General features: G+C 39.9%; 1 long non-coding RNA gene and 1 pseudogene across 1 annotated transcript; both read left to right on the plus strand.

The window, feature by feature from the left end:
• Nucleotides 1–30,234: 30,234 nt before the first annotated feature.
• On the plus strand, nucleotides 30,235–44,140 carry LOC138835378 (uncharacterized). Its single transcript, XR_011374572.1, has 3 exons — nucleotides 30,235–30,298; nucleotides 43,929–43,965; nucleotides 44,066–44,140. It is a non-coding gene; the product is annotated as an uncharacterized lncRNA (long non-coding RNA).
• LOC138835386 (U6 spliceosomal RNA) lies at nucleotides 43,148–43,245 on the plus strand (annotated as a pseudogene).
• Nucleotides 44,141–72,089: the final 27,949 nt, after the last annotated feature.

Genomic DNA, 72,089 nt, shown 5'->3' on the forward strand with positions numbered 1-72,089 from the left:
TAGTCTATGAAGAGATAAAAGGGGAAATGTGGTTCTTTGATCAGCTTCTCAGGAAGTGCTGAGACTCATGTCAGGCAAAGTGACATTTTTTTCTATTGCTGGACTTTTCTGAATTGTTAATATGCCACCATGCCTGGTACATCTCCAAGTGTACATCTATAGGGAAGAGCATCATTTTCTGTTTTATTTGCCTTACAACTCTTCCTCTTGCGATCTTAAATAGCATCTTTTTGTACAAATCATCCATGAAAACTCTACTTTGGGACTTAGCTATATAATGATATGTCTTTTTTTATTGTAAAGATACTATACAGAGAGTTACAGTTACATGAGTGAGGTATTGAGTACACTTCCTCTTGAACATTGTTACCCCCTCCATTGTTTTCCCCCTATCATGCCCCCTCCCTCCCATCCCCAAGGTCCTTTTTTTTTTAATTGTGATTAACTGATTACATAATTTCCGGAATTTCACAGTATTGTGGAATAATGATGTTCATTTGAAATTACAAGTTTATTCTAACTTTCCTGGAGCAAATTGTCTATCATAGTCTGTAACATATAACGGTGTTCACATGTTATATACCATATATGTGATCAGCAGCATGGGGATATTTAGTAGTGGTTCAACCAGAAGAGTGGGAGTTCTTTGTTTCTTAAGCCCTGTTAGTTTTGTCATATCGCCTAACATTTTGGATTTAGCATCCGCTTATCAGGGAGACCATGTACCGTTTGTCTTCTTTCTTGGCTTACCTTGCTCAACATGATTCCTTCTAGCTCCATCCATTTCCCTGCAAATGCCATTATTTTGTCATTTCTAATGGCTGCATAATATTCCATTGTGTATAAATACCACAATTTTTGTATTCATTCATCTGTGGTGGGGCATCGAGGTTGTTTCCATATCCTAGCTATTGCAAACAGTGCTGCAATAAACATGGAGGTGCACGTGTCCTTGTATATTGGTTCCTGTTGTTCAGGGTAAATGCCTAGAAGTGGTATGACTGGGTCATAAGGGAAGTCAATCTTTAGCTTTCTAAGGACCCTCCAGACTGCTTTCCGAAGTGGTTGTATAAGTGTACATTCCCTCCAGCAGTGTAATAGGGTTTCTCTTTCTCCACATCCCCTCCAGCATTTGTCGTTGGCTGATTTGTGGATGTGGGACCTTCTGACTGGGGTAAGGTGGTATCTCAGGATTGTCTTTATTTGCATTTCCTTCACCACCAGGGATGATGAACATTTCCTCATGTGTTTCTTTGCCATTTTTATTTCTTCATTTGAGAAGTCCCTCTTTAGTTCCCTTGCCCATTTAGTAATTGGTTTGTTAGGTTTGGGAGGGATTAGTTTCTTGAGCTCCCTGTATATACAGGATGTTAACCCCTTGTCTGATATATTGCTGGTAAATATTTTTTCCCAATTAGTTGGTTTTCTTTCTAGCTTAGTTGCGATAGATTTAGCTGTGCAGAAGCTTTTTATTTTAAGGTAGTCCCATTTGTCAAATCTCTCTCCAACTTGTTGTGACCCTGGGACTTTGTTCTGGAAGTAAATTCCTGTGCCTATTAGTTCAAGTGTCTCTCCTACTCTGTCCTGCAGTAGTTTCACAGATTCAGATTTAATGTTAAAGTCTTTAATCCATTTTGAGTTGATGTTGGTGCATGGTGATAGGCTGAGGTCCACTTTTAGTTTTCTGCATGTGGCTGTCCAGTTTTCCCAGCACCAGCGGTTGAAGAGGCTGTGTTTCTTCCATTGTATGTCTTTGGCTCCTTTATCGAATATCAGCTGGCTGTAGGCTTGTGGATTTATTTCTGGGTCTTCTATTCTGTTCCATTGGTCTTCGGGTCTGTTTTTGTGCCAGTACCATGCTGTCTTTGTTATTATAGCTCTGTAATAGAGTTTGAAGTTCGGCATGGATAGCCCTCCCATATTGTCTTTATCCCCTAGAATTGTTTTGGCTATTCTAGTTCTTTTGTTGTTCCATATGAATTTTTGGACTGTTTTCTGTATTTCAGTGATGTACGTCATTGGGATTTTAATAGGAATTGCATTGAATTTGTATATTAGTTTTGGAAGTATTACCATCTTTACTATATTGTCGGCCTATCCAGGAGCATGGGAGGTCTTTCCATTTCCTAGTGTCTTCTGCAATTTCTTTCTTTAACTTTTTAAAGTTCTCATTAAATAGTTCTTTTACATCTTTGGTTAGGTTAATTCCTAAATATTTTATTTTTGGGGAGGTTATTGTGAATGGGGTTGCTCCCTTTATTTCCCTCTCTTCTAGAACATTGTCAGTGTACAGGAAGGCAACTGATTTTTGTGGGTTTATTTTGTATCCTGCTATTTTGCTGAAGTGATTTATGATTTCTAAGAGTTTGGGGATGGAGTTTTGGTATCGTGAAGTTATAGTATCATGTCATCTGCAAAAAGGGATAGTTTAACTTCTTCTTTCCCTATGCGGATTCCTTTAATGTCTTTTTCTTGCCTTATTGCCCTGGCTAAGGGTTCCAGGACTATATTGAAGAGGAGTGGAGACAGTGGGCATCCTTGCCTTGTTCCTGATTTTAGGAGAATTGGTTGTAGCTTTTTCCCATTAAGTATAATATTGGCTATTGGTCTGTCATAAATGGCTTTTATTGTTTTGATAAATGTTCCTTCTATTCCTATTTTCTCCAGAGCTTTTAGCATGAATGAATGTTGAATTTTATCAAAGGCCTTTTCTGCATCTGTGGCGATAATCATGTGTTTATTGACCTTGGCTCTGTTGATATGTTGGATTACATTTATTGACTTAAGTATGTTAAACCATCCCTGTGTCTCTGGGATGAAGCCTACCTGGTCATAATGTATAATTTTTTTAATGTGTTTCTGGATTCTGTTAGCTAGAATCTTGTTAAGGATCTTTGCATCTGTGTTCATCAAGGAAATTGGCCTGTAATTCTCCTTTTTGGTTGGGTCTTTGCCTGGTTTGGGGATGAGTATGATATTGGCTTCGTAGAACGAGTTTGGGATAGCTCCCTCCTTCTCTGTTTCTCTGAAGAGCTTGAGGAGTATGGGTATTAGTTCTTGTTTAATGGTCTTATAAAATGCTGCTGTAAATCCATCTGGTCCTGGGCTTTTTTTTTGTTGGAAGACTTTTGATAGCTTCCTGTATCTCGTTATAGGATATTGGCTTATTTAATTGGTTAACTTCTTCTTTGCTCAGTTTGGGCAACTTGTATTTCTCTAAAAATGTATCCATTTCTGCCAGATTTTCTTCCTTTTGAGAGTATAGCTTTTGAAAGTAGTCTGTCAGAATTGTTTGGATATCTTGGGTACGTGTTGTGATGTTTCCCGTGGCATCCCTAATCCTATTAATATGGGTTTCCTCTCTTCTTTTTTTAATTAATCTAGCCAATGGACCATCAATTTTGTTTATTTTTTCAAAGAACCAGCTTTTTGTTTGGTTTATTTTGGTTATGGTTTTCTGATTTTCTAATTGGTTAATGTCTGCTCTTAATTTGGTTATCTGGCTTCGCCTAGTAACTTTAGGTCCCATTTTTTTTTGTTTTTCCAGCTGTTTTAATTGCAACATGAGATTATTACCTTGGTCTGTCTCCATTCTCTTGATGTGGGCACTGAGGGCAATAAATTTGCCCCTCAGGACTGCTTTTGCTGTGTCCCACAAGTTTCTTTGTGAGGTGTTTTCATTTTCATTGAGTTGTAGGAAATGCTTTATTTCTTCTCTGATCTCTTCCTTTACCCAGGCATTGTTAAGGAGTGTGCTGTTCAATTTCCATGTATTAGAGAAATTTCTGTGGTATGCTTTGTTATTGAGAGCTATCTTGATTCCACTGTGGTCAGATAGGATACAGGGGATTATGTCGATCCCTTTGTATTTGCTTAAGTTCCTTACATGAACTATGATATGGTCTATTTTGGAGAAAGTTCCGTGAGCTGCTGAGAAGAATGTGTACTGTGTTGTTTTAGGGTGAAATACTCGGTAGTTGTCAGTTAATTCCGCTTGAAGCATGGCCTCACTTAATGCGGTAGCTTCTTTGCCAATCCTCTGGTTGGTAGACCTGTCCTTTGGTGAGAGTGTTGTATTAAAGTCTCCTAATATTATCGTATTGGGATCTATTTTATTCTGTAAGTTTGAGAGCATTTGTTTAACGTATCTGGGTGCACCAATATTTGGGGCATATAACTTGATGATGGTTATATCCTCCTCTTGGATTGTTCCCTCTATTAAAATGTAGTGTCGGTCCTTGTCTTTCTGTATTGATTTTAATGAAAAGTTTATTTTGTCAGATATCAGGATAGCTACACCTGATTTCTTACTGGGGGCATTTGATTGGTAGATCCTTTTCCACCCCTTCACTCTGAGTTTGTTTGTATGTTTGGATGAGAGATGGGTCTCCTGAAAGCAACAGATGCATGGGTTTTGTTTTCTGATCCAGTCCTCAGTTCATTTTCTTTTAATTGGCGAATTCAGCCCATTTATATTAAGAGAAAGTATAGAGAGATGCATTGTTGTCCCTGCCATTCCGTTTTCCTAAGTTTTTCTTCTTTCCTTTCCTCCTGTGTTTGCTCAGTTAGACTTTGAGTAATGCCTGTTTGGGGCAGGTCCCAGTTCCTGGTTGCTTTCTTCAGGTTGTGTCCCCCCTCTTAGAATTCTTTGTAATGCTGGTTTAATGTTTATGTATTCATTTAGTTTTTCTTTGCTATTAAAAGTTTTCAGTTCTCCATCGAATGTGAATGCTAGCTTTGCCGGATATATCAGTCTGGGTTGGCAGTTATTGGCTTTCAGGGCTCGTATGGTGCTTTCCCAGGCTTTTCTTGCATTCATTGTTTGTGTGCAGAGATCTGCAGTGATTCTAATTTTTTTCACGTTGTAGTATAGCTCCTTCTTCATTTTTGCTGCATGCAGGATTGTTTCCTTATTATTCAGATCTATCATTTTTACTATAATGTGTCTAGAAGTGTTTCTCCTGGGATCTTGCTTGTTTGGTGTTCTATAAGCTTTTGTAATGTAGGTAAGATGGTCTTTTTTGAGGTGGGGAAATTTTTCACTGATTATCTTATTAAATAGGTGTTGCATTCCCTTGCTCTGGAATTCCTCACCTTCGTCCACTCTGATTATGCGAAGGTTAAATTTCTTCACATTATCTGCTTGCTCTTGAATTTCCCTTTGGTTTAATTTGAGTGATTTTTCCATATCTGTCACTTTTTGGTCCAGTTGGTGTATTCTGTCTTCTGTATCTGACACTCTACCTTCCATTTCATTCACTCTGTTGACACTGGCTTCTATTGTGGTTTGCATGGAGGAAATGGATCCCTTTATGGATTCAATGTTGGTTCTCAGAGTACTGATCTCACCTCTCAATAAGGTATGCATTACCTCTAATTTGGCGTTTATCTCACTTCTTATTGAGTTTTGTGCAGCTTCTATTTTTGCATGCATCTCTTGTTTGATACCCTGTATCTCTTTTGATAGTTCATCCTTGTGCTCTTTAATTTTCTGATCAATTTCTCGCTTTATTTCTTGAGTCATTGCCTCCAGCAACCATTGGATGTAGCTTTTGTCTTCCATTCCTGCTTTGCTCCCACTGGGGCTCTCCCCTGCGTGGCTGCTGGCTTTTGAGGTGAGCTTGCTGTCCTGGGTGGTGGTAAACCTTGTGATTTTTCTCTGTGATTTTCACATGGGGGTTCAGGAGACTGCTCTGCAATTTTGTTTTGGTGTGCCTGTCTTTGCTTGGTTGCTAATTCTGTATTGGTAGAGAGAGTCTGTGCCTGATCCGGGTTCTGTTGGGAGCCTATTTCCAGCTGCTATTCTGACCTACTTAGGATTCTCAGCTCTCTGCTGTAGATTGCTGGCAATTCCCACCTTTGGAAGGGTTGAGCAGCTTAGACTGCTTGTGTTTGCTCCTACGGGTGCTCTTGGGAATATCAGATGCTCTGGATGCACTCTCCCAAATACTGGAGTCTGCTATGAGCTCCTGGTTTGTTTTTGTTTGTTTGTTTGTTTTGGGCTGGTTGTGGGCTTGAACTCTAGGTTTGGGTGCTGTCCCTCAGCTCTTCAGCTCAAGGCTGGCACCCTACCATTTGAGCCACAGCACCATTTCTGACCCTTTTTGCTTTTGTGATGCTGAGGAATCAGATCCAGGGCCTCATACATCCAAGACTCTCACTCTACTGCTGAGCCGCTTTATCTGCCTGAGCTCCTGCTTACTATCAGGTGCTGGCAGCCTGTGTTGCCCAATTTCCAGCCTAGGGTATATGGGTGGAGTTTTGGTGGGGTTTGGGCTTCTCTTGTCCTGGGCCTCCAGGTCTTCTGTTGTCACAGGTGTGCTTCCCGGGGAATGCTGTTCCCTGTTTTTCTCCCCTCTGTTGAGGCATATGTTCAGCTTTTTACTTCAGTTGGGAGGAGTTGGTTGTGTTCAGGTGCCCGATCCCCGGGCCTGGTTCCGGCCCCAGCCTAGGGCGCGCTCGTTAGGCCTGTGCAGATGTGTATACCACCTAGATTATGCAGCCTGGGAGACACAGTTCAAATTTCTTCTACTGTTGGTAGTCTTTTTTTTTTTTTTCTGGTTAGCACACTTCTTTTTTTTTTTTTTTAATTGTATTTTATTTTATTTGAGAACATACTGTACAGAGGGGCTACAATTACATGGGCAGGATAATGCATACATTTCTTACCAAGCATTGCAGCCTCCTCCTTTGTTTACCCTTCACTTCCCTTCCCCGCCTCCCCCCTCCCCCCACCCAATTTTACCCCCCTCCCCCCACCCAATTATACCCCCCTCCCCTCCCACACCGTCATTTTAAAGCTGGTTTTGACATGACATTTTGTACTTCTCATTGTTGCAACAGGTCCACCTGAATCCTTAAACGACTTGTTTGTCCCCATCTCCTCCACATGTTATACTGACATCAAATATAGTGAAAGCGGGGGTTACACTGTGGGGGAAGGACATACAAAGCAACAAAGAAATAATCTTATAAATGCGTTAGAAACACATGCATGAAAGAAACGAAAACATTAAAATACATATTTAAGGGTTCATTTTCCTAACATCACATTATCTGACCTTTTCCGCTGGACTCATACCTATACTAGATATTGCAAATAAGGGAAACCATGGGACCTATGCTTCTTTGGGCCTGGCTTACTTCACTTAATATAATTTTTTCCAAACCTTTCCATTTCCTAACAAATGGGGAAATGTCATTCTTTCTGATGGAGGCATAGAATTCCATTGTGTATATATACCACATTTTCTTGATCCATTCATCTACTGAGGGGCATCTGGGTTGGTTCCATATCTTAGCTATGGTAAATAATGCTGCAATAAACATAGTTGTGCTGGTAGCTTTAGTGTGGTCTTGTTTGTAAACATTTGGGTAAATGCCCAAAAGTGGGATTGCTGGATCATAGGGGAGATCTATGTGAAGACTTTTGAGGAACCTCCATACTGCTTTCCAAAGTGGTTGAACAAGTTTACATTCCCACCAACAATGAAGTAAGGTTCCTTTCTGTCCACATCCCCTCCAGCATCTGTTGTTGTTAGAGTTCTTCTTGACCCAGGGGCGCTGTTCCTGGATTGGGCATTTAAGCTCCCTTCCAGGGGCACTCTTGCTCTGGCCTGGCCAGCGGAGTGTGCTCCACTGGCTGGTGGAGCTCTCGAACAGTTCCCAGTTTTAGTGGGTCCTGTGATCCGGGTGTTGGGGTAGGGAGTCTAGGTCAGGGTCTGGGGATTCCCTCCAGCTCTGGTCTCCCTTGAGTGATACACTGTCCCCTGTGGGGTACTCACCCTGGAGCTGGTTGTTTCTGTTTGGTGTAGATCATCAGTTGTTGTTGCAATCCGTGTTCAATTGGGGTGATTGCGGGCTGGGTTGGGCGGTGGTGGCTCTGCGTGATTCTTTTCTGTCTCTACGTCTATCGAAGCTGTCGTGTCCACAGTGTCCACGCTCAGGCGGCTTCTTCACGGGTTGTAGAGATCCGGTGGGTCTGACGCCGGTGCTTTAGGCGGCTTCTGCTCGGGTGGTCTGCAGGAAGCCCCCTGTGCCTCTGGGACCTGGCCGGCCCCGCAGGGTCGTTGCGATCGCGATTGGCAGGTCAGGGGGCTCAGGCGCCGGAGATCTGCAGGCAGCCCCCTGTGCCTCTGGGACCCAGACGGCCCCCACCAGGTCTTGCAATCGCTATTGGGCTGGTCCGGTAACCTCAGGCAGCCTCTGCACGGGTGGTCTGCAGACAGGTCCCTTTGTGGCATTGCTGGTGCCAGGCAGCTTTGGCGGGATGGAGCCTTTCTGCTCAGGTGGGGAGTGAGGGGTGGGGGTGGGATCCTCCTGGAGACTCCAAGCTTGTAGGTTTTTCTGTTCCTGGCGATCAGTTGTTCTGCAAGCTGGTACCTCAGGCATTTGATCTGCAGGCGGCCCCCTGTGTATCTGGGGCTCCAGCAGCCCCCGCCGGGCCTGCTGGCCTGTGGCCAGTAAAGGTTGGGGGAGGGGTCTTCGCTCTTCTCTGTTCTGAAATTCTTCTTTACCTCTCTTTCTTTTTTTGTTATTTTCCACCTCCAGGTTTTCTCTGAGTGTTCAACTTTTTGTTGATGTCGGTCTCTTGGGGAAATTAGCATTGGAACTCGAACTCTCTTTTTGGTTGGGGAGAGCTATGGCATTTCCCTACTGCCCCGACGCCATCTTGGTCCCCCCTCCCAATAGATATGTCTTATGTTCAAGGAGCTGACCAAATCCATCTGCAGTTCACCTTTGTCTTATTAGAAAGAATTTTCATGGATCCAATAAAACATTGTGTGATGTGTTCCTCAGGCAATGGTAGGAATGGACCCACAAGTATGTGGCATCTCCATCCCTTCCATAAACTGCTTTCTCCAACCTTCCATCTTGTCTTGATTCCATTAGGAATGGTAGGCATCTCTGAGGGAGGTATATCGGGCCACTGGACAAGTCAGTAGCACTATATTTTCACAGAACACATTTCCCTGTTGTGGTACAAACTCTGTGTATATCTTTGAGGGAAGGACTTGTTAGAGGGAAGGCTGGAGCTGAGAGAACACCAATGAGGATTTACGGGTATAATTCAGGAAGGATGTGATGGACTGCTGACACAGTAGCTGCAGGAGAAAAGATGGACAGTGTTCCTTTTATGTGTGCTCAAGGAAGAGATAGCAAGATAATGGTGAAGAACCTGAGGTGTGGTAACAAGGGTTAAAAATTTAATCTTTACTGAGTCCTCATCCATTCCAAATTAGCTAGTGTGAGGATGCTAATATTTGATCAATATTTTTTATGAAATGTCCCTCTACAGTCTAAACAGTTATTTTACTTAAGTCAAATGATTGGGAAGCTATAAAGAAGCATGTAAGGCCAGCTGCCAGTGAGTCATGCCTGTCACCCTAGCTACTCAGGAGGCTGAGATTTGAGGATAGCCATTTGAAGCTAGCCTGGGCAGAAAAGTCCCCATGAGATACTTATCTCCAATTAACCACTAAGAAACTGTAAGTGGCACTATATCTCAAGGGGTAGAGTACTCACCTTCAGTAAAAGAAGCTCAGAGACAGCGCCCAGGCCCAGAGTTCAAGCCCCAGGACTGGCTAATTGTGTATATATACTACATGTATATATGTATATATGTATACACACATGTATACATGTGCATACATATATCTATATACATACATGTATATAGATATGTATATATAGAGAAACATTAACATATATATAGACGTACAAGAAGCTATGGGCTCATTAATAGGAATTATGTGGAGGAAAAACTTTTTTTGGACATTCCAGGTCTTTCTTAGACTATGGTTCCAACATATAATAAACCAAGCTGGGTGCTGGTGGCTCATGTCAGTAATCCTAGCTATTCAGGAGGCAGAGATTTGTGATATAAGTTCAAAGCCAGACTGAGGAGGAAAACCTATGAGACATCTCTAATTAACCAGCAGAAGTCCTGACTGTGGAGCTGTGGTTCAAGTGGTAGAGCATTAGCCTTAAGTAAAAATGTTCCAAGACAAAGCCCAGGCCCTAAGTTCAAGCCCCAGGATTGGCATGAAAAACCAAACCAAACCACATAGAATAATAATAGGGCTGCTATCACAGACAGCTCACCTCTGTACTCCATGAGCAGCCGGAAGAAATCTCCAAATTATCAAAGCCACCATATTGGATAATCTCTTTTTTCCCTAAAGAATTCATTTTATGTAATCCAAGACTTCAGTCAAACAATAATCTCACTTTAAGGCTCACTTAAAGTGGGGTATATTCCAAAAGCAATCAGATGGTAAGGTAGCTAGAAAGGATTTCTCTCTCAGTAGTGGGAAGTTAAGAAAGAGAAGAAAGAGTGACACTAGAAGTTCTCTTAATGGTTCTCACGGCTCATGATGTGTGAAAAGAATCACTTGAATTTATTTGTAACAAGGAAAGAGAGTGTTGTTAATTTCTAGAAAGCCAATTAATGAGATTTCTGAACCAGGAGCTCAGCCTGCAATCCCAGCTACTCAGGAGACTGATTATTAAGAGGGACTGTGGTTCAAAGCCAGCCTAAGCAGGAAAGTCTGTGGAAAATTTTTGAGAGTTTTATTTCCAATTAACCACTACAAAGCCAGAAGTGGAGCTGTGGCTTAAGTAGTAGAGGAACAGCCTTGAGTAGAAAAACTAAGGGAGAGTATGAGGCCCTGAGTTGAAGTCATAGTACTGACAAAATAAAGGAAGGGAAGAAGGGAATGAGGGAGGAGAAAGGGAGTTAAGCAAAGGAGGAAAGAAGGAAGGAGAGTAAAATTGAATCACCAATTATAGTTACCCATAGCCATTCAGGAATGTTCTGTGTTGTAATGACTTTTATGTCACTAGAGGGCAGCGTTCAGTTTCCTAATGCAGAAATTACCAGGACAAAATTGTGAGATCCTGTAGAGAGCTTATCAGAACTAGATCCTAATTTTTGCTCCACTAATTTCTCATTCCTGCTTTGCATCATTTTGAACTGCGTCTTCTTAAAATGTGGTTCATATTTATACAGTAGTTACAGGCAACAACAACAACAACAAACTTATGAAAATCTCCCCAAGTGGGAAGCTAAATGGCCTTATTGAGTGGGGGATATTCAAACAAGTTTATGTTATTATCTAGGGAAATAGAGGGCAAGCATGATTAAGATTGAGAATGTGTAATATGAATTCGACTTCCATGCATGTCTAAGTGTGATCTTTCATGATAAAGGCTGGTTTATGTTCCTCTTCCATATCAGATGTTCCATGGGCATTATTCTAGCATCCAGGCTGGGCAGGGGATGTTTTCTTTGGTACAAACCACATGAGAGTCAGTTCATTGACATGAACTCCTTACAATGACACAGATCTTGAATGATTCTACTTTTCTATCATCAGTATCTAATATTAAAATGGAATGAGTATTTGGGGGGTTTTTTTTGCTTGTTTTTGTTTTTTAGTTTAGGCTAGAAACCAGTGGCACACAACTGTAATCCTAGCTACTCAGGAGGCTGAGATCTGAGAATCATGATTCAAAGCCAGCCAGGGCAGAAAAGTCCATGAGACTCTTATCTCCAATTAACCATCAGAAAAGCCAGAAATGACTTTGCTTTTGCTGTGGTTCAAATGGTAGATCATTAACCTTGATCAAGAAAGCTTAGGGACAGCACCCAGACCCTGAGTTCTAGCCCTAGGATTGGCAGGCACACACAAAAATGTTCAATGTTTTCAGAAGTGGTGATGTGCGACTCAAAGTAGTAGAGAGCTAACCTTAAGCAAAAAGAAGCTCAGGGATAGCACCCAGTTCAACAACAACAAATACCCACACATATACATTGAAGCCAGTTCAAGATTTTGTCTTAAGATTTATTAGTATGTAACTGTCTCTTCTAGTGCACAGACAGTAAGATCTCTGCTTAGTGTCTTCAAATGTTTTAAACTGTGAACCCTGGGGCTTCCCACTGTGTGACATTCACATGCAGAGGGAAGGCCCCCCCCTTTCCTGCAGCTTCCTGTATATTCCAGCAGCTCAGGCAGGCTCTCCCCCGACCCCCACTCCACCACCCAATGACCTCTCCCCACCACTAGCCTTATTCTTTGAAGTCTCCTGCCTGGGACTTTCTGTATGAGCTCTGTCCAGTCAGTCTTGAAGATTAAGCAATGTCATGGGTAGGGTTATATCCAGAAAAGTTCCTTCTCCCATATCCCAACTACTTCTCTCTTTAAAAAAAATCATTTTAGCAATTCAAGGTCTTCATAAGTCATTTGTGGCTGAGTGCTGGTGGCTCACACCTATAATCCTAGCTATTCAGAAGGCTGAGGCCTAAGGATATTGATTCAAAGCCAACCCAGGCAGAAAAGCTTATCAGACTTTTTTCTCCAGTTAACCACCAAAAAGCTAGAAATGGAGCTGTGGTAGAGCACCAATCTTGAGTGAAAAACTAAGAGACAGTGCCAAGATCCTGAGTTCAAGCCCAGGTACTGGAACAAAAATGAAAATTTTTGTCCTCTATTTGGTTCAGTGTTTAAATACTGTCTGTAGGAAGGGTAAATTTCTTAGAATCTTATTATAAATGTTAGAATATTACTCAAGTGATATTCCTAAGTTGTAAGATGAGTTGAACTAAACAGAAATAATGGCTTACAGATACCATGTCCCTGAGACACAGACATTAAATCTAAACCATCTAGCACGTCTTTGTATATTTGAAAAAATACATAGAAAAATAATTTCAGTAGTCTTATTTTCTTCAATTCAACTGATTGCAAGTGTTACTATTCCTACAAATCACCAGTACAACATTAAGATACTTTTCATTATTTTTACATTAAACCTGCAGTACGGATAATGGATTTTCAGCAGCCTAATTTTGGTACTAAATCTTAAACAGTTTAAAAGAAATAATGTACTATGAAAACCATAGTTAAGTTCAGTAAAAATCTTTGTATTGCTTCTATTTTAGTTGGGCTTCAACTCAGAGCCTAGGTACTGTCCCTTAGCCCTTTCGCTCAAGGATAATGTTCTATCACATTGAAATACAACTCCACTTCTGGTTTTCTGGTTAATTGGGGATAAGAGTTGCATGACTTTCCTGTTCAGACTGGCTGTTAACTACAATCCTCAGATCTCAGCCTCCTGAGTAGCTAGGATTACTAATAGGTATGAGAAACTGGCTCCCACCTGTTTAAAAATTTTAAGGGAAGTCAAAATAAAATAAAATTCAGTCACATGTTAAATGTCTCCAGCTGCATGTGACTATTGGCTGTCTTAGTAGACATAATAGGCTTGGATGATAAGAAACGATTTTGTTTATTTATTTATTGCTAAGAAAAGAAGCTTTGCTAGAGGACTGATGTATAATGTTACAGAAATTAAAATCTAATTGGCATATAATCACCTTTTAGGAACTGTAAGAAATGAATTATGTCTTTTAATATTTTAATATCTATGGGGCGAAAAAAGTTCTCTATGCGGGAGGCTGAGTATAGGAGAATTGTGATTTGAGGACAACTTGGGCAGTAAAGTACTGTGGACATTAATTCCATGGAGAGCAAGCTGGATGGGGTGGCACACACCTGATGATAGCTAAAAGTAGGCAGATCTTTCCAGGGCACATGCCAGGGTAGAAAGAAACCCAAGGCTTAATAGCAACCAGTGGGAAATCTGGGCAGGCAGGCTGGGTAGGACCATGCCAGCCTAGGAAATACAAGACCCTGAGTTCAAAGTGTATTACAGGAAAAAAATTCTCCCATTTTACAAAAATCTTTTGCTAACAGCAAAGCCAAATTAGTTTGCATAATGTACCTCATTTGTGTGCAGAATATGTCAACAAATTATTGTTGTTTTAATAGAATGCATTGTTCCTTCTTCTATGAATTTGTCCTTTTGGGAATCATATTTAATAATATTTGTAAAATGTGCAATAATCTCTGTAAAAAGCCCAATGTGAAAGTGTCCCTTTTGTTTTTGTAGACTGAATAATTAGAATGATGATGTTGACTGTTTAGAAGGTGATCCTTTGGTATTGTGGTTATAATTGCCTTCACTCCCAAGACAGAAGATTGCTTGTAATGGCTGAGGTAAAATTCCAGCTCAGTGAAATAATTCCCTTCTCATAAATGGTGATTGATTTGATGGAAAATAAAGCTATAAACTCAGAATTTCCTCAACTGCCTCATAGATGGTAATCATACCCTAAAAGTCTTTTCTGATGTTATTTCCATAATTTCAAATCTATGATTTAGTGAGTCATTGAATGATTTTTAGATTTTAGTGTTATATCTAACCAAGTCTACTTATGCCAAATTCCATCATCCTCCAAATAAAGTGGATAATCTTATGAAACACCCACAAGTCAAAGTCGAAGAGTCTAGGATCTTAATGCAGGAAACTGTGACGATGCCCACTGGCTGTGACGTTGCCTTGCATCACCTGGAGAGGGCCCAAATGGTATGCAAATGCAACAGATGTGGTTACACTCACATATGTGGCATCTGGGGCAAACAGAAAGATGAGATATGAATAAAGAAGGAGACTATTCGAGAAAAACACAAAGGTTAGGAGAGAGAAAAGGTAGCAGTAGGGATGGTAATGAGGTGAATGTAATCCGCATATACAAATAGCTTTAACATTTAAATATATGTAAATATTTTACAGGCATATATAATATACGTAGTACATACAATGTCATCTACATTCTATATATCACATAGGCACTATACACCATATAAAATATACATAGCATATGTGTACCATATATAATATATACACTATAGTATAAACAGTATTTATGTATGTATACTATATACTACATTGAGTATATATTACAGTATATATTGAGTACTTTTTATATTACTCTATATAGTTATACTTACTATTTATACTATATAAAATTACATACTATATATAGTACCTACATAGTGTATATTTCATATACTATATACCAACATACCTTATACATTTATGTGTATATTTTAAACATATAATATGTAATATATAATACAATATAGTATATAATATACTATGTAAGATAATACAGTATAATATATAATAATTTGTAATTATATGCATGATATACATATATATGCATGATATAATGTATTATAATATATGATAATATATAGTGTACATCATGTGTAGTATATATAGTAGCATGCTATATATAGTGTATAAATATAGTGTATATAGAGCATATAATACCAAATAAATACTTATATGTAGCATATGTCATATATATAGTATACATTTAGTGTTATATGCTATGGTCTTTTTGTAGCTTTTCTTTTTTTCCAGGGCTGAGGACTGAACCCAGACCCTTGTGCACGCCCGGCAGGCACCCTTCGGCTGGGCTAAACCCCCAGCCCCATATGCTATGTATATACTATGTACTCTATTATCCATACGTACACTATATCATATAGATAGTATAATATATAGTACCTGTTAAGTATTTCCACAGTGAATCTACACTAGTACATGGCTAATGCACTGGGCCACAGAGCTCACCAATTCAACAAGTAAAATTCAATGTTGTAGCTGAACAGCATCAGCTAATTCTCCCGTATTTGTATGCAAATGTCTTCCTTCACTCCCTCAACTTTTTTTTTTCCTGTTGTTGGTGGGGCTTGAACTCAGAACCTAGGGGCTGTCCCTGAGCTGTTTTGCTTAAGGCTAATGCTCTACCACTTTGAGCCACAGTGCCACTTCCAGTTTTCTGGTGGTATACTGGAGACAAGCATCTCCTAGGGACTTTTCTGCCCCAGCTGGCTTAGACTATGATTAGAAAAGAAAAATATGACTCTCAATTCCAACTCTTTGAGATCTTTGTTAACATTTTTGTATCTATCCTTGTATTAGTTTTTAGTGGTGGTGGTGGTTGTGGTGGTGGTGGTGGTGGTGGTGGTGTGTGTGGGGGGGGGGGTATGAATGTATGCCTGTGTGCGTGTGCAGGCCTTCCTGTATCCTGGTCTTTGGGCTTGAACTCCAGGTCTGGGCACTGTCCCTAAATTTTTTGCTCAAGGCTAGTGCTCAACCAATTGAACCATAGTGCTACTTTCGGCTTTTTGGTGGTTAATTGGAAAGTCTCTTGGGCTTTCCATAACTGGGCTGGCTTCAAACTGTGATCCTCAGGTCTCAGGCTCCTGAGTAGCTAGGATTAGAGGTGAGAGCCACCAGCACCTGGCAACTTCCTAAACTTTATATATATATATATATATATATATATATATATATATATATATATATATATAAACATATGTGTAATCTTTAATTATCTTTAAGTAGACACACAAAGGGTTTTCAATTCAGCATGTTAATGAGTACAGTTCATCTTGATCAATGTCACCCCTTCCATTTTTCCCCATCTCTCCCAACCCCACCCACTACATGGCACTCTGTGTGTTTCTGTGTGTGCATGCACGTGTCTGTGTATAATTTATCGAACCATATTTCTATTCCTTAACAGATGTTTCAGTTATTTTTTTCTTTCATCAAAACAGTACACTAAAAAACATTCTCCATGTGTTGTTCAATACTTGCTTCAAAGTTTAGGCACAGATTCTTAGGGCTGAGATGATTGAGAAAACCCAATATGTAATTTTCCCTAAACTAATATGTAACTTCCCCCTCTAAGGCAATTGGACCTCCTAGTATTCCATCCAGGGTTGTAGGAAAGTCTACGTTGGCATAACACCTCCCATGTGTGTTATTTAAATGTTTACAATTCAAATTTCAAAAGATAAAATGTTTTCTTTTTTCTCATTTGAAAAGGAACATAGAGGAACTATCTGCTATGGAAAGCTATCTGCTCCTGAAACAGTAGAAAACCCAAGGAAGACTAGGAGAATGTTGCCAGCTTTGTAGGGGCAAGAAACTTGCTCTCACTCAAGACACAATGACATAGTGTATCCGGGGAAGAATGGATTCCAGTTTTTCAGATGTTAGAATACCATAAATAAAACAGCCCAGTATTTGCTTATGGACTAAGAATATATTAGCATGTACTTCACAATTATCTAAGAAAAGCTAAATGTGCCTAAATAATTGGGTACTGTATTATTTACAGAGTAGAGACAGGCAATCTACATTCAATACAGATGCATCTTTTTCTTAATGACTATACATAACAATATATAATCGAATTTTTGTTTGTTTTTGGTGCTAGTCGTGAGGCTTAGAAATCAGGGCCTGGGGCATTGCCCCTGAGGTTTTTCTGTGCCCACAGATAGCACTCTATCACTTTCGCCACAGCCTCCTCCTCCCCCCCCCTCCTCCTCCTCCTTCTCCTCTATGGGTTTTTTTTTTTTTTGCTAGTTAATTGAAGATAAAAGTCTTTCCTTTAATTGAAGATAAAAGACTTTCCTGTCTGGGCTGGCTTTGAACTGCAATCATCAGATCTCAAACTCCTGAGTAGGTAGAATGCCAGGCATGAGCCACCCATGCTCTAAGATAACAGGAAGTTTTGTTACTGACAGATGCTCTCAGAGGTGAAGATCCAAGATTCTTGGCACCCTGAAGGGAGGAATTGCACAGAGGGCATACCACAAGATAATGTAGCAAAGCAGGGAATTTAATAGAGAAAGAAAATCTACCTTTAAATGAAATAAATAGTGCTCCAGGACCAGGAAACTCTGGGAACTAACATGTAGTTACAATTCAAATTTAAATAGATAAAATGTTTTCTTTTTCCCATTTGAAAAAGGACAATAGGGGAATTATCTGCTACTGACACAGAGTAGGAAATACAAGGAGGACTTTCTGCTTTCTACCACCCAGGGAGTATGTGAGGAATTCTTAGTAACTATACCAGAGGAGGGGATCATGATTGGGAAGATTTTTTTTTAGAAGGGATCTGCTCACGTGTAATATTGGCATCCCATAATGGAAATATATGAATGAGATGCGACCTGTGGGCATTAGGGCTTCGTAGGAGTTTATTGCCCAAAGGTCAAGCTAAAGGCACAAGGGGTTCCACTACACACATACCTCAGTTTCCCTTAGAACTGGCCTAGAATTGTAACTACTCCCTGACCACAAATGAAGTGGCATGGGAGGAGCTGGGGAAGAGGAAGAGCTGAAGGTGTTAGGTAGCCATGACTAGGAGAGGGGTGTTGACCTGTGCATTCTTTCTGTGGGATGTGGAAATAGTAACATTTAGATTAATTTCTCATGGCAATTGTGCTATTGGATATCTCTCTCTGTCCAGCTCACTTTAAATGACTGTAAGTACTGAGGTCTCCTGTGAACCTCAGAAGTAGAAATGTTTGTAGTGAAGGATTGCATCCATTCCATCTTCACTCAGAACTCCTGCATAGACCTTTTCTCTGTACAGAATGGCAGTGCATTTGTAAAGGTGTAAGCCCTTGCATTCCCAGGACCTTAAAAGAGCATTCAGTTTCTCCAGGTCTCTGAATGAGGCAATTATTTGGCCAGGTCAGAGATAGAACCATAAAGATACATGTAAGACTAAGATTATTTCCTCCTCCTTCCCCTCCTCTGCCGCCGCTTCCTCCTCCTCCTCCTCCTCTTCCTCCTCCTCCTCCTCCTCCTCCTCCTCCTCCTCCTCCTCCTCCTCCTCCTCCTCCTCCTCCTCCTCCTCCTCCTCCTCCTCCTCCTCCTCCTCCTCCTCCTCCTCCTCTTCTTCTTCTTCTTCTTCTTCTTCTTCTTCTTCTTCTTCTTCTTCTTCTTCTTCTTCTTCTTCTTCTTCTTCTTTTCCTCCTCCTCCTCCTTCTCCTCCTTTACCTTCTCCTCCTCCTCCTCACTCTCTTTTCCTTTGTCCTTTCCTTTCCTTCTCTGCTTTCCTTCTTCCCTCCCTCCCTTCCTTCCTTCTCTTCTTTCCTTCCTCTCTCCCTTCTTTCTTCCTCTTCTCCCCTTTCGTCCACCCCTTCCCATCCCCCCCTTCCCTGAAAGTATTCCAGCCACCCCATATTTGGGAAGTAAGTCTAAATTTACTGATAATGCTGAGTTTTGTGTCTGTATATGCTTTGCAAAATAAAATAAAAAAATAACCGTATGCATTGCTTGTCATAAAGGATGTGGTTTTTCTCTTTGAAAGACTTAACTCTCAGCTGTCTGGGGACTGCACAATTTCAGAAAGCCTATACCTCTGTGCATCTGTTGGCTGCAGAGGTGACAATAAAGACTCCTATCATTAGGCTTATTAATTGTGGCTTCTTTTGTTTTGTTACTGATTGGGTTACAACACTCAGAGCTCAGCCTCCTGAGTAGCTGGGAGCTACCAGCACCTACGCTAAAGATTGTACTTCTGATACCCCTTTCCCCGATCCTGTTTATATCTCTGAAGATGGCTGAAGATGAGCTGATGTGCTGTCTTCCCCTGGCTTCCAGGTAATAAATCTCCTTTCTTTAACCTTCACTGTGTCTCTTTATTTGTCTTATAGGGGCAAGAGGCTGGGGCTGGTATGTGTAATAGCTGGAGATTGGACGTAGGGTCTCCTATGCAGTAGCACACCAGCAATTCTTTCTACCATCAGGCTGTAACTTGAATGATATACTTGAGGGACAACCACATATGTCAAACTTCAGATTTCTGAATGGAAGATTGTTTTGAATTTTCTTTTGCAGGTTCTGTTTGTGGAGATGGCTGTAGTGGCATGCATGACCAGTTAAATTTCCTGGAAGACAAATGGGTAAGAGTGGATGGGGGAGGAGGGAACAAGGAAGAGATGGAAGTCACTGGATTCTGTTATATGGGAATTGTTTGCAAGATACAGAGAAGCCACATCTTGAGAGGTCGAATTGGGAGTCTTTTTTTTTTCTTTTAGTCAGTTGTGGGGCTTGAACTCTGGGCGTGGGTGCTGTCCCTCAGCTCTTCAGCTTAAGTTGAGTGCTCTACCACTTGAGCCACAGTGACAGTGTCACAGACTTTCCTGCCTGGGCTAGCTTTGAACTGTGATCCTCAGATCTCAGCCTCCTCAGTAACTAGGATTATAGGTGTGAGCCACTAGCATTTGGCTGGGAGTCTTTAGTAAAATGCAGGCAACTGCAGGTAGACTCCTGTCCCAAATACCTGCAGCCCAGAACAGAGCTTGCACAAAGCTTTTAAAGTCAAAAACCACATGTTGTAGGTGGAGAAGAAGCTCAGCACAAGTTAACCAAATAGGAGAACAATCAGGGATGAGCATTCTTTGTAGCAAAACTTTCCTGGGGCTAAACAGGATGACATGGCTGCAATCCAAAAAATGCCCTCTCTTGCCTCTAGCCTTTTCAAGAAGGTTCTATGGTGACTTCCTTATAATTTCCCCTAACAAGTTCTCTTTTGTTTGTAGTTTTTGTTGTTATTGTCAGTCATGGGGCTTGAACTCTCGGCCTGAGTGCTGTCCCTTGAGCTTTTCTGCTCAAGGGTAGCACTCTACCTCTTTGATTCAGGTTTTCTGATGGTTAATTGGAGATGATAAATCTCACAGATTTTACTGTCCAGTCTGGCTTTGAACCACAGTCCTCAGATCTCAGCCTTTTGAGTAGCTAGATTTACAAGTGTGAGCCACGAGTGCTGCACTGGTATTCTAACTCTTGAGTGTGTTTTCACATCTGCTTGTCACTGTATGCTCAACTCAGCCAACACAATTGAGAATCGATAGCATTAGGTACACTCAGAAAAAGAGCCTGTTCTCCTGTGAGCGATTTCATGACTTCCCCAGGGGTGGCCAGATCTGCACTCAGTCCACAGACACACCATGGCGTTCTTCTGATGGACTCTAAAGATTGAATAGGGAGCCCCATCATCAGCTGCACTTTGTGGATCTTATTACCCATGCTTCCAGAGTCACATAGGATACTCTGCTACCCGGGACCAACACTTGGCAACTAGAAATTGAGACTCAGAACTGCATTTAGTTGGCTACAGAGCAATGAACTTCTTGGTTATTTCTTACACTTAAAGATGGAGAACCAAATCCATATTGATTACTCACAAACCAGTCTCTACTCTGTAGTTCAGAATCATCCATCTGATAGCCATACTGCAAACCCCCAGATTTCTTCTCCCAATTCTCCCTTCAATGTCCTTGAATGGAAACAGTTCCATGCATATTTGATGTGAACAGAAAGGCAATGGCTCCCACCTGCAATCCTAGCTACTCAGGAGGCTGAGGTCTAAGTATACTGGTTTGAAGCCAGCCCAGATAGAAACGTCTATGGGATTCTTATCTCCAACTAATGAGCAAAAAGCTAAAAGTAGAGTTTATTCAAGTGGTAAAATGTTAGCCTTGGAGCAAAAAAAAAACTAAGGGACAGCCAGACCTTGGAGTTCAGTCCTGTACTAGAATAAAAAGAGAAGGAAGAAAGGATAGGGAGGAAGGGAGGAAGTAAAGAAGAGGTAGGACGGGGCTGGGAAGGTGGCTCAGTGGTAGAGTGCTTGCCTTGCATGCATGTGGTCCTAGGTTCGATTTCCCAGCACCACATAAGCAAAAAAAAAACCGGAGTGGCACTGTGGCTCAAGTGGTAGAGCGCTAACCTTCAGATGAAGAGCTGAGGGATAGCACCCAGGCCCAGAGTCAGGCCCCACGACCGGACCAAAAAAAAAAAGAGGGAGGAAGTAAAGAAGAGGGAGGAAGTAAAGAAGAGGGAGGAATGAAGAAGGAAAAAGAAAAAGGGAGGGAGGAGGGAAGAGGGGGTTGGAGGGAGAGAAGAAGGGGTTGGAGGGAGAGAAGGAGGGAAGAAAACCTAGTCTCATATGTATCACTATGGTTCTATCTCTAGCCAAGTAATTGCTTCATTCAGGGACCTGGAGGAAGTTAATACTCTTTAAAGATCCTGGGAATGTAAAGGCTTACACCTTTACAAATGCATTTCCATTCTGCTGAAGAGAAAGGATCTGTGCAGTAGCTCTGAGGGTAGATGGAATGGATGCAGTCCTTCTCTGCAAACATCATTTCTACTTTGAGGTTCACTAGAGACCTCAGTAGTTAGAACCGCTTAAAGTGAGTTGGCAAGAGAGAGAAATCCAGTAACACAACTGCCATGATATATTAATCTAAATGTTAATACTTTCACATCCCAAACTCCTCTGGGCCCGGGGTTTGAAAGAACTATAGCAGACTGCAATGTTAGCAGAGGGAATTGCTAGTCAAGGGCACCCTGAGAAGAAATGAAGATCTTGTTCCTGATAGGATGGAATTCAATTAGAAACTGGCCACACATAACCCAAGGTTTTCAAAGCAAACCAGCCTATGGTCTTTTCCTGATCCCGATGCCCAACGTCCAACAGAGACAGACATGTGGCTTTTACTGTTTCTTTTTGGAGTCCCAGGTTGGGAAAAGCATGTACTCAGATAGGACAATGGGAGAACTGAGCATCCGCATCAAGATACCATTAAAAAATATATATATATGTATATATATATATATATATATATATATATATATATATATATATACCAAAAACAAATGGACAACAAATCAATCAAAAGAGCTACTTTTGTTAACACTCTGCTGCTGCTGCTGCTGCTGCTGCTGCTGCTGCTGTTCTGTTCTGTTGCTCTAGCTACTGAGCCAATATGGTGGAGTAGGGATTTTGCTGATTAGCTGTCTCCCTTTTCATGGACCCTGTTGATTGGTTATCTCTCTTACAGACCTTGGTTGGAAAGTTGCATGCATTAGGAATATCTTGGGAGCATCCTTATTCCACTTAGCCCATTTCTTGCTGTTTGTGCACCTGGTCATTTTCTCCTGACTATTGTGATTTCTCTGTCTGCCATGTTTCTTTAAATGGGGTCTCCACACTGGCTTCCATCTGAGAGATGATAGAAACACATGTTCCTCAATTGGGAGTGCCTTCTTATGTCTACCTGTCCATCAGTGGGAACCAGTGAACCTGGTTAGCTCTGCAAGTGAGTTGACGGCATCTGTAATCAAATATTCATGGGAATTAGAGGAGCTGTTACCATTTGGGTGTGAATTTCATACATGCAATTGCAAAACCCTGTATTCGCTAACTTCAAAAAACATGTTTAAGCATGATTGCAAATGATAAACAGTGGTAATGAAAATCAAATTCAAGAACATATGTTGCTTTTTTAGTTAAATGTTATTTTATTTAAAGATATAAGTAAAGCAGGTGTTAGTACTATGTTAAGGACACTGAAGACACAGTAGTTTAAAAAGATCCCTTATGAACCCCACACTATGGTGAAAAGATGGATATTATTCAAATTGTACTAATGAAACTGAACTGAGGGTTCTTCAAAGAATAGCCATCCTTCAGTGGCTCATTCCTGTCATCCTAGCTAATCAGGAGGCTGAGTTCTAGGGATCAGGGTTCAAAGCCAGCCGCAACAGGGAAATCTGTGATGTTCCTATCTCCAATCAACCAGGAAAGAGCTGGAAGTGGCTCAAGTGATAGAGCTCTAGCCTTGAGAATAAATGATAAGAGATAGCACCTGGCCCTGAGTTAAATCTCAGTACTAGCAAAAAAGAAAAGAAAAGAAAGGGAGAGAAGGACTGGAAAAAGAAGGAGAGTGGGAAAGGAGGGAGGGAGAAAAAAGAGAGAGAGAGGAGCTTTGATGTGTTTGAATGATATGTGACCTAATGATGCATGATAGGAAAGTAGCTCTGAGCAAGGAAGGGAGGGAAGGGGAAGGGGTGTAATAAAAGAGTTTTGCTGTATTTGAACCATGTAAATGACCTAATAATGACCTGTTCGAGGGCCCTTGAAATGGGACAGGAAAAGCAAATGCTTTGTTCAATGCAGCAGTTTCAGAGCTGATAAGCAGCTAGCTGGACCCAAAGCTATTCTATGAAGTCATAAAAGGACTATAGGCCAGGTGTTTGGTGGCTCATGCCTGTAATCCTTCCTATTCTGAAGGCTGAGATCTAAGGAACAAAGCCAGCTTGCACAGGAAAGTACTTAAGACTCTTATCTCCAATAAATTGCTCAGAAAAAATCCAGGAGTTGTGCTATGGCTCAAGTGGCAGAGCACTAGCCTTGAGCCTGACGAAGCTTAGGGACAGGGCCCAGGTCCTGATTTCAAGCCCCAGGACCAGAAAAAAAAGACTATACACAGTGGCAACCTTTCTCAAAGGGAGGCAATAACAGCCTAAAAAACCTTGCCTGGGAACAGGGGATAGAATTACAGGTGGGTCCAATGGGTATGTTTCTAGAAAATTCTGACACGTGATAAACCCAAAGTAAGAGCCATTGCTATTTCAAGAGGGAAATATGCAAGGTACCATAAACATCAAGAAGTTCTCATAGAAGTTTGTTAACTTTAGACTTAAAGCTACAAGCCCAGTTCTAGCCACGTGAATATTGACAGCCTAGAACACTGACTTTTCTTGCCTGCTGTTTCCTTCATAGGCACAGAGGCCCAATTATGTCACCGCCTTCAGTCCAGCAACAGACAATGGCCACCACTAGAGCTGCAGCAGATCCTTATCTTACTGTGTCACTGCCTGGAGAACTCAAGGAATGAAATCCACAGACAACAAGGAGTGAGTGTTAAAAGTATTCAGTTTATGCATGTGAGAAGAGAAAATGTTCTTGCTGGGTGAGAGGGGTCATGATAGGGGTTTGCCAACTAACTGGTGTGTTTTTTCTTTTAATCTGTTTAGATGTCAGTTAACTTTTATGCTAATGAGATGCTTGGAAGGTGACTTGCTCATTGGTCACGACCCGTGATATTTTTAATTGATCATTCCGTTTTAGCTATTGGGCATGGAATTTCCTGAAGACATTTAGGACTATCCTACCTTCATTTTATCCAACCTATATGGGTCAAAAGGAAGTTAGAATGCTTGGGAAGTTTTTTCAGATCATCTACTCTCTCTCTCTCTCTCTCTCTCTCTCTCTCTCTCTCTCTCTCTCTCTCTCTCTCTCTCTCTCTCTCTCTCCCTCTCTCTCTCTCTCTCTCTCTCTCTCTCTCTCTCTCTCTCTCTCTCTCTCTCTCTCTCTCTCTCTCTCTCTCTCTCTCTCTCTCCTTTTTATTTATTTATTTTTTTGTTGGTTGTGGGGCCTAACTCTGGGCCTGGGTGCTGTCCCTCAGATCTTCACCTCAAGGGTAGCTCACTACCACTTGAGCCACAGTGCCACTTCTGGCATTTTCTGCTTATGGGTATTGAGGAATCGAACCCAGGGTCTCTTGCATGCAAGGCAAGCACTTTACCACTGAGCCACATTCCCAGTCCTATTTTTCTATTTTTTTAAGGGAAATCTTTCAGGCTTATTCCTGATTTCTTCTGCCTGACTAATCTACCTATTCCAAGACTTCTTTTGTTTTTCCTTTTTCTTTTTGTTTTTTTTTTTGTCAGTCCTGGGGCTAGAACTCAGGGCCTCAGAGTTGTCCTTGAGTTCTTTTGCTCCAGATGAGTCCTCTACCACTTAGAGAAAAGCACCACTTCCAGTTTTCTGGTGGTTAAATGGAGATAAGAGTCTCACTGAACTGAGCTGGCTTCGAGCATTGATCCTTAGATCTCAATTTCCTGAGTAGTTAGGATTACAGCCATACCAGCTCCCAATACTACAGTTCTTTACATCCACAGCACTTGTGTGAGTGTAACATACTACATACACTACAGTCTTTGGCTTTCTATTCCTGGGCATAAGGCCTGCTAATGGATTTACTACCTGTGGCAATAGCTTCAAACTGCCTATGGTAGACTTTTGTGATTGAATGTTAAGCCCATTCTCACAAATCCATTTTATTCCCTTCTTTATTCAAATGTGTAAGCAGCACTAAGATTTTATTTTCTCACATGTTGCTCATCCAGTACGGGCTTTGTAGGTGCCTCCTCTTGTCACCTTCTCCTTTCCCCAGTACATCTGAAAGTCACTCCTGCAAGCTATAAGGTCTGGAAGGAGCAGCTGGCTGCTCCTTTATATTTGGGCTATGTGAATTACAATGATCCCATCTCTGATCAATCAATTCCAGGTGAGGCCAAATGTGGAAGAAAGATCCTTACTCCTGATTTATTTATTTATCTATCTTTAAGTAGTTGTACAAAGAGGTTTCAATGCAACACATCAGTTTAGGAGCACAGGGCATCTTTTAAAAAAAATTGGTTTTTGGGTTTGAACTCAAAGCCTAGTCGCTGTCCCTGAGCTTCTTTGCTCAAGGCTAGCCCTCTGCCACTTTGAGCCACAGCTCCCCTGCTGGTTTTCTTGTAGTTATTTGTAGAAAATCTCATGGAATTTCCTACCCAGGCCAGTCTGGAACCTTTATCTTCAAATCTCAGCCTCCTGAGTAGCTAGCATTATGGGCAACAGCCACAAGCTATCACCTGTACACTGCACCTTGATCCACGCCATTCCTTCCATCATTCTTCCCTTCTCTCCCAACCCCACCCAAGTTACATAGTTCCATTTTCACAGTGTACATTGAATATGATGATTGCATTCCCCCACCCTTCCTCCCTCCATCCCTCCACATCCTACCACCTCACCTTCCTGCCCCCCACCTCAAGTTCTAGCTTCCTGTTATCCATTTTGTTAGACTCTGTTAATTGTTCAAAGAATTCTCTCCTGCATATACCACATATTTCAGTTAATGGTATACCATATACTTTAGTTAATACATTTGTAGTATGTATCTATGTATGTGTGTATGTACATATATATATATATATGCACATGACCCAGTGTGTGCTTATATATATTTATAAATTAGGTCTGTTTTCCATTTATTAGAAACAACATGTGTTCTTTTTTCTTTCTGGACCTGAGTTACTTCCTTTAACATAACTTTTTAGCCAGACACCAGTGGCTCACACCTGTAACCCTAGCTACTTAGGGGGCTGTGATCTGAGGATCATGGTCCAAAGCCAGCCTAGGCAGATGAGACTCTTATCTCCAATGAACCACCAGAAAACTGGAAATGTCACTATGGCTCAAAGGCTAGCCTTGAGCAGAAAAATCTCAAGGACAGCATTCAGGCCCCAAGTTCAAGCCCCTCAAACCAACAGAAACAAAAACAACTATACTTTTCCCCAGGCCCATTCATTTCTAGAGAGCTTCCTTTTCTCCCTGTATAGGCATTTGCAATTGCTGGCTACAGAAAAAGATATTTTAACTGAAAAAAGTCTGTTACCACACAGGGCTAAGGGGAGAGATGAGATGATATAGACAGATCCCTGATGATATTATTAAAATGCAGAATCCTGCTAGCCTTGAAATTCACTTAAATGCTATACTTGCCAGTTCTATGATCCCATAAATCCCCTTTATTGTTTAAATCAATTTGAACTGTTCTTTTTTCTTTTTTGGGGGGGGTGGTCTGGTCGTGGGGCCTGAACTCTGGGCCTGGGCGCTGTCCCTCAGCTCTTCAGCTCAAGGCTAGCACTCTACCACTTGAGCCACAGCGCCACATCCTGCTTTTTTTCTTTTTGCTTATGTGGTGCTGAGGAATCGAACCCAGGGCCTCATGCATGCAAGGCAAGCGCTCTACCACTGAGCCACCCTCTCAGCCCCCTTTTTTCTTATTTGTAGCTCTAATGCATGCCATCCTATTGACCATTGCATTAAGGATAGCAAGTTGACATGTTCAAAAGTCTTAAAACTGTATTATGGGGGCTGGGAAGGTGGCTCAGTGGTAGAGCCCTTGCCTTGCATGCCTGAGGCCCTGGGTTCAATTCCTCAGCACCACATAAGCAAAAAGAAAAAAGCCGGAAGTGGCGCTGTGTCTCAAGTGGTAGGTCGCTAGCCTTGAGCTGAAGAGCTGAGGGACAGTGCCCAGGCCCAGAGTTCAGGCCCCATGACTGGACCCCCCCCCAAAAAAATGTGTGTATTACCCTTCAAGTCAGCAATTCCTCATCTCAGAATTTATCCTAGGTAAATAGTTGAGTGGCTATAAATATATTTACATGCACAAGCCCATACATAATGTTTCTCAGAACAGTGAAATGCTGAAAGTGATGTAAATTGAAATATAAGGACGCTGCCAAATGCTATCCAGCTCATGGATTATGATAAATGAAATAACTACACATAGTTGACATTGAAAGCTAGACCTTGCTGATTAACCAGTTTTGATAATCTAATCTTATTTTAAAATATAGAACAACAATGATGTATTAAAAAAAACCTTTCAAGTATCAAGGTCTTTGCTACAGAGCTCTCATCCCTGTCTATATATTAATTATCTAGGAAAACCATTTAAAAATAGGCTCTCCAGGGATATGCATTTGAGTGGTTCAAGTGTACAGTGAAGAGTAAAAGTTATTCTTTTTTTTAAAGCAGTAACTAGGCTTGAATTTGCTGCTTATAGGTGCTCTACTATATGAAACATCCCTCCAGCCTTGCTTTTTATTGGTTATTTTGGTGATAGATTTTTGCAGACATTTTTACCCAGGCAGGCCTCAAACTACAATCTTCTCACTCTTAGTCTCTTGAATAGCTAGGATTACAGACACAAGCCACTAGCCCCCACCTAAATACTTCTTTAATCCTCAGGACAAAGCTCCTAAAATTACTAGTGTCACCTGCCTTGTGTTGATGATCAGATCTCAGATAACTTGTTAGTGGCTTGTGATGCAGAAGGGTCTAGACTGTATGCAGGGAAATTTGATTTTAAAAGCCATCATGTTGACAGTAACATTGAATTGTTTTTTAGTGCATGAGGATCAACATGAGAGGAATTCTGGAGCAAAGAAAAAAGACTGATGCCAGGTACCAGTGGTTCATGACTGAAATCTTAGCTACTCAGGAGGCTGAGATGTGAAGATTGCAGTTCAAAACAGAAAAGTTAGAAAAGTTCAAAGCAGAAAAGTCCATGAGACTCTGATCTCCAATAAACTACTTAGAAATTGCCAGAAATGGTTCTGAAACTCAAGAGTTAGAGCAGGACCTTTCATAAGAAAAAGCTTTATTTATTCAAGGATGTGGGCTGAATGTTGAGCTAGCCAGCAAGAATTAGATTGGCTACAGAAGGAAAGCAAGGTAGTTCAGAAGCATGGATGGTAGGAGGATCAACTAGCTTCTAAGTATAGATACATTTAGAACTCGTGTTGTTTACTGGTCATCATATGGAAAACTCTAGAAAGTGTCAGACAGAAGGTGGCACGCTGTTTTTGTGTGAAACTGTGAAAAGCCTCAGAAGGAGATGGACTACGTGTGTGTGTGTGTGTGTGTGTGTGTGTGTGTGTGTGTGTGTGTGTGTGTGTGTGTGTGTGCGTGCATGCGCAAGCGCATGTGTGCATATGTGAACAGACCTAGGGTTTGAACTCTGGGCCTAGATGCAGTGTCTGAGCTTTTTTTTTTTGTTCAAGGCTGACACTCTACCACTTAAGCCACGGCTCCATTTCTGCCTTTTTTTCTTGGTAGTTAATTGGAGATGAGAATCTCAGAGGCTCTCCTGCTTGGGGTGACTTTGAACCACAATCCTACCACTACTCAGCCTATTGAGTAGCTATGGTGACATTTGTGAGCCGCTAGCAGCTGGCAAAGAATTGTTTTGAATAGTCTAGAACTTTGGTTGGGAGAAGGGCAATGGTGGTAATTATTGGCTGTAAATACTTGGAGAACTAAGATATGAAAATAGAATAGATATTTTTATGTGCAGCACAGAAGGTAAACCCAGAGCCAGTGCAAAACTGGGAACTGGTGGCTCACACCTATAATCCCAGCTACTCAAGAGGCTGAGATCTGAAGAGAGTGTTTTGTAGCCAGCCCAGGTAGGAAAGTCTGTGAGACTCATATCCAGTTAACCTACAGAAAGCTAGAAGTAGAGCAGTGGCACAAGTGGTTAAGAAAAAATTTAAAAAAATTAAAGCTAAGGGACAGTGTCCAGGCCCTGAGTTCCAGCATAATTCCAGTATGCATGTGTATGTGTGGTGTGTATGTGTGTGTGTGTATGTGTGTGCGCACACACACATGCATATAGACACTTTTTTTAAAAAAAAAAGTTCATTGCAAGGATCAAGAAACAGCTTTTAGCTTAATTTAGGTTGGTCCCAAATAGAACACATACACTTGTATAGAAGGATGTTGTCCAGTCCTGGGAATGTTCATATTATTCTGTTTTATAGGGTAGAATGCTTTCTAAGTGGATTATCTAATTTGATCTCCCTAGGGGGGAAAATACATTTAGCCCCATTTCGTGGATGAGTGTCCAGACCTCAGGATTCCTACCTTCTCTGCCCTCAACGAAGCAGTGGTGTAGGGGTCACAGTCCCACACACACACCTTTTCCTGGTTTTTCATTCATCTTGTTGCTACAGAGTTGGGGGATGGGTAGATTCCAGGTTCTTTCTGAGTTTTCTCTTTTCTGAGAGTCCGGGTATAGCATCTGTGCTTTTCTCTTCTAGGGTCTACACATGTGCGATTGCAGTGACTGACCACCTGCTACCTGCTTAGTCTTAGCTGGCTAATGTAAGTTTTTGAAGGGCCAATTAATTATACAGTGTGGATACCTGGAAAATTTCAACTTTGTATTTCCTTCCAGTCTACTGGAATCTTCTCTTTCTCCTTCTACTCTTCCTTCTTTTGTACCAATCCTGTGGCTTAAACTTAGGGGCATGTTCCTTTTCTCAAGCTTTTTGGGGCAAGGCTAGTGCTCTATCACTTGAGCTCCACTTCTGGCTTTTTTTATTTAGTCATTTATTGGAGATAAAAGTCTCATAGGCTTTCTTGTTCACGCTGGTTTTGAACCTTGATCCTTAGATCTTAGCTCCTGAGTAGCTAGGATTATAGGAGCCACTGGTGCCTGGTTTTAGTATTCTCTTTATACCCAGTTGTAGTCTGTCTCTCAAGGTGCAGCTCAAATCTCATCACCCCTAGAACCTTCTTAGGGAATGAAGTTTGGGGTTCTTTGAACATCTGTAGTATGTCTGCTGTGTCCTGTTTTCTTAAGTCATGGAAATTCTGCTCTCCATGCTTCACATATGTCACCCATAGCTTCTTGCTTGTGCTGTGGAATCCTCTCTGGTGTATTTTCTTCTCCTTTTTTGGGGAACTGAGCACCACCCATGGCAAAGCTGGAGTTTACCCAAGAATGGTAAGCAACTACTTGATGATTTTTGGTTTATCTCCATGGAGTTTTGATATTCTTATTAATAACATCTTACAATATGCCCCAAAACATTATAGAATTTCTACTCCAGCACTCACCCATCTTGTGTTTGTTTTGTGGCTCTGCTACTTTCTATAAATTGATTTTTTTTTGGTCAGTCATGGGGTTTGAACTCAGGGCCTGGGTCATGACCCTGAGCTTTTTTGCTCAAGGGTAGCAATGTACCACTTTGAGTCATAGTTCCACTTCCAGGTTTCTGGTGATTCATTAAGAGGTAAGAGTCTCATGGATTTTCCTGCTCAGGGTGGCTTTGAACTGTGATCCTCAGATCTCAGTCTCCTGAGTAGCTAGGATTACAGCCATGAGCCATCAGTGGCTGGCTTTCAAATGTAATGTTGGCAAAAGATGTATCACCCCTTTAAGCCTAATTGGTAACATAGGGACCAGACAGTGCCTACCTACCTCTGGGGGCTGTTGTGAAGATAAAGGAGGGTTAGGTTAGCGCTTGGCATGCAACATGAATAAGTAATGGATTCTGGAAGATTCTGTAAGTGCTGCTGATAGTCTCCTTATCACAGCATCTGTCAGATACAATGACCTGAATTTGCTCAAATGATTTGGGGCTCTGACACACAGGATCCGTAGTTGTAAATCAAGAGAGCTTTATTAGGTACATATGTGTACATTCATATGCTTCACTTATTTATTTATATCTTGCCTTGTCCTGAAAAGGATTTAAGGCAGCTCATTAAAATGCAAAGCTTAGAGAGCACCACAAAATAAATGGGAAAAAACAAGGCAAGAAAAAAGTCAGAAAGGAGATCAGGAAAATTTATAGATGATGGTAGTGTGTAAAATATTTGCAGTGAAATATTTTACTGTTCATGGACGTGGGCTATAAGTCTTTGTTTCCAAGGAGCATAGAGTAAAACAAGGTCAGTTATTCCCCAATTTGTAGCCCACAAGGAGATCAAAACAAACTCCTAATAAACAGGGTGAGGAAGCCAGGCCTTGGTGACTCACACCTGTAATCCTCACTAATGAGGAGCCTGAGATATGAGGATCAGAGTTCAAAACTAGCCCCATCAAGAAAGTTCATGAGAGTCTTATCTCCAATGAATCACCAGAAAATCATAAAGGAAGCTGTGGGTCAACTGGAAGAGCACTAGCCTTGAGCAAAAGGAGCTCAAGGATAGCACCTGGGCCCTGAGTTCAAGCCCCATGTCTGACAAAAAAATGGTGAAGATTCCTTGTAGTGAAATGAGAAGGCATTTTCCTATGGCTCAGAAGAGAAACTATGCATTGCAATGGACAATTGTCTAGAAACCCTTTCCTTCAAGGTGAGGTGTGGAGATGCTAATCATTCCTCCTTAAACTATAGGGTGACTGGCTTTAAACCATAAAAGAACTCGTGCTATGGCCTAGGGTGTCTTGTCCTCCTCTGAGGAAATCTAGGCGCCATGATGTAAGGATGCTCAAGCAGTTCTGCAGAGAGGCCCTGGAGCTGAGTGATTGAGGCCTCCTGCCAACAGCCACATCAATGTGTGTGTGTATATGTGTGTGTGTATGTGTGTGTGTGTGTGTGTGTGTGTGTGTGTGTGTGTGTGTGTGTGTGTGTGTGTGTGTGTGTGTGTGTTGTATGGTCCTGTGCACACACACTTGGAGTGGAGTTTGAATTCAGGCCTTTAGGCTCTTGCTTAGTTTTGTCACACAAGACTGTTGCTTTACTACTTAATCCATACCACCACTTTTGGTGGTTATTTGAAGATAAGAGTCTCATGGACTGCCTAGGCTGGCTTCCATTCAGGATCCTCAGATCTTAGCCTCCTGAGGAGCTAGGATTACAACATGAGTCACCAGTGCTTGGCATACACATCTTCTCTCTTCTCCTCAATTCTCTTCTCTTTTAACTCCTTTCCCTTCTTCTTTTCCTTCTCTTCCCTTCCTTTCTATCTTCTTTTTTTTTCCTTTTCTTTATTTTCTTTTTAATTTGTGCCAGCACTCCCACTGGAAATGAGGGCCTGCACACTCACTGGAATTTATATTTCTCACAGTCGGCACTCTACCACTTGAACCACACCTCCACTTCTGGTGGTTATTTGAAGTTGGCTCACACCTATCATTCTAGCAACTCAGGAAGCTGAGATCTGAGGTTTGCAGTTCAAAGTCAGCCTGGGAAGGAAAAGCTGTGAGACTCTTATCTCCAATTAACCACCCAAAACTGGAAGTAGAGCTGTGGCCCAAACTGGTAGAGTGCTAGCCTTGAGTGAAAGAGTTCAGGGAGAGTGCCTAGGCCCTGAGTTCAAACCCCAGGACTGGTAACAACAACAACAAAAAGCCCGTCAGGATAGAAGTTTCTTTGTACAACGACTTAAAGATCATTTTTAAAAAATAAATAATGTCATCAAGAAGGTTTGCTTCTCCATTCTCTGTTCCCCTCTATTGGCATTATCAGATCTCCCGATGTGGCACAGAGGAAGTCACTGCAGTGAAGGCTTATTCTCTGCTGTTATGGCCTGTCAGTGAAAGAGAATCACTTCACAATGCTAATCCCCATTCTTGTTGCTTGGAAAATCTACATATCATATGGCAATAACTGCTGAAATTCTGACTGGCTGAGCATGGATCAGGTAACCATTCTAGAAACTGAAGTTAGGTTGGGTTGCTGGTGGCTCACACCGGTAATCCTAGCTAATCAGGACGCTGAGATCTGAAAACTGACAGGAAAGTCTGTAACAATTTTATCTCTCATTAACCAGCAAAAAGCCATATGTGGAGCTTTGGCTCAAGGTCTAGAGTATCAGCCTTAAGTGGAAAAAGCTCAGGAGAAGTGCCCCAGTCCTGAGTCAAGCCCCAGGAACAGGACACACATTCATACACACACACACACACACACACACACACACACACACACACACACACACACACACACACTCATTCACAGACACTCACCCACACACACTCATATACACACAAGTAATATAAAAAAAAACAGGATATGGTCTAGAAGGAGTAATGAATTCGTGCCCACATAAAGCACTCTTATAAAGGAACTAGCTTGAAGAATGACACAGAATCATAAAAGCAATATGTTCCTTCACTGGGTGGCTAGATATTTATGCACACACACACACACAGACACACACACACACACACACACACACACATCTGGTAGTTTAAAAAACTCTCTCTGATTCTCCATTAGTTGGGGGAAGATGACTGTATGGGGAGTGATAAGTTATGCAGATAATATTTCTATATGCCCACAGGAGCCTCTGCTCCCAAGGGCAAGTGCCTTGTGAAAGCCACGGCAGGGCCAGGAAGGGAGCAGGAAGGGAGAAGAATGAAATCTGGCAGGTGTTGCTTGCATCTGGAAGTAAGGCTGAATGAGCCAAAGATGTTCCCTCCAGGCTGTTCCTACATGACCAAAGTGGCATGGACATTGGCATTGACATTTGTGGGCAGAGTGTGGACTTGATGGAAATTTATGTTGCTCTCTGAAGCTTAGCAGCCACAGCTGCATGGAGAGAAGAATTGCTCAGTGTAGTCAGAAGGTTACAGTGCCTAGGATAGAGCTCTGAGCCACAATCAGGAGGTCTGTGCTGTGTGGGGGCGGGGGTGGGGATGAAGGATGGTAATCATCTCAGAAGGACCACTCGGAACACTGTCTGTGTATATAGGGGATGGGAAGGTGTGATTTGATGGTGTTCGGTAGCAGTTGCTTGCTTCTCAGGGGCTAGCCATGAAGAATGGAAAGAGAGAGAGAGAGAGAGAGAGAGAGAGAGAGAGAGAGAGAGAGAGAGAGAGAGAGAGAGAGAGAGAGAGAGAGAGAGAGAGAGAGAGAGAGAGAGAGAGAGAGTCAGAGACAGAGACAGAGACAGAGATAGAGACAGAGACAGAGAGACAGAGAGACAGAGAGACAGAGAGCATGGAACATGACTTTCATCAATCAGGCAGTTTCTGACCCTGCTAATAGAGACTGCAGTGACTTTACCCATGCTATTGACTATATAGGAATAGAGCTAGAAAGAGAGATAATTTGATTAGGTCGTATCATTTTGTGTGTGTGAGGCCCAATTATATGATAAGGCTTATATAAAAAGATAATATAGCAAGGCCAGGATTTGCATTCAATGTTATGACTTTGCCTGCCTGCCTGTCTTCCTGGCTGCCATTCTTTTTTTTTTTTTTTACTTTTTGTCTTTCCTTTCTCTTCCTCCCTTTCTTTCTCTTCTTTCTTTTTTCTTTCTCTTTCTCCATTTCTTTCTCCTTATTTTCCTTCCTTCTCCCTCCCTTCCTCCTTCCCTCCTTCTTTCTTCTCTCTCTGTCTTCCTTCCTTCCTTCCTTCCTTCCTTCTTTCCTTCCTTGCTTCCTTCCTTCCTTCCTTCCTACCTTCCTTCTTCCAATCTTTCTACCTTCCTACCTTTATTCCTTTCTTTCCTTTTTTTCTGTGCTAATACTGGGGCTTGAGCTCAGGGCTTCGTCTTCTTGCTTGGCTTTTTCTTTCTAAGCTAGTGCTCAACCACTTGAGTCTCACCTCCACTTCCAGCTTTTCTGCTGGTTAATTAGAGATAAATATCTCAAGGATTTGGCTGCCTAGACTGGCTCCAAACCCTGATTCTCATATTATCAGCATTCTGAATAGCTAGGATTACAGGAATAAACCACTAACCTATTTTGCTTTAGAAATAATTTGCCAGCTGGGCATAGTAATCTAACAGTTATAACTTTGAAGCCAACCCTGGCAAAGGTCCATGAGATTTTTTTTATCTCCAATTCACCACCAAATAGCCAGAATGGAACTGTTCAAGTGGTAGAACATTAGCTTGAGTGAAAAGCTAAGGGACAGCAACTAGGTGTTGAGTTCAAGCCCCAGGACCAGAACAACAACAAAAGATGAGATGAGATAATATGCATGATGTCCTCTAGCAAGGAGTCAGGAGGCTCTAGCAAGGAGGCTAAAGAGTGGAGGTCACCTGCTGATAGAGAGGCCCTGGAGACCCCTTACAAAGCCCTCAGCCTAGGAATCAGAGATGGCTCCGTGGGGACTGAGAGCCATCTTCTTCCTCATTAGATTATAGCCCACTTCAATGAACACCTTTATTCCAGTCTATCCTTCTCCCTGGCTTTGTGTGTGTGTGTATGTGTGTGTGTGTGTGTGTGTGTGTGTGTGTGTGTGTGTGTGTGTGTGTGTGTGTGTGTGTGTGTGTGTGTGTGAGAGAGAGAGACAGAGAGAGAGAGAGAGAGAGAGAGAGAGAGAGAGAGAGAGAGAGAGAGAGAGAGAGAGAGAGAGAGAGAGAGAGAGAGATAGCAGTGAAAAGTCTATTTCACAAAATGTAGGGCAAGCATGAAGAATACCTGACAGGAAGGCATTGTTCCTGCAGCCATTTCTGATCATGTAGGGCAGACATGACTAATCAGTGTCATCACTGATTCCCACCATCACATCTCTCCTTTGTACCAGGTAGGGCTTTGCAGCTCTGGTAGAATTGATTTATCTGTCCTAGCATAAGCTACAAAAGCATAACTGCAGCCTAGCTGCAGAAGCTTTAGCCTTGGAGATTTTGGAATGTCTTATCACTTCAACAACCATTTGCTCATTTAACACACATACACACACACACACACACACACACACACACACACACACACACATTAAAAAAACTGTTATCTTTAGGTAGCTGAACAAAGCCAGACCTGGGTCATTAGTTGTTCATCCTGGCTTAGGTGGCCCTGCTGCCCTGCCCAGGGTCTTGTCTCTGAGCCTGCTACTCCTGCTACTTAGTCCATTTGCAATGGTTATTAGACATCTTCATGACAGAGGATGCTGTAGCTTGGCACATAATTCACAGATAAAGATGTAAACCTGAGCTGGGGGCTGGTAGCTCAGGCCTGTAATCCTATCTATTCAGGAGACTGAGATCTGAGGATCATGATTCAAAGTCAGCCCACACAGAAAAATCCCTGTGAGAATCTTCTCTCCAATTAACTACTCAAAAACCAGAAGTGGAGCTGTGGCTCAAAGAGGTAGAGCAGTAGCCTTGAGAAAAAGAGCTCAGGGACAACTCCCAGGCCCTGAGTTCAAGTCTCACAGCCATCAAAAAAATAAAACCAAAACAACAACAACATAACAACAAAAAACAGAATCAAATCTGAAAGCATAGGTCTCAGGTTGATATTGACAGTCTTAGAATAGCGAGAACCTTCATAGTGCGTTATTAAACAAGAATTCACTCCAAAACATTAGCCAACAGTAGCCATTGGCTTACTAAATGAGACATTCAAATTGCCCTCCCTCCCTCCTTCCCTCGCCTCCTTCCTTCCTTCCTTCTTTCCTAACTTCCTTCCTTTCTCTTTCTTTTTTGGTGCCAGTTCTAGGGCTTAAACTCAGGGCCTGAGCACTGTCCCTGAGCATTTATTATTATTATTTTTTAATTTTATTTTATTTTATTTGAGAACATACTGTACAGAGGGGCTACAATTACATGGGCAGGATAATGCATACATTTCTTACCAAGCATTGCAGCCTCCTCCTTTGTTTACCCTTCACCTCCCTTCCCCGCCTCCCCCCTATTTTTAATAAATTTTTTATTGTGAAGATACCATACAGAGGGGATAAAATTACTAGAGCAAGGTAATGAGTACATTTCTTACCAAGCATTGTTGCCTCCTCCTTTGTTTCCCCATACCATCCCTGCCCTCCCATCTTCTCTCCCTGCCCACCCCTTCTCCAGCCAAAGTTGTAAAGTTCATTTTTCAACATAACATCTTGTACATCTAATTGTTGCAATGGGTCAGCCTTATACCTAATTAAACAATTTTTTTCCTTCCCCTCCTCAAATTATATCAATATCAAATACAGTGAAAACAAGGGTTATACTGTGGGGGATGGACATACAAAGCAACAAAGAAATCATCTTATAAATATGTTAGAAACAATAGCAAGAAAGAAAAACTACTTGAGTCACTATCTTGGGGTTCATTTTGCCTAACATCAACTTATCTGACCATTACTACTTCTCTCAGACATATACTAGTTATTGCAAATAAGGGAAACCATGCCTATGTTTCTTTGGGCCTGGCTTACTTCATTTCATATAATTGTTTCCAAGTCTTCCCATTTCCTAACAAAAGCGGAGATGTCATTCTTTTTAGTGGAGGCATAGAATTTCATTGTGTATATACAACATTTTCTTGATCCATTCATTTACTGAGGCGCATCTAGGTTGGTTCCATATTCATAGTTGTGCTGATAGCTTTAGTATGGTCTAGTTTGGGATCATTTGTATAAATGCACAGAAGTGTGATTGCTGGGTCATAGGGGAGCTCTATGTGGAGTCTTTTGAGGAACCTCCATACTACTTTCCAAAGTGGTTGAACAAGTTTACACTCCCACCAACAATGCAGTAGGGTACCCTTCTGTCCGCATCCCCTCCAGTTGAGCATTTCTTCATGTGTGTATTGGCCATCCTTCTTTCCTCTTCAGAGAAGTTTCTCTGTAAGTCTTTAGCCCACTGATTTATTGGGCAGTTGTTTCTTTGAGGATTTGTTGTTGGGGGATTTAATTTTTTGAGTTCCAGATATATTTTAGATATGAGACCCTTGTCAATTGTATGGCTAGTAAAGATCTTCTCCCAATCTGTGGTCTTTCTATTGATCTTGCTAGCTATGTCCTTTCCCAAACAGAAGCTCTGCAACTTCATGCAATCGCATTTGTACAACCTTTCTTTGATTTGTTGTGTTTCTGTGTCTCTATTAAGAAATTTTCTGCCTGTGCCAAGGAGACCTACGGTTTCTCCTATTCCGTCCTGTAATGTTTTCAGAGTGTCTTCTTTGACTTCGTGGTCTTTGATCCAGTTGGAGTTGATTCTGGTACAGTGTGATATAGAAGGATCTAGCTTTAGTTTTCTACTAGTTATTAACCAATTTTGCCAGCACCATTTACTGAGGAAGCTGTACTTCCATTCTATTATTTTAGCTCCCTTATCGAAGATTAGATGACTATAGGTCTGTGGGTTCATTTCTGGGTTTTCGATTCTATTCCATTGGTCCTTATGTCTGTTCTTGTGCCAGTACCAAGGTGTTTTGATTACTATGGCTTTGTAGTTGAGTTTGAAATTTGGTATTGTTATTCCTCCAGCACTGTTCTTTATTTTTATTCGGGGACTTTCTTTGTTCCACATGAATTTTTGGATTGCCTCTTCTATTTCCTTGAAGAATGAGGTTGGAATATTGATAGGTATCACATTGAATTTGTAGATAGCCTTGGGAAGTATTGCCATTTTCACAATGTTGATCCTTTCAATCCAGGCACATGGAGGTTTTCCCACTTTCTTAGTTCTGTTTTGATTTCCTTTTTCAGGTTTAAATGTTTTCATCATAGGGATCCTTCAGTTCCCTGAAGACTTTTGCTCAAGGCTGGCACTCTACCACTGGTTCGAAATAAGGGTCTCATAGATTGGTCTTGTCCTTGCTCAGGTTGGCTTTGAACCATTATTCTCAGATCTTGGCCTCCTGAAGAGCTAGGATGACAGGAACTACCAGCCAGCCCTTTCTTTCATTTTTTCTTTTGTTCTCTTTTTTTTGATGATACTAGGGTTTGAACTATTGCTGATCAGGTATGAAGTGAGGTATTAATGTTGGGCAAATGCTTGAAAGGGTTACCAATAGTTTGGTGGGCATCTTGGGAGAATTCACAGGAAAGATGTTATCTATAAGGAAGGTTTATGTATTCAGATACGTGTGTGTGCATGTGTGTGTGTGTGTGTGTGTGTGTGTGTGTGTGTGTGTGTGTGTGTGTGTGTGTGTGCGCGCATATGTGCTTGTCCTGGGGCTGGAACTTAGGGTCTGCATACTGTCCTTGATCATTTTTGCTCAAGACTAGCATTCTACCACTTTGACCCACAGCTCCACTTTTGGTTTTCTGATGGTTCATTGCAGATAAGAGTCTCACAGACTTTCCTACCTGGGTTGGCTTTGAACCATGATCCTCAGATCTCAGCCTCTTTAATAGCTAGGATTACAGGCATGAGCCTGTAATACTGGTACCTGGCACTATAAGATGTTCATGAGGTTAATAAAGGACATATGACAGATGGAACTAAAGCAGAGAATGATCTCTGAGGGGGGAAATTAGGTACCTGGTAGGTTCTCCAATTATATTTGTGGGAATGAACTGCACCCTGCCAGAATGGTAGCTCTAGATGGCCCCTTCTCCTCCTCCTGAAGCCAGACATTGAAATGGATTTGTCTCCGTGTTTACAGACTTACATTTTGCAAAGCCCAGGAAAAGTACAGCCAGTCTTTTCACATTGTGCTAACATTTGAAGGGCAGGGAAGAAATAAACTTCTCCCACGAGGCCAATAATGATGACAATCAAGATTGTGGTTGGTGAATATGTTCCGTTTGCATTGTTGCACTATAAATTATCCTGCACCAGGCTCACGTGGCACAGTCTGTCTGTCTGTTTGTCTTTCTGTCTGTCTTTCTCTGGAGGAACAAGAATAGCAATGTAGAACTGCAGAGAACCTCAGATTTAGAAGGGCACCCTCTGGGACCCAGATCCTTCTCTCACCAGAGGAGGGAAACTGAGGCTCTGGGAGCCAGCAACGTATGCCACTGACATAGAATCATGACACCCCAGTGATTGGAATGTAAATCTTCGAATTCAGTTCTTTCCTTGTAATATTTTTTTTACTTCTGCCTTGCTTCTTTCACTATATTTGTTCTGAATGTTTTGGAATTGTCTCTTTTTTATTTTTTTGGTCAGTCATGGGGCTTGGACTCTGGGCCTGGGCGATGTCCCTAAGCTCAAGGCCATTGCTCTACTACTTGAGCCACAGTGCCTCTTTTGGTTTTCTGGTGGTTCAATAGAGATAAGAGTTTCATGGACTTTCCTTCCTGGGCTGGCTTTAAACTGCAATCCTCAGATCTCAGCCTCCTGAATAGCTAGGATGACAGGCATGAGTCACCAGTGCCTGGCTGGAATTGTCTTTAAGTAATTGTATAATGGAGTTGTCATGTAACAAAGCAGTTGATGAAATCAATATGTCTTGGTCCATGTTACTCCTTTCAAAATTCTCACCCATTCCTCTCCTCCCCTCATTCATTTTCATTTTGTAGGAAATACATAGGATTCTTCACTGTTTTCTCCTCTTTTTTCTTCATTCATTTACTCATTTCTCCTTGACCCTACTCTACTCCTTTTGAGTAGCTGATTCCTGTTGTTTATTTTTATTTTGTTGAACTTTGCCTTTCTAAGGAATTACACAATATTTGAGATGACATTTGAGCTTACTGTATTTCAGTGAATGTATCTGCATATACCTGCACACCAACCAATGTATTTACTTATGAATGTATCAACTATCTAGCTTCCACTTAGAAAGGAAACACTTATCCTTTGTTTCTCTGGGTCCTTGTGATTCTTTTTTTCCTGCCTCACTCATATTTGCTCATTTTCCTTTGATGTAAAGAATGTTTAATTTAGCTTTTTTGCTCAAAGCTAGTACTGTATCACTTTGAGACACAGCTCCACTTGCAACTTTTTTGATGGTTCATTGGAGATAAGAGGCTCATGGACTTTCCTGCCCAGGGTGGACTATGAATTGCAATTTTCAGATCTCATCCTCCTGAGTAGCTAGAATTACAAGCGTGAGCCACCAGGGCATGGCCACAAGTAGAACTTTATTAGCCATGGAGCTGGTATTTACAAGACACTGGGGGTGAGGAAGACGCTAGCTAAACCAATCTAATGCAATGCTTACTGCAGGTTAGCTAGACTGGTAGGATATCACATAGACTCAGATCTCAGCCTCCTGAGTAACTAGGATTACAGGTGTGAGTCACCAGCACCTGGCTCCTTCAGGAATTTCACTGCTTTCACTACCTTTTAGCTCAGACTTTTCCTTTCTGATTCCTTGATCCTGAAATCTTCCTGCTGGTATATTTATATCATTGCTCTAACAATATTGTTCTATAATTTCCCATGTTATGGTAACATAATCAGAAATTATGATATTAACTAAAACCTGTTATTATGTTAATGATTTATTGGTCTTTTCTTCAAATGTACAGTTCTCTAAGTTCAGAGCAAGTGCCATGTAGATCAACCTCACTTGACACAGGCTCTGCCACATAATAGGAGATCAATAAATACATGCTGGATGAGTATCTTGCCCATGTAATTGTAACCCCTCTGTACAGTATGTTCACAAAAAGTAAAAATTAAAAAAAAAAGAAATGCAGGCATTGGCCTTGGTGTTGGATGACCTACAATTGCTCCTTTCTGACTCAGTTTACCTCACTAAAGATCAGACTCCCCGTCCTTCCTGCCTCACAGATCTTGCTGTGAGGATCAAAACTGTTTCTATCATGAACGTTTGAGAACTTTCAAAAAAAAGCTCAGTGTGAGTGCTCAAGGTGAGGAATTCTTATCTTGTTCCTGTGCTTACTTGGGCTGCCTGAGGGACTGCAATATTTCCTGATTCCTTGTCAGACTTCAGAGAAAGGGTCCCCCCCTCAAGCCCATCACCCCCACCTTGAAGAAACCAATTCAAGTTTGTTCCAGAGAAGTGTTGAGAAGGATCATTATGATGCTCTTCCTCCTCCTCCTCTCCCTCCCTGCCTGTCCTACTTTGGCAGGATTGTGTCACAATATCACCAGAGGATTGTGTCACAATATCACCAGCTCTGTCACAACTATCTGCTTTAATATCCACCACACTTTTAAGACCTTTTTAGCTCTCTAATTTCTTCTTCATCTCTTCCTGTCTTGGTTTATTGGGATAATATAAAGGTGAATTGCTGATAAAATTGTAGATTTGGTTAGAATTCTTAGGTCACTTCATTTATTAAATAATCATCAGTGAACACATAGTAATGCTGGGAAGAGAGGAAAGAAGACTAGTTTATATTATTTTAGGGATGGGCGTCTGCAAAGTGAACAAGTGCTCCCATGGGCCACAGCCTTAACAGTTTTGCTGTTACTTATTCTCTTGTAAACTATAATCAAATACATATTAGTAATTACATTAATATATAACAATGTAATATATAATATAGAATAATTACATTTATAAGAGATTATATTTATTTGATTATATTTGTTGTAGAATCCATTGCTGCATATTGTAGAAACAGTAAAGAAGGGCTGGCTAGAGCATCAACATGCTGAAGGCAATAGAAAGCAATATCAAGTACTTGCTACAGCAACATATACTGTATACTAAGATTGAAATGATGCAGAGATTAGCATGTCTCCTGTATAAGGATGACAAACAAATTGCTGAAGCATTACATATTTTAAAATATTCCAAATGTATGGCTATATGGCAAGAAAAGGAATAATCAAATATGTAGAGCCAAACTCTCAATTTCTAGAAGTCTGGGACCACTTAGAATATAAAGAAATGCCTATATATACTTTAATATCTCCTAAGAGATTATTGTTTGTCTCCTTAGTCCATATGTAAGGAACTCATTTAGTATGCAGAGCAGTTTTGTAGTTGAAGGAGATATTGTGATATTTAACAGAGCCTGAAGTAAACCTACTGAGGTGTAAAGGTAAGGAGAAGTGATACTATGTCTTAGGATAATAAAGATTTGTTATTGTTTCTGTATTGGTGGAGGTGACAATGGATGGGGTGGGAAAATTGGGTTTGAGGTCAGAGTGGAGGCAGCGATTTCTTTCCAGGAGACGGCAGTTGAACACCTGGCTGATGGTGGGGGTGATAAAGGCATAGGCTGAAAAAAATGAGCCACAGGAATATTGATGACTGTGGGAGCACTGAGGAAAAGGAGAAGCTGGAAATAACTTTTAGGTCTATACTTTAGAGCAGTGAGTCTTCCTTTGCCACATGAGTTTCAGGCATACAGAAAAGGAAAGAAATTACCATAGTATCAAATATGTTCTACAAAGATAAAAATAACAGTTAACATCAAACTACAGCAGCATTCATCATGTTCACAAATCCATTTTGTCTTCCTAGGTACCGAACTATATTTTCAGTCCTTTCTTGGAGCAAGGTAAAATAATATGGTTAATTTCTAGACAAAGGCACATAGGTGTAAATGGTATATGCTATTTCCAGCTCAATCCATAAAATCCTCTTCTTTTATTCCCCAGCATCTGTTCTGTGGCAAAGTTGGAAACTACATATTCCAAATGTTAAACTGCAATATGGAAGAATCTTGTCTCTGTAAGTCAACATTTAGATGAATGAGAGCTTTCCTGAATAGCTATGTAACCAACTGAACTATGACTTAAAGTACAAATTAATCTTTATTATTTTAACCATGATGAATATAGTGTGTGTTTAACCAGAATAGCCAGTGACACAAATACTTTGTATTAAGCAATTTTATGTTTAATGTAGCATCTGTTTAATGGATGGGCTAGCCCTAAAATCAAACTTCATTTACACTCTGCTTGGAATAACCCGTGATATCACGGGTTATTGTTCCAATAGAATTTTAGAATATTTTCCTGTTTACTCTCTTATTTTGCCATCTTAGTTGGTAAATTCTGGTGGTTAGATTTTAAACTAGAAAACTTCATGGTGTATTTTGTCTATTACTTTCTTATTTGAAAAAATCCTTTAACAGGTAAAAGAGGCTTGAAGTATAGAACTTATTTCACAATATCTTGTCTGATATACTACTGAGTGTGTTAACAAATACAGTTTAGAGCCTCTCTTATTTTTTCTTTATTTGACAGCCAGTAAATTTTCTGGTACTGTTACATCTATGACTTCATAAATTGGAAATGTGGTAAGAAAGAGAAAAACATTATGACTTAGGAACTCATTCTGCAACAAGACTTTCACCCAAGGTTTCATTGCAATTATGGTCTATATGTAGAATCTGTCTTTATGGTTTAATGTTGAAATCTGAAGTGAAAGAATTAACTATGAATGGACTTTTGAAACCTCATTATTTTCATTGTAGATTGAGTAATAACAGGCAACATTCTGATTATAGAAACTAGGTAGAAGTTATGTCTATAAACTAGATTGCTAACCTTAGTTTATGTCACTTTGTGTTTCCATTGAATGAAATTTTGGTGTGCTGGAAAGTGGCAGCTAAGATACAGCTTAAACATTTTTCCAATATGAATCTGTATTACATTTGTGATTTTTGTGCTAGTGGATATTGAAACTGGTATCTTAAGCATGCTAGATAAGCATTGACATTAAGCTATATCTCTAATCCTTTATTTATATATAGATATATAGATATATGAACATTTAAAACAGAAGCAACGCAGAAGAGTATAAAAGTGAAGTGCATCTCAAAACCTACCAAGAAAGAATTGTTAAAATTCTGAAGCAGATTTTTATGCCTTCTTTATTTCCATACACAAAATAGTCCTCAGACATAGATACAAACACACATATAAATGGAATCAAAATACAGATTTTTGTAATTTACAATTTTACTCACAAGCCTGAAATGTGATTGTCTCATGTAAGTAAATGAGAATCACTTTAAAATCTCTATGAAATAATCTTTTATAGAAAATACTATAATATAACTAGTGTGGAACACTGAGGTTTCTAGTTTTCACCATTGTGAGAAATACTGCCATTAACTAATTTGTATATGTTTGAGTTTTTGTGAGTAGTGTAAATTACTATGGTGAATTTGCTTGGAGGGAGGCAAACACATTTAATATTTCTAAATTTAATAGTATTTGAAAGAGTGTACCTATTATGGTCAATGAATAGGAAAGGCAGTAGAGAGGATAGTGCCTACCATTATAGAAACTGAAATGAAGAAGTTCATGATCCTCTTTCATGATAAGTGAAAATTACCTGAAATAAGTGATTGAATTTGTGCTGTTTCTAAAAGCTATTCTGACTACTGAAATCTAATGTCAGACAAGATTTCCTTATACACAGGAAATGAAACTAATATGTAAATGTAGTGTAGATAGAAAGACAAGAAAAATTTTTGTTGGAGTAGGATAACTGCATAACTTGTTTACATTCAGTCCTCTTCTCTTATTCTGAGATGATCTTGTGGAATCTGAGATTACACCTGAGGTACTATTAGGATTTGTGAGGTTCTCCGTGAGTTCCTCACATATTGTATCTGATTGACTCATTGTTGTTTTATTTCCATGTGAAGAAGCTAGTAGCCTTTACTTTTTCATTTCCTTCTCTTCTTTCTTCTGCCTGTGTTAGCTGAAAAATACTCTGAAATGTTGACTCAGAATTTGGAGGAGAGTTAATATTGAGAAACTAGGTTGGAGAGTCTTTATTATAGCAGCATTGGTAACAAGAAAAACAAATTAGAGAACTAAGGGATCATCACTGGTTTGTCTTTTGCTTTCTGAAGGTTTGATGCGTAACACCTCTGCATTGGGTAATGTGATTTTTAGATCCAGGCTCTCTCTTTTGTGGCTTCCATGGTTGTATTCTAAAATGCCTCAGCTCAGAAGATAGACACATTTTCTATTGCTTATAATTTGTTCTGCATTCAGTCCATGTTCACATGATATCAGCCTTATTACATGGAAACAGAAAAACTGAGTCAACACAAAGATAGTAAGTACAACTGTATGTAGAAATAAGGCCTGGAGTCCTTTCACATCTCTATGGCTAACTGGTGTGTGAACTTGACAAGATTGTCAATGATTTAGTACCTTAGCTTTCATGTTTATAAAATAAAGATAAGAATATGTCTTTTTACAAAAGATTATTTCATAGTTTTAAAAAGTGATTCTTATTTCCTGACCTAAAACAGCTGCATTTCAGGTTGTTGAATAATTGACTATATGTAAAGGCGCATAGTATATTCTTTTTTTGGGGGGGGGACAGGGGATCTGATCATGAGGCCTGACCTCTGCGCCTGGGTGCTATCCCTCAGTTCTTCAGCTCAAGGCTAGCACTCTACCACTTGTGCCAAAGCACCTCTTCTGGCTTTTTTTCTTTTTGCTTATGTGGTGCTGAGGAATCGAACCCAGGGCCTCATGCAAGGCGAGCGCTATACCATTGAGCCACCATCCCAGCCCCCATAGCATATTGTTAAGAAGTGAACCCAGGTGCTAGTGGCTCACATGTATAAGCTTAGCTACTCAAGTGGTTCAGTCTAAGAATTGCGGGGTTTGGAATAGAAAAAACAGTGAGATTCTTACCTTCAACTAATCAGAAAAATGTTGGAAGTGAAGGTATGGTCAACTGAGACCTTCAGAATTCCAAGCCATGAGTTGAAGCTCAGTTCTAGCACAGGAAAAAAAAAAAGAGATAGCTACTAGTATTAGTGGTAGTTGCACTGGGAATAGAATCATCAGTCAAGCCTATTGACATAAAAATACAGAGAATAACTTTAATTGGTACAAAGAATATGTATAGGAATTTGAGAGAATCAGTTTATTTCAATAAAGTTGAAAATGTAACACTTCATGAAGAAAAATGCATTTGAGTAGGGTCCTAAAAATGTGCTCCTTTCTCACTAAATCTGTGAAGAAAAATGTAATTTGCAGAACAGGGTACCAGAGGGAACAAGGCTATTGCTAGAGAAATTTGGTGAATTTTGACCTGAAATGCAGTGCCAATTAAGACAAATAGCAAGCTGATAAAAATTACAAATGAGGGCTAGGCAGGGACTGGCTAAGTATTGAGTGCTTGTTTAACAATTACAAGAGGTTAATCCCAGCATCACTCACACAAAAATTACAATTGAGCAGTGTATGATTTATAAATAAATGACTGTGGTCCTTGTTTTGCAATATGGGGAATGTGCTGTTCACATGGGAGAGAATCTTGCCCAGGCCAGTGAGGAGCTGTTCAAAATTTGAACTCCCCTATCCTGAACAGGGAAGTGAAGAAGCTTTGAAGGGGGAGTTTATACTTTTCTGACACTTGTAAGTACATGGATAGATTTATTTCTACTTCCTCTAAGGGAGAACTTCTCTTAGCTCATTTTTCAGGACATAAGGAGTTAGAAATTATCCTGCTTATGGAACCAGACTTATTCTCACTTTTTATTTATTTCATAGCCCAGTTTCTGACATTTGTATTTGCTTTTTATTTGAGGGCTTGTGAAATCTTACCTCTTTGGTTTGCTTGACTTAATCGCCCATTTTAGATCATGGATCTGCTTTTTTTCCCCTGATTTCAAGGCTTCCTATGGAAGTTGACTCCTGCCTCATGGAACCTCTAGCCAAACAAAGCCCTGGATTCTCTTTTTAGCTTGATCCCAGGGGACCCTCAAGCAATGGAACTTTGGGATAATCTTTAAGAGTTAATATGGGGACAGACCAACTGTATTCCAAATTTGTGCTTGTCAGTGAATACTTGAATGACCTCATATAGGACACTCAGTGTATGTATGTCTCAGACTGTCTTACTTGAAAATTGGTGATAATAATCATAGTACCAGCCTCATGAGGTTATTGTTAGGGTTAAATTGAGTAAAACTATGTCTAGAAAATCACTTCTTAATAATGTTAATGTGTTACAATTTATTATCTACTGTATGAAGGTTCCTGTGGGCACAGGAAGAGCAACATTAATTTGACCTAGGGGAGCAAAGAAGATCTTCAAAGAGATAATGATCTTTGAACATAATTTTGATCAACAGATCATTTCCTAAGGGATGCATTGAAGGGAAGGCAATCCAAAAAGAGAGAAAGCTGATGAAATGGTTCAGGTATGAAAAAATTAAGAAGTGTATTATGTGTGGTGCTCTGGATGAATTGTGGAAATGCGGTGAGGATGGAGAAGTTAGGGCAAATGATGTAGCTGAAGAGGGGTGGGACAAAGGGAAACTGGGAAGGACTTTCAGGTTAAACCAGTGATTTGTAGTTTAGTTCTGGGGAAGCAGGATGCTAGTGACATTATTTAGTGAAATGACTATGATCAGGTTTGTAAGGTTCCTCTGGTTATAGTGTGAATGATCGATTGCATTGAGTTTGAATGTTGAGCAGGAGTCACATTTAAGAAGTTATTTCATTTACTCATGGAGAGAAATTAATGTGAGTTTTATACAGTGGGCCATTAATATCAACAATGCTTCCTTTCCTTTGTTGTGGTGATAATTGCAATTCTCATACATTGCTTTTGTTTCACGTAGTCATTAGTCATTAGTCGACTTGAAAACCTTTATGCAAGCAAAGGATTTTAAAGTTGAAATGTATTTGACATGGTACTGAAGCTTTAATTGTGGCTATGATTCAAATCACCCCAGAATTAGTTCCATCCTTTGCTTTACTTGTCCCACCATTAGTATCCCTGGGTGAGTGAACTCTTGGCATTTTTCTGCATGTGTTGGTTGGATTTAGACAGATTTCATTAAACATTTAGTTTTATTTGGTTTGCTTCAGGGTAAAGTCCAAAAGAACTCTGGAAGTTTGCTCCTTCCCTCCCTCTTCAGCTAAACTATGATTATTGTTCTCAAGTGGATCCTTCTTTCACACATAGAGACATTTAAAGAATTTCACCATCTTGGGGCTGGGAAGCTGGCTCAGTGGTAGAGTGCTTGCCTTGCATGCCTGAGGCCCTGGGTTCGAGTCCTCAGTACTACATAAGCAAAAAGAAATAAGCCAGTGGCACTATGGCTCAAGTGCTAGAGTGCTAGTCTTGAGCTGAAGAGCACAGCTGTCCCTCAAAAAAATTAAAGAAAGAATTTTACCATCTTTTGGTCTACCTCAGTGTTTGAGTCTATCAGTCTATCAAAAACTTTGTACAAGCTCTAAACAAGTCTGGAATTTGAAGTCACATTTCCTGTATAAATATTTTCTTTATATATAAACTCATTCTTCCTGGCTGTGTACTTCTGAAAAAGTAGCATTAGCTATCTATGGTTTTAGAAATTCCTTTTATTTTTCAGAACAGCTAGGAAAAAACTACAAATAATAAAACAAAATAATCTGTAACAGAGACTCTTTTTTTAATAAAAAGGAAAAGCCCTCATTTCAGAGAGGTAAGATTGGTCAAGTATTTTAGGTAATGAGAAAGGGAATTTTTCTTAGCCAAACAGAAATGAGGGTTTTAGTGTTTTTAAGGGACCTCCAGAAAGTACTGGTGACTCCTCTTTGTTGTGTTGTCTTTTCTGAGACTCTCCGAATATGTTAGAAAGATCCAAGTAATTAATGATCTTCAGTGTCTCAGATGATAAGGATTATCACTAAACTTTCTTTTTCCCACCTATATTGCCAGCTTCTTTTAGAAAAAGTATGTGCATCTAGCGTTTAGAGGATCTTAAAGGAGTTGGAGAGATTTCTTCACAAATCTGGACAAATTTAACATATGAATACAAAGCTCTATGTAATAGTACTGGGATAAATGTATAACTAAAGTAAAGAAGAAAAAATTTCCCCACGTGTTCTGTAGGTCAGTGAAATGTTAATGAATGTTCAGGCTAGTATGTGGAAAGATTATATGGTTAGGTGAGTTAGGGAATGCTGTACCCAACTGAAACAGAAAGTTAATGAGGATTATACATAAAGAGGATTATAGATACCCAAACGGAATAGATTTTCTGCTTATTTGATCACACAATGTTATTCATGGGGTAGGTCAGAGGACGAGATGCTCCTCATTTAGAGCACTAAGAAAATGTTTGAGTACATAAAACTAAAATGTTTTTTTGTTTTTGGTTTTTTTTTGTAATGTTATTTTATTTTATTTGAGAACATACTGTACAGAGGGGCTACAATTACATGGGCAGGATAATGCATACATTTCTTACCAAGCATTGCAGCCTCCTCCTTTGTTTACCCTTCACCTCCCTTCCCAGCCTCCCTCCTCCCCCCACCTAACTATACCCCACTTCCCTCCCACACCGACTTTGTAAAGCTGGTTTTGATATGACATTTTGTACTTCTCATTGTTGCAACAGGTCCACCTGAATCCTTAAACCACTTGTTTGTCCCCATCTCCTCCACATGTTATACTGACATCAAATATAGTGAAAGCGGGGGTTACACTGTGGGGGAGGGACATACAAAGCAACAAAGAAATAATCTTATAAATGCGTTAGAAACACATGCATGAAAGAAACGAAATCATTAAAATACATATTTAAGGGTTCATTTTCCTAACATCACATTATCTGACCTTTTTCGCTTGACTCATACCTATACTAGATATTGCAAATAAGGGAAACCATGGGACCTATGCTTCTTTGGGCCTGGCTTACTTCACTTAATATAATTTTTTCCAAACCTTTCCATTTCCTAACAAATGGGGAAATGTCATTCTTTCTGATGGAGGCATAGAATTCCATTGTGTATATATACCACATTTTCTTGATCCATTCATCTACTGAGGGGCATCTGGGTTGGTTCCATATCTTAGCTATGGTAAATAATGCTGCAATAAACATAGTTGTGCTGGTAGCTTTAGTGTGGTCTTGTTTGTAAACATTTGGGTAAATGCCCAAAAGTGGGATTGCTGGATCATAGGGGAGATCTATGTGAAGTCTTTTTGAGGAACCTCCATACTGTTTTCCAAAGTGGTTGAACAAGTTTACATTCCCACCAACAATGAAGTAAGGTTCCTTTCTGTCCACATCCCCTCCAGCATCTGTTGTTGTTAGAGTTCTTGATTTTTGCTGTTCTAACTGGTGTGAGGTGATATCTCAATGTTGTTTTGATTTGCATTTCTTTTATGGCTAGGGATGTTGAACATTTCTTCTTGTGTCTATTGGCCATCCTTCTTTCTTCTTCATAGAAGCTTCTCTTTAAGTCGTTCAGCCACTTATTTATTGGGCAGTTGTTTCTTTGAGGATTTGTTGTTGGGTGGTTTAATTTTTTGAGTTCCAAGTATATTTTAGATATGAGACCCTTGTCTGTTGTATGGCTAGTAAAGATCTTCTCCCAATCGGTGGGCTTTCTATTGATCTTGCTAGCTATGTCATTTGCCCTGCAGAAGCTCTGAAACCTTATGCAATCCCATTTGTCCAACCTTTCTTTGATTTGTTGTGCTTCTGGGTCTCTATTCAGAAAATTTCGGCCTGAGCCAAGGAGACCTAATGTTTCTCCTATTCCATCCTGCAATGTTTTCAGAGTGTCTGCTTTGAGTTCAAGGTCTTTGATCCATTTGGAGTTGATTCTGGTACAGGGTGATATATAAGGATCTAGCTTTAGTTTTCTACATGTAGTTAAACAATTTTGCCAGCACCATTTACTGAAGAGGCTGTCTTTCTTCCATTCTATTGTTTTAGCTGCCTTATCAAAGATTAGATGGCTATAGGTGTGTAGGTTCATTTATGGGTTTTCAATTCTATTCCATTGGTCCTGAGGTCTGTTCTTATGCCAATTCCAAGCTGTTTTGATTACTATGGCTTTATAGTAGAGTTTGAAATTTGGTATTGATATTCCTCCAGCACTGTTCTTTCCGTTGAGGAGCGTTTTTGCTATTCGGGGTCTTTTATTGTTCCATATGCATTTTTGGATTGCCTCTTCTATTTCCTTGAAGAATGAGGGTGGAATTTTGATAGGTATCGCGTTGAATTTGTAGATAGCCTTGGGAAGGATTGCCATTTTCACCATGTTAATCTTGCCAATCCAGGAGCATGGGAGGTTTTGCCATTTTTTAAGTTCTGTGTTGATTTCCTTTTTCAAGATTTTAAAATTTTCATCATAGAGGTCCTTCACTTCTTTGGTTAAGTTAATTCCTAGGTATTTTATTTTTTGTGGGGCTATTACAAATGGAGTTTCTTTCCTAATTTCAGCCACACTTTTCTCATTGTTGGCATATAGAAAAGCCATTGATTTTGGGGGGTTAATTTTATAACCTGCTACTTTGCCATAGTTTTGAATCAGCTTGAGTAATTTGGGAGTGGAGTCTATGGGATTCTTTAAATGCAAGATCATGTCATCTGCAAAGAGGGAGAGTTTTATTTCTTCTTTCCCTATTTGGATCCCCTTTATGTCTGCATCTTGTCTTATTGCTGTAACTAGGCATTCTAATACTAGATTGAAGAGAAGTGGAGAGAGTGGGCATCCTTGTCTTGTTCCAGAGTTAAGAGGAAATAGCTTTAGTTTTTCAACATTGAGTATAATGCTGGCTGTAGGTTAGTCATATACAGCCTTTATTGTATTGAGGAATGTTCCATGGATTCCTAATTTTTCCAAAACCTTCATCATAAAGGGGTGTTGGATCTTGTCAAATGCTTTTTCTGCATCTATTGAGATAACCATGTGGTTCTTATTCTTGCTCCTGTTGATGTGATGAATAATATTAATTGATTTGCGTATATTGAACCAGCTTTGCATCCCTGAAATGAATCCTGTTTGATCATGGTGTATGATTTTTTGGATGAATTATTGAAGTCAATTGGCCAAAATTTTGTTGAGAAGTTTTGCATCAATGTTCATCAAAGAAATGGGTCTATAGTTCTCTTTCTTTGATGAGTCCCTGCCTGGTTTTGGGATGAGGGTTATGATGGCTACATAGAATGTGTTCGGTAGTGAGCTTTCTCTTTCAATTTCATTGAAGAGTTGGGGGAGTATTGGTGTGAGCTCTGCTTTGAAGGCCTTGTAAAATTCCACTGTAAAACCATCTGGTCCTGGACTTTTCTTAACTGGGAGGTCTGTTATTGCTGTTTCTATTTCAATGCTTGATATGGGCCTGTTAAGCTGGTTTAACTCATCTTGGTTTAGTTTTGGCATGTCAATATTTGCTAGGAAAAGGTCCATTTCTTTCAATTTCTCAAGCTTATTAGCATAAAGTTTTGAGAAGTATTCCCTTATAATGTTCTGAATCTTGGTTGTTTCCGTGGTGATGTTTCCATTCTCATCTCTGAGTTTATTAATTTGGGTGTGTTCTCTCCTTTTTCTGATAAGGTTTGCTAAGGGTCTGTCAATTTTGTTAAGTTTTTCGAAGAACCAACTCTTTGTTTTGTTGATTCTTTCTATAGTTTTTTTGGATTTTAATTCATTTAATTCTGATTTAATTTTGATTATTTCTTTCCATCTACTGGATTGGGGTTTATCTTGCTGCTCTTTTTCAAGGAGGTTTAGATGTGTCATTAAATTGTTAGTTTCAGATCTCTCCAATTTGTTGATGTAGGAGCTCAGAGCTATAAACTTGCCTCTGAGTACTGCCTTTGCTGTGTCCCAGAGGAGCTGGTAATTTGTGTGTTCATTTTTGTTGAATATCATGAACATTTGAATTTCCTGTCTAATCTCTTCCATGACCCACTGATGATTCAGCAGTGTGTTGTTCAGCCTCCATGTGATACCGGACATTCGTGGTGGCTTTTGGTGTTGAGTTCTAATTTTATTCCCTTGTGTTCATAGAGATTGCAAGGTATAACTTCAATGTTTCTGAATTTAGACAAGTTTGCTTTGTGGCCTAAAATGTGGTCTATTTTAAAAAATATTCCATGTGCTGCTGAGAAGAACGTGTATTCTGATGCTGCTGGGTGAAATGTTCGGTAAATGTCTGTTCAGTCTAGTTGATCTATGCAGCTGTTTAGATCTGCGGTTTCTCTGTTGAGTTCTTGCCGAGTTGATCTATCTAGTGTGGAGAGTGGTGTGTTAAAATCCCCAACAATTAATGTCTTTGGATCTATATGGGATTTGAGGGAAAGTAGTGTTTCTTTGATAAATTTGGGTGCTCCATTGTTTGGCGAATAGATATTTAGAATTGTAATATCCTCCTGAAGGAGAGATCCTTTAATTAGTATGTAGCGACCTTTTTTTATCTCTTCTCACGAATTTTAATTGGAAGTCTATTTTATCTGATATTAGGATTGCAACTCCCGCCTGGTTATGAGGGCCGTTTGCTTGGTAGATTTTGTTCAGCCTTTAACATTGAAAATGTGTTTGTTTTTATGGGCAAGATGTGATTCCTGCAGGCAGCAGATAGAAGGGTCTTGTTTTTTAATCCAACCAGACAGTCTGTGTCGCTTAATTGGAAAGTTCAGTCCGTTAACATTGAGAGATAGGACTGAGAGGTATTTGGGAGTTCCTGCCATGTTATCCACCTTCTTGGGGGCTGCGAAATCTGGGTTCTTCCTAAGGTTCTTGGATTCTCAGTTTGGGTGCAGTTTCTTGGCCTTTGTTGCGGTCTTGTTGGTTTTCTATGTGTAGGACATCTTTAAGTATCTTTTGTAGGCCTTGTTTGGTGGAGATGTATTGTTTCAATTTTTCTTTGCTATGGAAGGTTTTTATTTGGCCTTCAGTTATGAAGGAGAGTTTAGCTGGGTACAGTATTCTTGGTTGATAGTTGTTTGTTTTTAGGGCATGGCATACGTCATTCCAGGCTCTTCTTTCGTTGATTGTCTCTGCTGAGAAATCTGAGGTAATTCTAATTGGTTTCCCTTTATAGGTGATTAACCTTTTCTCCTTGACAGCTTTAAGGATCTTTTCCTTGGTCTGAGTTGATCCTGTGTGGATTATAATATGATGGTGGGTTGTCCTATTCTGGTCTGGTATATTTGGGGTTCTAAAAGCTTCTTTTATCTGAATAGGCCTATCTTTTTGTATGTTTGGGAAGTTCTCTGCTAGGATCCTGTTAAACAAATTTCCTACACCATTAACTTCTGTTTCTAGGTGTTCCTCTACACCCATTATCCTTAGATTGGGCCTTCTGATGGTGTCTTCCAGGTGTTGGATAGACCTATCATATTTCTTGGACTTGTCTTGGATGGTTGCATGTACTTTCTCTATAATATCTAGGCTGTCTTCAATCCCTGAGATTCGATCTTCTGCATGGTCTAACCTGCTGTCAAGACTCTCTACTTTCTTTTTTATCTCTTTTCCTTCTAATTGGTCAGCTTTGATGGCTTCAAGTTCTTTGTTGAAGCTCTGTTTTAGGTCTTGTATGAATTTCTTTACTTCCTTAATTTGGTGTTCTGTGTTTGTTCTCAGATCACTTAGTTGATTGGGAATGGTTTCTTTGGACTCCCATTCCTTCTGTTGGGTTCCATTCAGCATTCCCTTTGTGGTCTCCCTGACTTCCTTCAGCTCTTTGTTAATGAATTCCATGAATGCCTTTAGTGATCTTTGTGTATTCTCTACCTGGTCTCTCAATTCCTGAATTACTCTTTGATTAGCTTCCTCCCACTTGTGGGATTCCTGTAGTTGTCTTTCTTCTGTTTCGTGGGATTCCTGCAGTTCTCTTTGAGTGTTCTCTGCCTGCTCACGCCATTCCTCCCTTTTTCTTTGAGTATTCTCAAGTTGTTCACGCAAATGCTGTATCAGTTTTTGAGTAGCTTCCTCACGCTTATGTTATTCCTGTATAAACTTCTGGGATGCCTCCTCTCTCTCCCTATCACGCTCATACAGAGTCCTTTGTACATTGTCAAACTTCTCATTTATCATGTTTGCTAGTAGTGTTTGTAGAGCTTTTTAGGAACTCTCCTCTGGATTATTCTTTATCTGTTCTAATCCCTGATTATCAAGATTGGGAATTGAGATACCGGAATTTGCCATTTTTCTTGTGTTTTTCCGGCTTACTCTGCCCATTTGAGATGAAGATTGCACCAGTTTTGTGGTAGAACACTATCTTAAGGCAACCATCAACCAATGTTTGCGTTTTTACAGTCAATAGTCTACAGATACAATCTAGTGCAACAGATACATCTATTCAACATCAAACAACTATATGTTAAAGGACTTCAAACCGCAGAAAAGAATTTGGAAAACCAGAAATTATTAGGATTAGGGAGAGATGTGGGTAAAAAATAGGAATAGATTGGTGTGGGGAGGCACAGGGAGAGTTAACTATGTCCTAATCACAATACAGGAAATGGGTTGGGTAGGATGCAAGTAGAGAGAGAGAAAAAGAAGAGATGGAAAGGGGAATGGAAACAAACCAGAAAAAATAGAAACATAAAAATTAATGTTATTATAGAAGTTAAAAGACCGTCTATTTAGAGAGGAATGTGAATATGTTGAGAGAAGGGGAGGGACATAGAGGAGATGTGAAAAACTTTAAGGATGGTAAAGGGAGAAGAAAAGATCAGAAGTTCAGTAGAGCTAGACAAAAAACAAAAAGATAATTAAGAAAGAAAGAAAAAGAGAAAGAAGGCAAGAAAAGAAAGGAAAATGCTCATTCACATATTCCTAAAATAAAAATTATAAGAGGAGAAAAAAACAAGTTACTGGAAAACAATTATTTTTTTGAAGAGGCAAAAATTAAAGATTAATAAAAGTTTTAGAAGGGAAAAATTTATATATATATATATATATATGGTAACAATAAACAAAAAACAAACAAAAAAAGAAAAGAAGAAGAAGAAAAATAAAAAAGAAAAAAAGAAGTCTTTTGATTTTTTTTTTTGGGGGGGAGGGCTGGGAAGAATCCTGTATCTCCCTTTTGTCTGTAACCAGTCTCTTGTTGGAGTCTCTGGTCAGCTTGAGGTCCTGTGGCTTGTATGGTTTCTTAAGTCGGTTTGTTGGAAGAGGCAGAAAAATGCTCTGCTTTACCCAAGATTTTGAGATCCCCCTCCCAGGTTAGTTTTCTGGGAGGTTGATCTGCTTTGAGAATCACAAAAGAGGGGGATGTGATGATGAGGCTAGGTTCTGGGTAGAGTTGAGGCCATTCAACAGACAGTAGCTTTTCCCGGGGGCTATTTTGTGATAAAGCTCACAGCGCCCAGCCTGGAGCCATTCTCAGGGTTTCTGTTTTTCAATTGATTGTGGTGGCTGCTAGAGGGAGGGGCAGCCTCTGGCTCTGGTTACCCAGTGAGGCAAGCCACTCCAATGGCTGGCGGCTGGGCTAGGTGACTTTTCCCTGGATGGAGCTGAGTCTGGCAGGTCACTTTGCCGTTAAGTTCTTGTGACCTGCTAAATGACTCGTTTTATTCCAAGGCCTGAGCTGGAGCTAGCAGCTCCTCCGAGCTTTGTCGGTATCCAAGATGGAGATCACCGGTGCTGGGGGGAGAGGGGTGGCCTTCCCTCCTCTGCTCCCTGAGAAGGAGTGAGGACGTCGGGCTTGTACTCACGCCAAGTCTTGGATCCTGGGACGTCCCTGGTCTGCAAACAGCCGGATGAAGATGTCCGCTCCTTGTCGGTTCTTGTTTGTGTTGAGTAGAATCCGCTCAATCGCTGCGTCTGGGTCCTTCGTCCAGGACTCTCTGTGTCTCAGGTATGACACAGCGGCGATGGTCGCCGCCACGACCCTGCCGCTGCAGCGGCAGCTGATGTGTTTCATTGGCTTCCCCTCTCTTGTCTAACTCTCTGTCCTGTGATGGCACACTTGGTGTGATTCTCTGGCTTAGGACTGTTCACTAGAACTCTAAAACTGCTTTCTATGCGAGAGCTTGTTCAGATTCCAGCTTCTCCTCCGCCATCTTCCCGGAACTCCTAAAACTAAAATGTTTTAAAATTAGATATTAAGAGTTTTCAGGCATAAATTCTAGTTGAAACCAAATACAGTGGGATACTGCAAAGCCATTGAAATTCAGGTTATTTTTGAGACATAAAAAATGAATATTCTTGGGCTGAGAAAGTGGCTTAGTGGTAGCGGGTTTGCCTTGCATGCCTGAGGCCCTGGGTTCATTTCCTCATCACCACATAAGCAAAAAGAAAAAAGCTGGAAGTAGCACTGTGGCTTAAGTGGTAGAGTACTAGCCTTGAGCTTTAGAGCTGAGGGACAGTGCCCAGGCCCTTAGTTCAGGCCCCCCGACTGGATCCCCCCCCCAAATGAGTATTCTTGAGGGACTTACTGGCTCTGAATTTCTGCTGGTGGCTTCAGGATATATTGTATTCTGACTCTTCCCATCTCACTTAAACTAGACTGTACTTGCTTGGCACAGAGCATGAAGACTTCAAGCTGGTTGTTGAGTATTTATCAACGACTTCTAGAACCTTAGCAAAGATTATATGTGTCTTCTGAAGTTGCACATGACATTGTAATCACTAATATTATTTACATGATGAAGTTAATCATAGAACTAATTTTATTGCTATATATGAGTTACTCTGACTTACTCTGCTAATTCATAGTTTAATTCAAAAGAAAGTGTACATTTTTGTTAGATTAACAAAATGTGACAAATTTTAATTTAGAATTTCAAAGGCTAATAGAGTCTTATTATTAAGATCCATAGCAGTTAAAAGCTACTTATTATTGTATTTTACAAAATAATATTTTTGACATATATAATGGACTTTTAGAAAAGGCAAAAAACACAGAAAACAGGTTTTCTAACACACACACACACACACACACACACACACACACACACAGACGGACGCCTTACCTATTTATGCAAATCCAACTCAGTAAGTTTCAACAGTGACTTACTTTTATTTTTAATGCTGGATTACGGAACTTGAATTTAGCGAAATTTGAACAGGCTGAAATGACTAAATTTTGTAGAGGTAAATGTTATATTCTCCACTTAGAACTGTTAACTATCTCACTCACTCTGGAGCAGAATAATTTTACTTAGCACCGAGTATCAAAAATATCCTTTGCTTATCCATTGAGTAAATGTGCACTCAATTTACAAAAATGAATCTAATAGGTGAAAGGGATGGCATCAGGTTCAACCCAACAATAGCTTTTAATGAAGAAGTATAAGGCTGTCTCAGAATGTTCAGAAGAATGAAACCAAGATAGGAAGGAATTTCCAATTGTGCTATAGGAAAAGAAGCTAAAATTTTATGTTTTCTGAAACTTTAGGAAAACAAAGTTATGGAACACTATATCTGCTTTTAGGTATATAGCTTCAAATGGTAAGGTTCAATCGGTAGGTAAAAGCTCTCAGGGAATAGATTATATAGTTCTTTCAAAATAGTCTGACACAAGAAAATTTAGGAAGTAATTAGGTTGGCAAAAGATTGGAGACTTCCCTGATATTATTGCTTCCATAGTGTTTAGTTTGATTTTAGGAAAATGTATTGAACATATATAACATCTCTTCTAAATTTATTATTATAGGCTCTTAAGGCTAGAATTAGGTGAATTAACTAATAGTTAATTACGTGACAATCAAAGGACAAGGGAAAATTTTGGAAAGAACTTCGAAATAGTACTGAGGAGAAATGAAACAAAAATATCATTAAGACGACTTTTTTTTTTTTTTTGTCGGTCGTGGGGCTTGAACTCTGGGCCTGGGAGCTGTCCCTCAGCTCTTCAGCTCAAGGCGAGCGCTCTACCACTTGAGCTACAGTGCCACTTCCGGTTTTCTGGTGGTTTATTGGAGATAGGAGTCTCATGGTCTCTCCTGCCCGGGCTGGCTTTGAACCGTGATCCTCAGATCTCAGCCTCCTGAGTAGCTAGGATTACAGGCGTGAGCCACCAGCGCCCGGCATTAAGACGAGTTTTAAGAGTTTTCTTGAGCATGATTTGACTTTGCTGTGGAAATTTCTTGAGAGCTATTTGCTTAGTTTATGGATATCCACCAGTGTGCAGCCATGGGTAAGGTTTTGAGGATAGTTGTGTTTTAACTGGGATACATGAAGAAAAGTCTTAACTATAGGACTGTTAACACCATCTCTCATTTGTGTAGGCATCCTATGTGCCTTCTATATATAACACCTAGGATATTATGGTAATGAAATAATTCAATGAGACTGTAAGCATTTGTTGTATGCCAGAAAAGTTCTACACTGAAATTGGCTTTGTCTTCTAGAGTAGTGTAGACAATAGTTTCCACTCATAAGTTTTTTTTTTTTTGGGGGGGGGTCTGGATGTGGGCCTGAACTCTGGGCCTGGGTGCTGTCCCTCAGGTCTTCAGCTCAAGGCTAGCACTCTACTACTTGAGCCACAGCGCCATTTCTGGCTTTTTTTCTTTTTGCTTATGTGATGCTGAGGAATTGAACCCAGGGCCTCATGCATGCAAGGCAAGTGCTCTACCACGGAGCCATCTTCCCAGCCCCTTCTCTCATAATATCTTTGAGGTTGATTTTTAATTCAAGTTTCATTAATCAGTCATTCTAAAAGGAAGGATTTTCTTTCTTAAATTGAGATATGTCACAGTGCTCTAATTTACTTGTTTTTTTTTATTAACTTGTGAAGAGGGCAAACAAATGATTCAATATTAGTTTCAATAGTTCAACATTTATTAAACTGGTTGCTTTAATTTACATTCATTAATAGCAAATACTTTTATTGCAAACTATGCATTTTCTAATTATGAATCTGAGGTTAATATGATACTTAGTATTTAGGTTGGGTTTTTAAAATTTATTAACTGCTTAATTCATCCCTATTTTCTGGCTAATGTACAGTTGTCTTTCAAAGGGTTTAGAAACAGAGGGAAGCTGTGACTGCTTTCTATGGAGGGACAGTAGTCACTCACCTACTTAGAACTTTGAATAGAACTGGTTTCTATTGTGGTTGGAACAGTGTTGGCCTTTGATGCTGACGTTACTGTGGCCTTTGGAGATCATGTTAAGTGAGGTAAGGCAAGCACAAAAAAGCAAATACTGCATAATTTCACTCATGCTAGGACTTAAATTCTCAAAAATTGAAAATAGAACAGTGATTTTATAAGATATAGATGTTAGGAATGGGAATGGAGAGATGGCCAGTATGTACAGAGTTATAATTCAGTAGAAGTAACTTGTATTTATGGCAGAGTGACTACGAAAATATATAATGCATGTTTCCAAAAGAGCAATGAGAGGAGTTTGAATGCTTTAACAGAAAGAAAGCATAACTATTTGAGGAGATAGAGGTACTCTCATTGTTGGCATACAGAAAAGCCACTGACTTTTGAGGGTTAATTTTATATACCTTGCTACTTTGCCAAAGTTTCAGATCAGCTCAAATAACTTGGGGGTGGAGTCTAGGGGATTCTTTCAATACAAGATCATGTCATTTACTAAGAGGGAGAGTTTTACTTCATCTTTCCCCATTTGGATCTTCTTAAAGATTGCATCTTGTTTTATTGCTGTAGCTAGGCAATCTAATACTAGAAGGAGTGGAGAGATGGACAGTCTGTCTAGTTCCTGAAATTAGAGGAAATGGCTTTAGCTTTTTGCCATTAAGTATAATGCTAGTTATAATATAAGTTGTAATGTAAGTTTGTCATACACAGCTTTTCTTATATTGAGGAATGTTCATTCTATGGATTCCTAGTTTCTGCATAGCTTTCATCATAAAGTGGTGTTAGATCTTGTCAAATCTTTTTTCTGCATGTATTGATATTACCATTTGATTCTTTTCCTTGCTCCTGTTGATATGATGCATTACATTTATTGATTTGCATGTATTAAACCAGCTTTGCATCCATGGAATGAATCCTGTTTGATCATAGTGTTTGATTTTTTTGATGAATTGTTGAAGTTGATTGGCGAGGATTTTGTAGTTTTGCACTGATGGTCATCTGAGAAATGGGTCTAGAGTTCTGTTTCTTTGATGATTCCCTGTCTGTTTTGAGGATGACAGTTTTGGAGGCTTCCTAGAACGAGATTGGTAGTGAACTTTCATTTTCATTGAAGAGTTGGGGGAGTATCAATTGAGATCTGCTTCAAAGGCCTTGTACAATTCAGCTGTGAATCCATCTGGTCCTGGGATTTTCTCTTACTCTTCAGTTTTGAATTTATTTATTTTAACCTCCCGCAGCATGGAGAGTTGCTGCTGCCATGCTGCAGAGGGGTGGGGACTCTTCTGGCTGTTTATTCTGTGAAGAAAGTTGCCCTGCCTTGGGTGATCTTTCCCCCGTCTGGAAAGGTCAACTTTCCTCAGGATGGAGCTGAGTCCCACTGGTTGGGTTGCTTTGGCCTGTTGAAGAATGGCTCAGCAGTGTCGAATTCTAAGGCCTGAGGTATCTACTGGCTGCCCTGGCCCGGTCTTTGCCAGTATGAAAGATGACATACTTCTGGAGTGATAGGGGAAGAGCTACCTTCCAAATGCTGTTCTGTGAGAAGGAGTGGGAATGTCCTTTTGGGTACTCACACCTTCCCTTGGTTTTTCAGGCCATCTGTGATCTGCATCCATCTGTGGTCAGCAGGATGAAGATTTTTGCTCCTTGTCAGTTCACACTGGTGGTGAGTAGAAGATGCTTGCACTCCGTTTCTGGCACCTTTTTCTCAGGCTTGGTCTACTGCTATGTTGGCAGCCACAGCCACTGCCACCTCGGTCACTGGTGTATGCTCAAATCTGTCTCCTGAAACAGGCTGCCTGAATTTTTCCTCTCTGACCAAACTCTCTGTACTATGATGGTTCACTTGGGTGACTCTTCAGCCTTGGATTTTTCACTGGAACACTAAAACTGGTTTCTTCATGAGATCTCAGTTAGCTCCCAGCTGCTCCTCTGCAATCTTTGAAGTCTAAAAATTTTGTTTTGAATAAAAAATTCAGGAGAAGAGGATATAGATATATGTATATATATATTTATGTATATATGTATGTATGTATGTATACACGTGTATATACATACACATGCATGTGCACGTATACATGTATGTGTGTATTTACACACATGTATGTATATATGTATATATGCGTGTGTATACATTTTATATATATATATATATATATATATATATATATATATCGCAATCCCCTTCTGAGTATATAGTGAAAGAATCAAGATATGGGAATTTAGTTTTCTTCTTCCTTCTGTTATATAATATAATAGCTTTCAGGTCTCTTACACTTCAGAAGACTCTGAATAAGTGTGAGAGAACATCTAAAGATAAAAATTACTAGAATGAAAACAACTGGTTGTTCAATGTGTGTGCGGGTATGTGTGTGTACTTGTGCACATAGTGGCGTGTATCATGCATTAAGCATGTTAGAAAGTACAGTCAAAGCTGGTGCTTTCACAGCAAGTCATGTGACCTCTGAAATAACAGTCCTTCTGTGTTCATTCACCTGTTAAACTTCCTTCTCTTTTGTTTAAGAATAAGCACCTGGCTAGATTAGTTTAGGTCTTTCCATGTCACCTAGCTGTTTCATTTGCATCACTGGCTAAATGTCACCCTGAGCTGTGAAAACCTGCCTGTGTTGCATTATATTTTGTATCTTTTTATTCCACATACCTACTTTTTAAGTAGTTAGTAAATTTCAGGTACTACTGATTTATTCTGTGCAGCCAGAGATGAAAGGTTTAAACTCTGGAATCCTTGTGAAATAGATGGTAATTCAAAAGCAGTTTTAAATCTTTTATACAAAGCTAAAATATTAAGCCATTACTAGAATAACATAAAAGAGATACAGGTACCTCCCCAAACTCTAGTAAATAGCTTTTTCACTGTCTTATGATATAGGCTACTCTGAGTTCCTGTGTGTATTCTGTGCTGACCTGGTTTAGATAGGTAAATATATAATTGGTCTTCTTATTACTGTGATTTTTTTCAGCCAATTAGGATGAAGAGATACTGATCCAATAAGTTTATCCTAACCTGTCAAATCTCCAGCTAACAAAGATATATCTTGATGGAAACGCTTTCCTCTCTTCTTGTCAAGTTCTCGCTTTGCATTTTCTATAAACCAATACAATCAACCCTATATCACTTAGTTCCTGTTTCTTCTCTTAATCTTCCTTCCTATCATCATTTAGTTACCTCCTTTTTAATTCCTAGTTTACAGACTAACATTTGCTGAATATTACTTCTTTCTGTGAATCTTTGGATCCTTGAAAGTGAAGGAATCTCTGTTACACATTTCTCAAATAATCTTGTATTTTTAGAGCATATAGCACAATGGAAAATTGTCTACTATTTTTCTTTTTATAATTGAAAATGTTTTATTTTTAGTATCTTTATACATTTATGAATAATGTAAATGTAAGGAAATGAAAATGTAATCCAAAGTGGTCTAAAGCTTGTACCTAGTTTGAACAAGTTTCAACAAGTTATGAAATACACACAAACAAACACACACACACAAACACACACACAAACACACAGACACACACATATACTGTGGTACTGCAGAGTCTTGTGTGTTAGGCAAGGATTACCACTGTGCTATGGCTCCACCTTAATATCAACTTATTATTATCATTATCATTATTATTATTATTATCATTTATATTTTTTTTTAAATTGTATTTTATTTTATTTGACAACATACTGTACAGAGGGGCTACAATTACATGGGCAGGATAATTCATACATTTCTTACCAAGCATTGCAGCCTCCTCCTTTGTTTACACTTCACTTCCCTTCCCTGCCTCCCCCCTCCCCCCACCCAATTTTACCCCCCTCCCCCCACCCAATTATACCCCCCTCCCCCCCCCCCACCGAAATATTGTAAAGCTGGTTTTGACATGACATTTTGTACTTCTCATTGTTGCAACAGGTCCACCTGAATCCTTAAACGACTTGTTTGTCCCCATCTCCTCCACATGATATACTGACATCAAATATAGTGAAAGCAGGGGTTACACTGTGGGGGAGGGACATACAAAGCAACAAAGAAATAATCTTATAAATGCATTAGAAACACATGCATGAAAGAAACGCAAACATTAAAATACATATTTAAGGGTTCATTTTCCTAACATCACATTAGCTGGCCTTTTCTGCTTGACTCATACCTATACTAGATATTGCAAATAAGGGAAACCATGGGACCTATGCTTCTTTGGGCCTGGCTTACTTCACTTAATATAATTTTTTCCAAACCTTTCCATTTCCTAACAAATGGGGAAATGTCATTCTTTCTGATGGAGGCATAGAATTCCTCAAAGAAACAACTGCCCAATAAATAAGTGGGCGAAAGACTTAAAGAGAAGCTTCTCTGAAGAAGAAAGAAGGATGGCCAATAGACACATGAAGAAATGTTCAACATCCCTAGCCATAAAAGAAATGCAAATCAAAACAACATTGAGATATCACCTCACTCCAGTTAGAACAGCAAAAATCAAGAACTCTAATAGCAACAGATGCTGGAGGGGATGTGGACAGAAAGGAACCTTACTTCATTGTTGGTGGGAATGTAAACTTGTTCAACCACTTTGGAAAGCAGTATGGAGGTTCCTCAAAAGACTTCACATAGATCTCCCCTATGATCCAGCAATCCCACTTTTGGGCATTTACCCAAATGTTTACAAACAAGACCACACTAAAGCTACCAGCACAACTATGTTTATTGCAGCATTATTTACCATAGCTAAGATATGGAACCAACCCAGATGCCCCTCAGTAGATGAATGGATCAAGAAAATGTGGTATATATCATTTATATTTTTATTTTTATTATTATCTAACTTTATTCTTCAAGATAAACTATCCCAGGTCCACAAGTACATTTGAATCCTAGTTAGCACAGATTCCTCATAACAATCCCTTTTTTATTGTGAAAATACTGTACAGAAGGGTTACAATTACATGGGCAAAATAATGAGTACATTTCTTATTAAGCATTGTAGCCTCCTCCTTTGTTTCCCCTTCCCATCCCTTCCCATTCTTCCCTCCAACCTCCTCCCACCCCTCACCCAATCCTACCCCCCCACCAAAGTTGTAAAGTTCGTTTTCGACATAACAACTTGTATATCTCATTGTTGCAATGGATCCACTTGTATACCTATTTAAATGATTTGTTTTTTCCCTTCCCCTCCACAAATTATACCGACATCAAGTACAGTGAAAGCAGGGGATATACCATGGGGGATGGACATACAAAGCAACAAAGAAATAATCTTATAAATGTGTTAGAAACAATCACCTGAAAGAATTTGAATTGATATCTTAGGGTTTATTTCTCTAACATCAACTTATCTGACCTTTTCTGCTTTACTCAGACATATACTAGATATTGAAAATAAGGGAAACCATGGGACCTATGTTTCTTTGGGCCTGGCTTACTTCACTTCATATAATTGTTTCCAAGTCTTTCCATTTCCTAACAAATGGGGTAATGACATTCTTTCTGATGGAGGCATAGAATTCCATTTGTGTATATACCACATTTTCTTGATCCATTCATCTACTGAGGGGCATCTGGGTTGGTTCCATATCTTAGCTATGGTAAATAATGCTGCAATAAACATAGTTGTGCTGGTAACTTTAGTGTGGTCTTGTTTGTGAGCATTTGGGTAAATGCCCAAGAGTGGGATTGCTGGGTCATAGGGGAGCTCTATATGTGGAGTCTTTTGAGGAACCTCCATACTGCTTTCCAAAGTGGTTGAACAAGTTTACACTCCACCAACAATGCAGTAGGTTTCCCTTCTGTCCACATCCCCACCAGCATCTGTTGATATTAGAGTTCTTGATTATAGCCATTCTAACTGGGGTGAGGTGCTATCTCAATGTTGTTTTGATTTGCATTTCTTTTATGGCTAGGGACGTTGAGCATTTCTTCATGTGTATATTGGCCATCCTTTTTTCCTCTTTAGAGAAGTTTCTCTTTAAGTCTTTAGCCTGCTTATTTATCTCATTTCTCATTGTCCATTCCTTAGGAGGCTGCCAAGCCCTAGGGGATCCATCCCCACCATCCCACCTCACAGAAGTTCCCCAGAGCCTAGCCACCAGAACTTGCAGCTTTGCTGCTGCTGCCTGTGCCACTGGCCTGCTGCCTACTTCCTCCCCTCACCAGCCTCTGCCAGGGCCTCACCACCCTTCCCACTGCCCCATCCCCTTCCCCAGGGTGGCCACCCCAGTGGCCTTCTCTTCCCTCCGTACCACTCCCAGTTCCAATGCCAGCATGGGTACTGCTCTGGTGAAGACAACTCCATGGCCCAGGCAGCATCAAAATGGCCACAGTGTGCCGCCGGCTGAGAGATGGAGACAGCATAGGTTTCTCTGACCAGTGGCTTTCCCTTCACTTACTCATATATACATTTCATTGTATTAATTTAGTGCTTAATTTTTGGATCTTATTAGTATCATCTCATTAAGCCTTTGTAGGATAGCTGGTAGAAATATAGCCCCCAAATTCAGATTCTCTTATTTAATTCTTTTGAGATTCAAAGATATTTTATGTAATAATAATAGTGAACTCTCATTTCCATAGCATAGTGCTGTTCAGAAAATAATTGCTTATGTATCTGTTATCAATTATTTACAACACTTGAAAAATTTAAAAGTTCAACTACTACAGGAAGATCCTTGATTCATGTTGAGTGGATGTTTGTGAGTAGGTTGAGCTGTTGCATACATTCGTGTGGGGGGGGTGGGGGGGTGGGTAGGGGAGTGTACATGTATATTGAAATCATGAATACAGTCAGCTGTTTCTTGAAGATTTGTTGTTGGGGGACAATCCCCCTTTTTTAAATCTTTACTTGTTGAAGAAATCTGTGAAATGTTGGTAGAATTTGCAACATTCTAAAATAGGCTGATTATATTTTTGATTATAATCGAAATATGGTGATTATAATTTTTCCTATATTGTAATATGCTGTATATAATATGGTTATGTCAGTGGGTTTTACAAAGTCAAAATTGAGATATTCACAGAAGTAGTTAAGTAGTATAATGAACTTCATCTCTTAGCTAACTTGAGGGTTTAACTCTTCTTTTTTTTAAGGATTTAACTCTTGGCTAACCTTCCTCTCTACCCAATCACTTCCCTTCACCTGGTTTCTGCTATGTACAAATTACTCAAATCCTAGCACCTTAAAACAACTATTTGCTCATAACTTTATAAATCAGAAATTCAAGACAGGTATGGTTTGATACTTTGGTGAGTTTCTATACAATGGCTATCAGATACTTTCTGGGCTACATATCTGAAAGCTTTCTCAGCGTAGATGTACATAATGGTACATTTGAGGTTATGGGTCACTATTGCTGGCTGATACACAGTGTGTGATGGCTGAAGGCCCTATGTTTAATCATCTAAAGACTTATTTACTCACAGTGTAGTATCTGAGCTGAACTAGATAGAGATTATGCTTTTATCTAAACTATTGCTATAGGGGCCCTCCAGCCTGAGGTGGGAAACAACTAATGCCTTTTATTTGCTGTTCCTTTTAGTATAAGGTCTCAATTGATTTCTACTTTCTCAGCTTTTTGTGCACCTGGGACCATAGGCACACCCCTACCATGTTAGGCTCAATCCAGTTTTGTGGTGTGTGTGTGCGTGCATGCATGTGTGTGTGTGTGTGTGTGTGTGTGTGTGTGTGTGTGTGTGTGTGTGTGTGTGTGTTTGTGTATGTGTTGGTATTAGAGATTAATCTCAGGCCTTGGGCAGTCCCTCAACTATTTTGCTCAAGACTAGTGCTCTACCACTTGAATCACAGCTCTACATCCAGCTATTGTGGGTTAATTGGAGGTAAGGTTCTTACAGAATGGGCTGGTTGTGTCCTGTACTAAGTAAGATGTTACTTTGTATCAAAAGGTAAACAGACCAGTACAACAAATAAAGGTCAACATCTGTAAAAAAAAAAAAAAAAAAAATCTTGATCCTTAGATTTTAGTCTCCTAAGTAGCTAAGATTACAAGTTTGAACTACTGGTGCCTGGTTCCCTTTGGCGTGTGTATGGGGGGATTGGTGGGAGAGGGGCAGGGTGGGGTTGGGGCAGGGGAGTGGGAGGGCCGGGATGGTAAGGGGAAACAAAGGAGGAGGCAACAATGCTTGATAAGAAATGTACTCCTTAACTTTACCTTGCTCATGTAATTGTAACCCCTCTGTACAGTATTTTCACTAAGAACCTTATTAATAAATTTCTTTTTAATAATTCTATAACGTGATCTTATGTTCAGTGTAGCCAATCCCCATTTGCACATAGGCAAATAGACAGCTGTCTATTGGTTCCTCCATAGTACAGCATTTAATACATGGCTTATCCTTCATGGCTGTAAGCACATTCCACTGATCAGGAACCACAGTCTTTACCTTATTTCTTAACACACTTTTCCCGTGTTCTGTTTTGTCCTCTCTCCTTAAAGGAAACTGGCAGTTCTTTTTCTGGCAAAAGTTGTGCCCATGCTCCTGATTCATGGCTTCTCTATCCTCTGGGGAATAGGCAAAACTGAGTTCACCTTAGTGAAGCCTGTATAGTGAAGCACACCGAGGAAAAGATTTCTTACTTACTATAACTGAGAAGAAATGTTTTGTGTTGGACTTTGTGTAGTGGTCCTCCCCCTATGCAAGTATCATGAGAAAAGGTATTTCTTTTTTTGGTACTAAAGTTTTATTGTTTTGAATATGATTGCTGTAAAAGATGCAGGAGGGATAGTCCTTCCTCCTTCAAATACTGCTTGCTCAGCGTCTACACATTCCCTGGGTGTAGAGTTGTTCAGTGTTGGGTATAACTGAAAAAAAAAGATATTTCTGATCTTAAGCTATCACATTGGACTACTCAAGTTTCTTTCTTTTTTGTTGTTGTTGGTTGTGGGGCCTGAACTCGGCCTGGGTGCTGTCCCTCAGCTCTTCAGCTTATGGCTAGCGACTTGAGCCACAGCACCACTTCCAGCTTTTTTCTGCTTATGTGGTGCTGATGAATCGAACCCAGGGACTCATGCTTGTAAGGCAAGCACTCTACCACTGAGTCAACTTCCCAGACCTATTCAATTTACTTGATAACACTACTGGAAAACTATAGAAGGTATCTATGAACATTCCATTCCTTTATGAGTCACCTAACCCATTAGGTTTTCTGTAATTGGTCATAGCATTCTTCAGAGCAAGAACGAAAATGTGATACTTAACTGTGCCTACCCATAAGAGGTTGCTATTGGGAAGTTTCTTGGGTCCCCTATGCTCCTGTTTGGTCTTCTGGGAACATTTTTTCACCAACTTGTTCTTAGACTGTGGATCTGAATAGGTGAGTACCTTCTTTCCTTTCCTTGCTGTGTAACACTGTCAGTCATATGGTTTGTGTAATAATTGTCTTGTACCTCTTAATTCTTTTATTTATTACCATTATGGGGGCATGAACTAAGGATTGGAACGGTATCCCCGAGGTTGTTTGTGTGTGTGTATGTGATGGCTAGTTGTCTACCACATGAGGCTCTTGAGTAGCTAGGACAATAGGCATGAGCTACAAGCATAGTGTCTCTTTTCCATACAAAACTTTACAGTTCACAAGACTAGAAATAACCTTTGTCTTGCTCATCATTGTATCTTCAGCCTTTAGCAGAGGCTATGTACATAAAACTGCCTAAAATAATTTCTTAATTGAATTGTGAATGAATAGCCCTCAATTAGTGGTAGCTTATTTGTTTATTATTTTGACACGAATATTGTTCACTATATCAATACTCAAGTATAGAATAGTTAAAGAGTGTGTCAGGATATGAGTATAGCAAAGGAACTTCTAAGTTGAGTTATTCAAAAGAAGTCTGGATTTGAGGTGATTACACAAAGAGTAATACAGTATCCCTAATTGTATCAGAAGGGCCAGATAACAGCAAAGCAACAATTTAATGACTTCTAATATATGCACCAGTCATATGTTAAGAAATTTTGATGAAGAATAATCATCCAATCTTTGATTTAAAGGCAATTGATTGAATTTTTATTAATAAGTTATTTTTTTTACTATGAAAATACCATACAGAGGGGTTACAATTACATGAACAAGGTGATGAGTACATTTCTCATCAAGCATTTACCTCAAGACTCAATTTGTTTTTCTTTCTTGCTATTGTTTCTAACATATTTATAAGATGATTGATTTCTAAGTTTAGTCTGCTAGTTATAATTTTTAAAGCTCCAGATACCATTTCAGTTATATATTAATTTTCCTTGAAGAACTTTCTACTTGACCTCATTGTTTTTCACATCCAGCATGGCTTTATAATTAAACTTTATTTGGGGCCTATTGGCTTTATGCCTTATAAACTTGAAGCACTTTTTATATATCTATGTGAACTTCAAGAGAGATTTCATTTTTTCCCCCTCACAGAACTCTGGTGCCTAGACAAATCATGCTAAACAACTTGAAATACATTTTTATCATCTAAACTTTTCAACATCATAACAAACCTGGTGGATTTTCCAAGTTCTTAGTAACCAACAATTTGACTCTTATTGGCTTCCAATCTATTAGTTTGATTTGTGGATTATAGAGTCATACTAGATATATGTTAAAAATGTCAGTTTGTAAAGCTTTATGTCCAACTAAAATGACTAGAGATTTAAAAATCATTCTAGAAAACCAAGTACAAGGATTATGTAATGTAAAAACAACGTAAAACATTTGTAACAAAGGAAATATGATTTAACTGCATCAAAAATTATTTAACAGTATAGAAAAAAACAGAAGTACGCAAAAAAAGTTACTCCTAAATCAGTTATTCTTATTTTAAAGGGGATTTAATTGGGGTTGGAAGCTTGGCTCAGTTGGTAGAGCCAATGAGCGAAAGCAGAAGGATACTGAGTTAGAGTACCGGTCTCGGA

The sequence above is a fragment of the Dipodomys merriami genome, unplaced genomic scaffold, assembly GCF_024711535.1.
Source record: "Dipodomys merriami isolate MVZ:Mamm:240054 unplaced genomic scaffold, mDipMer1.0.p SCAF_234, whole genome shotgun sequence".
NCBI lineage: Eukaryota > Metazoa > Chordata > Mammalia > Rodentia > Heteromyidae > Dipodomys > Dipodomys merriami.